Source organism: Pyrgilauda ruficollis, unplaced genomic scaffold (assembly GCF_017590135.1).
Source record: "Pyrgilauda ruficollis isolate IOZ18807 unplaced genomic scaffold, ASM1759013v1 scaffold48, whole genome shotgun sequence".
NCBI lineage: Eukaryota > Metazoa > Chordata > Aves > Passeriformes > Passeridae > Pyrgilauda > Pyrgilauda ruficollis.
The window spans coordinates 9,117,272-9,188,086 of NW_024526377.1; the positions used below are offsets into that span (position 1 = coordinate 9,117,272).

At 49.6% G+C, this 70,815-nt stretch overlaps 1 protein-coding gene across 2 annotated transcripts; it reads right to left on the minus strand.

Annotated features, from left to right (window-relative positions):
* Positions 1–11,199: 11,199 nt before the first annotated feature.
* Positions 11,200–53,314, minus strand: PTP4A3 (protein tyrosine phosphatase 4A3). Of its 2 annotated transcripts, XM_041479343.1 has the most exons (7): positions 53,227–53,243; positions 41,100–41,261; positions 21,502–22,320; positions 20,116–20,208; positions 16,731–16,861; positions 16,320–16,394; positions 11,200–15,914 (listed from the first exon to the last, which is right to left on the minus strand). In XM_041479343.1, the coding sequence occupies exons 3-7, from the start codon at positions 21,604–21,606 to the stop codon at positions 15,797–15,799; spliced, it is 522 nt and encodes a 173-aa protein (XP_041335277.1). In that variant the 5' UTR covers positions 21,607–22,320; positions 41,100–41,261; positions 53,227–53,243; the 3' UTR covers positions 11,200–15,796. The 2 variants fall into 2 exon arrangements, with proteins under 2 accessions (XP_041335277.1, XP_041335276.1); XM_041479342.1 differs by lacking the exon at positions 41,100–41,261 and having other exon boundaries at positions 53,227–53,314.
* Between the last annotated feature and the right edge of the window lie 17,501 nt (positions 53,315–70,815).

Below are 70,815 nucleotides of genomic sequence, written 5' to 3' on the forward strand. Positions count from 1 at the left end.
GAGCCAACACTCACAATGTATCTCAGGGGTTTCAGCTCCCCTAACCCAGTTTGATGTAGGCATCATGAAGACCTAGACCCACCTATCAGCTGAAAGAGTGCTTAGATATTTTGCTGAATTTGGGGTGCACCCAGCCTTTGCTGTCTGATCCTGGGCTGGGGAAGCCTCTTTCTGTACATTACTACTGAGAAATGCCCAACAGGAGACAGCTCCTAACTCCCCAGCCTCTGCACTCCTGAGGAATGCTTTAACTGGGAACACTGAATATCCAAGGTGAGGTGTGTGGCTTTAGTAAAAGTATTCTCAAGATGCTGTGGTTCTCCTTTTGGAAAACCTGTGGAAGGGCACTCTCCCTGGTGCACCCTCCTAGGACCAGTGCTATGGAGGCTGTTGGGCTTCTTAACAGCCAAGATCCAGGAGCAATTTCTTGGTCTGGCCCTGAGAGAGTTCATTCAAGAAGTGTTGAGTCCAGCTGCTCCAAGCAGTGAAGTTATTTCGTGAACAACCTCCTGTAATGATTGTGACAGAAACATCCCTTGCTGTGCACAGGGTCTGCCCACCAGCCCTGGGGAATCTGCTCCCCTCAGGCTGCAGAAAACCCTTCTGCAGAGCAGAGTCCAGGGAGCAGCAGACCTGTGCCCACAGAAGCTCTCTACCCTCGTGCATGGCACCGACTGGAACAATCCCAGGTGTGTTTTTGTGACACCAGTTGGTTTTCTAGCACTAGTTTGCTGTGAGTGGCTGCAATTCTCCCAGAGCCTGGAGCAGCAGGGCAGAAACACCGAAGAAACTTAATTGCAAACCTGCTGTGGGTGCTACAGCAGAAAGCTGAGAGCTCTGGAGTGTCAGGGGCTGGAAAAGGCTTTGGCCATCCTGATGAGAGCCTGTGGACGGCTCTTGGTTTCATTTTCAGATGTGTCATCCTTCTCTCATGTCCCAGAACTGTGATGCCAGGAGGTTTGGTTAGCCACCCTGGGGGCATCCACCTGAGCCAGGAAGGCAGGAGATGTGGAGGAGCCTTGTGACATTCCAGTGTCCAGGTGATGAGCCATGGCCCATCCCTGACACCCTCAAGCCACGTGAGTTGTTATTCCCACTCTGAGGGCCAGACCTGTTTAACCACTCTCACATTTCCTGACAGCACAGGGTGGTGGAGGTTATCAACAATGATTGTTTGATGTGCTTAATTGGCCTGCAGTTAATTATAGAATATTTCTTTATAAAGAAACTCATGAAAGAGAGCTGCCAGCATGGCTGATGCACTTGTCATTCACGTGGCCTGCCTGGGGGATGGCTACGTTGGGCTTGTTCAAGAGTTTTAGGCTTGGCTCAAGCACAGTCCAATCCAGCTGGAGTTACAAAGGCCTGCTCCCAGGTGTTCTCTTTTGTTTTATTTAGTCTGTTTTATTCTATTTAGGCTTTTATTTTTCCCCTGCTGTTTTCTCCAGGGAGCTTAGTGGGGAGGAAAGAAGGAGAAGTGAGTTTGCCTTGTTGTGAATTACATCACTTCTGACTCCTTCTCTCCTCTAAGACCACAGAGTTTGCCTGAGGACCCTTCCTGTGTGGGGAAGCCCAGGGTGGGATGGTGCTGCAGTGCTCCTGGAGAGGTCACTGATGCCCCACACGTGGCTGGGCCAGCGCTGGGCTGGGCTGAGAGCAGCTGGGCCTGCAGCTCTCCCACCCCAGCCACATGTGCCAGCCAACCCCACCACAGACAAGTGAAACTGTGCTCCAAAAATGAGTCAGGCTGCTCCAAAAGAGGAGAATTGATTTACCAACAGATCAGTGGCTGTTTGAGGCTGCACCTCAAGCCTCCATCCTTCTCTGTCTCTGCATCCATGCCCTCATCTGCTGCCCCATCCTCCAACCCACAGCGGTGTTTTCCTCCCCAGACTGGTGGTAGGGTCTGAGATGCCTCCAGAAGGAAATAGATATTCCCAAATATAACTGAGCATCATCATGAAGCCACATCCTACAGCTCCTCCTTCCCAATCCAGCATGTATCCCACCCTGACTTAACCCCAAACCTGAGGCTTCCATCTTCCTACATCCTCTCTCACTTTTTATTACAGACAAGTCTGGTGTGATGGAAACTGCACCATAAACCAAAGCACAACTGCACAAGGCTGTGCAGAGACTCCACAGTGAGGTGCCCTCTTTCTTTTCAGGGGTCAGAGCTGAGAAACGGTCATGAGCCTTTTTTTTCCTCAGAAGGGGATGAATCCACAGCTTGTCCACCCTGCACAGCAGCAGGGCTGGGCTCAGAGCAGTTTGTGTAGATCTGCAGAGAAGACATTGTTCTCCATCACCCCTGGGGCTAGTGGTCCCCAAAAATATGACAGGCCAGTGATGGTTTATGGCTTCCCCAAAGTGCCAGTGACAGAGAGGGGTTGCAGGACCCCAGGGAAGGTTTTGCAAACCCAGCAGGGATGCTCTTGGCACAACAAAGTGCTTTGACACCAAAGCCCAACTTTTTTCCCTTGTTTTCCTAAAGAAGCAAGATTTATGTGAGTAATCCAGGCAGTCTCAACCCAAATGATGATGAGTAGAAGAGCCCTCAAGGATATTTTTTTCCCTCCAGATTTGTGGGGGAAAAGCAGCCCCTGCCCTTGGGGTTGTGGCACTGAGGGGCCCCTCCCTGTGCTTGGAAGGGTGGAGGACAGAGAATCACTGGTGCAAAATGGGCTGAGCTGTGCCTCTCCACCCTGAAGGATGTGCCTGAGGGACACGGTGCCATCCAGAGGGACCTGAACAAGCTTGGGAAGTGGGCCATGGGAGTCTCATGAGGTTCCACAAAGCCAAGTGCTGGTGCTGCACCTGGGTCAGGGCAATGCCTGTTATCAATCCAGGTACAGGACAGGCATGGACCTCTTGAAGTGGGTCTAGAGGAGGGCCATGAAAAAGATCAGAGGGCTGGAGCACCTCTGCTCTGGAGGCAGCCTAGGACAGTTGGGGCTGTTCAGCCTGGAGATGAGAAAGCTCCAGCAAGACCTTTTCAGTGCCTAAAAGGGGCATATAAGAAAGATGAGCGCAGACTTTTTAGCAGGGTCTGTAGTGATGGTTCAAGGGGCAGTGGCTTTAAATTGAAAGATGTCAATTTAGATTTGATATTAGAAAGAAGTTTTTTTACAGTGAGGGTGGTAAAACACCAGCACAGGTTTCCCAGAGAGTTGGTGGGTGCCCCATTCTTGGAAACATTCGAGGCCAGGTTGGATGGGGCTCTGATCAACCTGGTTTTGTGGGGTCTGGACTAGATGATCTTTTAAGGTCCCTTCCAACCCAAACCCTTTTATGATTCAATGATCCATGGAAGCCCCTCTACCACCTGCCTCTACCCAGCCTCCATGCAGGCATCCTCATCCATGGCACACTGGCTTTTACAGCCCCTTCCAGTCTCCTGTGCCAGGCTGGATTGAGGCTTGTGGAGGGGTGGATGCTGGGCATCACCTCTCTTGCTCACAGCAGGACTGACTTCCATAAATCCCATTTGCAGCCTGTTTTTCAGGAGGCGACAGTGACACTGGAGTAAACCACGAGACCAGGTGGTTTTTCACCCAAGCTGTCTCTCAAACCAAAGTGGTGTTCCAGACTAGCTGGCACTGCAAGTCTGTGCTGGACAACGTGACTGAACCTCTCCATGGTCTCACAGGGGAGACCTCATGGCATCTCCTTTCACCTTCAGCAGGACAGGGAGGCCGGGACAAGCTCTGCTTCCCAACAGGAGGGCACAAAGGAAACGCTCCATTCCTCAGGGTTCATTCCTCATCCGGGGCGATGCCTTACGTCCACCAGCAGATGATGGGAGCAGGCAAGCCCGGCCATGCGTGATGGGAGGAGGAGAACCGAAAGGGTAGGACGCTTGGATTCATCCCGCTGGGTTGTCATCTCCCCCCTGGATTTATCACCCAGCGCTAATGGGAGGCAGCCGGCGCTGCGCGATGCGGACAAGCCCCGGCTCCGCTCGCAGGCGGGGAGGGCAGGGCTGGCAAAGGGCTCTGGGATGCTCCAGCTCTGCTCGTGTCCTCAGGAGCTCTCGGGCTGGGCCGGGGGTGGTGGGGAAATGTGAAGGGCAGCAAAAGCGAGACAGGCTCTGCTGGGGCAAGCACAGCCCTGAGCCAAGCTTTTCTTCTGGCAGCCGGCTCCAGGCATTCACTGGGGGGATTATCTTGTCTTTCTTCTCTCCTTTTTTTTTTTTTTTTTTTTTTTTTTTTTTTTTTTTCCCTCCTGAAGTGTCTTGTATGGGCCCTGGAGGGGAGAAGATGATTTAAACCTGACGTGTCCCCTCTGGTCCTTGTAATGTTGCCAACCCTGCAAGGCTGCGGATGCTTTTCCACCTTCGCTCCCTGCTCCATCTGCCAGGAACTGCGGATCCCACCCTCCACTGAGCCAAGCCCCAGGCCCTCCTTGGCTGGAGGAAGAGGAAGCCGCCCACAGCACCCCGAGAATCCCCCCATTGTCTTCCTCACTCCTGGGAAGCGCCAGTGACACAGCCAGGGCTGCGGCTGAGCCTCAGCAGGGAGGGGAGGAATCTCGGACAGGATGCAAGGAGAGGGAAGGACCCGCAGCACGGGTTTGGTTTGGCAGCCCCGTTCAGACAATAAAAGGTCAGGCTGCAGAGAAGCTTGTTTTGTTGATTTTTTTTTTTTTTTTTAATTTCCCTGGCTTTTGTTCAAGGCTGTGTCCTTAAGGACGGGGATTCTCTACGCCGGTGGCAGGCTGAGAGCACGGGTGGGCGGCTGGGTCTTTGTCTGGCGGGGTTTTTAGTGTGCAAATGATTTTGCTGGAGCACCAGCTGCAAGAGGAGGAGGCTGGGCTGGGTGTGAGCTCAGGGAGAGGGAGGTGAAACTCTGCACCAGGATTTGGTTTGGTTCAATATCTGGAGTATCTTCTTTTTTCACACCGAAGTTTTAGAGGTTTTCAGGGGACCCAGAAGATCAGGAATTGAAGCACATGCTATGGAGGAAGCTGTATACGTGGAATAAAATGAGGGCAAACAGCCCCAAGCAGAGCCTGAGAAGAGGCAACAGGAGAGGCTGTGTGGAAATGGTCACGCAGGGTTTGACAGTGTGCTTCAGTGGTCTCAGCAGATCAGCTGCTTCACCTTCTGATTTTGGGTAGGATTTGACATTTTTGGGATGCTGCTACTGCTGCTTCCTAATCTTTTTGGGGCAGGGACAGTTTCCTAAAGCTGTGCATCCTAAAGCTGTGCGCCCTCCACTGAATCACCATCCCTGGAAGTGTTCAGAAGACACTGAGATGTGGCCCTTGGGGACATGGTTTAGTGTGAGCACAGTGGTGCTGGGTTAATGGTTGGACTCAATGACCTTAAGAGGTTTTTTCCAACCTGAATAATTCTATGACTCTATAATCACACCCAGCCTGATCCCTGCTGTCCCACAGCCCGAGGGTCAAGGACCACAGCACTCTGCTGTCACACAGAGAGAGGTTTGCAGGGTCACTGTGGCTGTGCCTTCCTCCAGCTCAGGGAGCTGAGCTCAGGCCTCACCTGGTGTATCCTGCTAGGCTCCCCACAACCATCTCCTCTCCTTGGCCTCTCTGCAAAGAGACACAATGAACCCTCATGAGTTTAGAGGCTGCCATAATATCTGTCTTCTATCTGAGTTTCATACAAACTTCTGGACAAAGTAAGGAAACCGGTTTCTGGATGTAGAGCAGCTGCCTCAGGCTCAACCCAAGCAAGCCTGGAGCTCAGATCCTTGGAAGATGCAAAGGCCTTGATGCATGGGCCAACATCTTCTCCTGGTCTCTGGTACCAGTGCTAATGTGGTGCTGAGCCTCAGGAGCCTGCTGAGCAGCAGAGCTGCCTTTGTGGGCCAGACATGTCTAGGGGTGATGTCAGGCTAGCAATAACAACAGGCTGATTGTTAATAAAACAGTCTGATCTAGAATCTGATTCATGAAAGCATAAATAACAGAAATATAAAAAATGCCACTCAACGTGGTTTTCTGGAACAGGGGTCCTGTTGTACCAGCTTGTTGCCATTATTTTAGATCATAAGGTTGGCCCATAAACATAGCTGTGTATTCAACATGCTTGTAAAATATCAGATTTATACAGTGTGGTGTTCCAGTGGGGGGAAAAAGCACCACACATCAGTAGAGCACGTGTTAAATGAGCTAAGAGTTGGCTGTCTGACAGATCTCAAAAAGTGGGATCAGTGGGCCATCACCAGGGCCTGGATCTGTTTCTTCAGTGGAAAATCCTTGGCCCAAAGCTGCACAGCCTTTTCCTCCAGTGAGCTGGAAATAAATGTGAAATTGCTCCTGAAGAAGCTGTGAGGGGATAAAAATGGGGTGGAAAAGGACAAACACCCACAGGGACTGGTCAATCCCTCTTAGTATGAAACCATTTCACAAAATCATAGAATAATTAAGGCTGGAAAAGACTTCTAAGTGCATCAAGTTCAACCATTAACCCAGAACCACCACGTTCACCACTAAATTGTGTTCCCAAGTGCCACATCTACATCCCTTTTAAATACCTCCAGGGATGGTGACTCCTCAGCTTCCCTGGTTGGCCTCTTCCAGTGCTTGATCACCCTTTCTGAAAAGAAATTTTTCCTGATATCCAATCAAAAGCTCCCCAGGTACAACTTGGGGCCATTTCCTCTTGTCATTTGTAACTTGGGAGAAGAGACCAGCCCCAACCTGGCTCCAACCTTCTCCTTTCTGCCAGGCCTCAGCTCCCTCAGCCATTCCTCATCAGATTTTGTTCTCCAGACCCTCCCTCAGCTCCACTGCCCTTTTCTGGACAGGACACGCTTTGGCACCTGCATTTCCATGCAGACTTCATCCAGCTGGAAAAGTGGTGGATTGAGGGATCAAAATGTGAGGGGGCCCAGCTCAGCCTCTTCAGGACATGATGGATCACCTGGCAACAGCTGATGGAGACAGAGACATCCCATTGCAGGGCTTTGAGTGTGGCAAATCTGCATCTCGTGATAGACACACTCTCAAGAGAAAACAGAAGACAGGTTGACTTATGGGTGCATGTAGGGAAGTGATTTAACTGCTTTAGATGAGTCTGGAATCCACATCTGAGGAGTTGTTGATGTTGAAATCCTCTGACAAGCTGTGGATATCCCATCCCTGGAAGTGTTCAAGGCCAGGTTGGACTGGGCTTGGAGCAACCTGGGACAGTGGAAGGTGTCCCTGCCAGGCAGGGGGGTGGAATTGGATGATCTTGGAGATCCCTTCTGACTCAAATCATTCTGTGATCCTATGAAACTGAGTACAATCACACTTTAGAGAGGATCCTGAGCTGTCTGTGGGGGAAGCAGGCAGTCTGGACATAGTTCTCTCTGCAGCCAGGGACATTTTAACCACAACAGACGGAGCTGGAAGGGACAGGTGCATTGTCAGGAGAAGGTACATGCCCCAAGGGGAGTATCTCTCCAAAATCTCCTTCAGTGACCCAGTTTTGCACCCTATGAACTAAAAGAGATCCTTTTCTTCTCTGGGATCTTCATAGAACTACAAAATGATTCAGGCTGGAAGGAAGTCTCCTACTCAAGCAGGGCAGTTATGGGGGACAGCCCAGTTCCTTACAGCTTTACCCTGAAATATTCCCAGAATGGAGACTGGATAGAACAAATTGAGGAACTGCAAACAGAAGAACTGGACTTCTCTTCCCAGGTGTGCCACAGGCTGCAGCTGGGGTAGTCGCAGCCGTGCCTCTCTGCGTTACCCAGCTGCCTTGTCTCACTCAACCTGGCAGATCTGCAACACAGACAGAGAGCCACAAGACAGCATTTGGCAGCTCGTGGTGAGTTTTCACGATAAGCCCTTTATCACAGCCCTTGTTTTGAGTGCTGAGCACCCATCCATGAAAACCGAGCGCCCTGAACTGGGCCCCCCAAAACCAGCCTGGCCGTCCTTGCCTGTCACCCACGGCTGCCCGAGCGCTGCAAAACAAGGCGGCGTTGTTTGCTTTAGAGATCAAAGCTCATTTAAATGCATTGCTTCTCCCTGTCTCCACCTGATATCCAGACAAGATGCCCTGGCTTAGGTGAGTCAGTCCCTGGCTGAAGTCAGCCGCAGTTATCTCTGCGAGGCGGAGGCAGCTCTTGCGTCCTCCTTCTGCCAGCGCCGACCCGCCAGGTCTCTCTCTAATCCCCTCCACCCCCAGACCTTGGACCGAGCCCCGGCTTGGCCGTGACACGTCGCTGGAGGCTGCCCGGGTGCTGTGGGAGAGCAGCGCTGCCTCCTCTGCTCTGCGAGCCCCAAGGGAGGTGTTGCAACAGAAGGCAGCACCTGCAGCCAGGGAAGGACATTTTCACAGCCACCGCTTCTGCACGGAACTCCCCGGCTGCGTGCGGCACATTCAGCTCTCCAGTGGGATGCGGGAGAGGCTGGCTGTTGAGATTTTCCGTGTTTTTGCTTTTTTTTTTTTTTTTTTTTTTTTTTTTTTTTTTTTTTTTTTAATTTATTTATTTTATTTTTTTTAAACTATGGGCTGACAGAGCTCCAGGTGGCTGTTTGGCAGTCACGCTTTTCTCCTCACTTGCTGACGCCGACAGCGAGTGACTCAGCCCTCTCCAAGCTCCCTGCAAGCCTCTTCTCCTGCCACTCAAATGTTCTTTCTCTCCCATAGTTAAAGCAAATTCTGCCCCGAGGTCCTGTCCAGCGAGTGGCTCAGACAGGACAGCACGGCTCCTTGCTGTGGTCACGGCATGGAGCTGGGATTTGCAGGATTTCCCCTCTGAACAGTGAGGGTTGCTGTGTGAGCCTGGGCAAAGAGTTTCTCCTTCCCCTCCTTGTTCTGTTTCCCAGGGAAAGCTCCCAGGGCAAAACTCACCCCTGGTGATCCGCCTTCCTGTACCTTTGCCAAGCAGTGCCTAATCCCCCACTTGACTTTTCAGCTATATTTGTTGCGAACATTTTAATTTTCTTTCCAACCCGAGAGCTGCCCTACATTTTCATCCCTACCAGCATGGGAGTTTCCAGATACTGCAGTGCAAGCAGGGCAGCACCTCCCACCCACCTTCCAGCACCGTGTGCCCAGACCCACGGGGTCTGCCAGGTCCTGGGGGGAGGTCAGACCTTTGCCCCTGCACAGCTGATGGTTCAAGACTCCCTGGACACAGAGGGAAGTGGGGAGACCCTTTCAGGCAGCAGGATGTCCTCAGGTGGAGGTGTTGTGAAAGAGCTGATCCCAAGCAGGCAGATGGGATCAGTGATGAGAGCTGTGCTGTGCCTGGGAAGAGCCAGTGTTGGCCATGGCAGGCAGCAGCAGTCCAAAATTATCAAAGGAAGGTTTCATCATGGTTCAGAATGTACCAAGGCAGCCTTCAGAAAACATTTTTTAATCCAGTCTTATGTGGCTGGTCTGGACTTTACTGAAGACCCTGAACTCTTTGGCTCCTTGCTCTGCGGAGACCTGGTTTGCTGAGGTGGGGTACAAACATAGACAGGGAGAGCTGTGAGCCATGGCTCATCTCCCAAGGCTTTGGGGTCTCCAGCATGGATGTGTCTGTGTGAGCTGAGAGTTGTGGGGGTTTCTCTGTGGTGGTAGAGCTCTGAGTGTCCATGACAGTCTCAGATGAGTCCCTCCTGAGTCTATGGTGCTGTCCCTTGACCTCTGATGACTGGAAAGGGAGTTCAGGGATGAATCCAAGCTGTGGATGTCCACTTTTGTTGTTGGCAGGACTGAAAGCACTGCAGTCGGTGGCTTGTGATGGGCCTCACAGGTACCAACATCCTCTGCTGAGAACGGTTTAAGGCACTGTGGACCATGGCACCAGATGGGAAGAGATCAGAGAATCATAGAATGGTTTGAGTTGGAAAGGATCTTAGAGATCATCCAGTCCTACCCCTGCCTCCACCATGGGCTGGTACACCTTCCACCAGACCAGGCTGCTCCAAGCCCCATCCAACCTGGCCTTGAACACTTCCAGGGATGGGGCAGCCACAGCTTTTCTGGACTGATCCCTGTGAGTGGCCAACTTAGCCTTTCCCAGAACCCCCCAATTTAATGAACTTTCATAGTACTGCTCTTAGGGAGGGCAGGAACTTGTGCATGGAGCGGCAGCAGCCTAACACAGAGAGCTGGGATCTGGCCTGCAAAGGGGTGCACGCTTTTGGGTGACGGAGAGCAAAGAGGAATGCAGCAGGTAGGAGCCAGCATGTACAGGCAGGAGCGCAGGTGGGTGTTTCTCCAGCACACACATCGTGTTCAGCAGTCCCCCAGCCCTTCTGCTTGAGAAGAGAGGCAGCAATTAGGCTGATTGAAGGCCCAGTTGCTTCTTGCACAAGGAGGAGGCAGTGCCCCTTGCAGCTGCGATTCAAAGCCTACAGGAGATAAGGATCTGCCATGCCAAGCACTTAGGAAGTGCTGGGGGAATCCAAAGACAGCTCTGGCCACGCCACCCTGCTTCACCTCTATCCTCTTCCCAGCTGGCATCTGGCTTAAAAGCCTTCCTGAGCCTAGAGCAGCACACAGGGAGTTTCCTCCCCACTCTTCCATGCAACCCCCATGTAATTACTTGGGAGCTCACACAACTTTGTGTTGGCTTTGCTTGCTTACCAGCCTGTTTGTGCAAGCTCCAACTCCTCAGCCTCCATGGAGACACTGTCTTTGCCTTCCTTGGTCATGGGGAGCAGAGTTAAAAACCCAGCTGATTTCATGCAATCAGGTGAGGTGTGTGTAGTGTGCCCTCTGGGTGTATTTCAGGGTGTCCAATCAAGGTTAGGCCATGCTCTACTGGATATAAAATCACAGAATGGTTTGGGTTGGAAGGGGCCTTCAAGACCATAGAGTTCCAAATGCCCCACCATGGGCAGGGAAACGTTCCCCTAGATCAGGCTGTTCCAAGCCCCATCCAAGCTGGCCTTGAACACTTCCAGGGATGGGGCAGCCACAGCTTCTCTAGGCACCCTGTGCCAGGGCCTCACCACCCTCACAGGCAAGAATTTCTTCTTCATACCTAATCTAAACCCACCCTCTGTCAGTTTGAAGCCATTCCCTGTTAGGTGTCACCCTGTCACCCCAAGCCCTTGCAAATTCTCCCTCCAGTTCTCTTGTAGCTCTGGAAGGTGCTCTGAGGCCTTCCTGAAGCCCTCTCTTCTCCAGCTGGAACAAACTCCCCCATCCACTTCCACCCTTGGCCAGAGTTCAGCTCTGCCTTTGCCTCCCACATCCTGATAATTCCCATTAGCAGCACCAGGCACACAGGGATGTACAAAACAGTGAACGCTTTTTATTTCGCTGCTGGAGTGTAACCACTGTAATTTCATAAAACTCAAAAAAACAAACAAAAAAAAGTGATTACCGAAGGCATACATTTTTTTTTTTCCTTTTTACACAAGACGTTAAGTAAACAGACATGTTTCTTTTTAAAAAGGTTATAAAGTGTCAAGATCCTATACCTCATCTGCATATTCAAAGTGATGCCATCTGATACAAAAAGCATTGGGTACAATAATTTAGCTATGGCTCAGACAAAAAAAAAAAAAAAAAAAAAAAAAAAAAAAACCAAAACAAAAACCCCAAAAAAACACAAAACCAAAAAAAACCCCAAAACCAAAAAAAAACCCAAAAAAAAAAAAAAAAGTCATCTGGGCTTAATCTACACACTACTATGGTTGCCCAGGGGGTTAAAAAGGAAAATATGCAGCTCTTTGTTGCACAGAAAGGAACAGCAGGGAAGTGGAGAGTTCATTGGGAGATCATAGTCTGAAGGGAAGCAGCGGAACGCCCCCTCCCCGGGAATGTCTGCAAGAGCCCGGCCCAGGACTCCCCCTCTGTGCCAAGAAACCAGCCACATTTGTCTCCCACCAGACAGAATCCCATCCAAACCCACCCGCCAAGCTGCACCTACCCAGCGTGCTGGCAGCAAATAAGATACAAGACCTTGGAAACTGCATGGAAGTCACGAATCTCCCTGTGTGCTTTCCCACTGGGACTAATAAAAACCAAACAAACCCAAGGAAAAAAATAAAAAAGGAAACGACTCGTTCTATTGTGGGTAGAGCCAGACTCTGCTTTCTCGGGAAATCTGTTCCACATAAACCTCTGAAGCTCCCAGCCCAAGCACCACAGTGTCAGCCTTACTGCAAGACTCGTAATATGAATTTACAAATGCGAAGTCTTTACATGTGTGTCACCAGAACCTTTCTGAAATTAAGAGCTGGACATTTGTGACGGCCACATTTCCTGCCTTCCCACCATCCCACCCCCTCAACGTGCTCCATCTGACTGGAAACAAACAACAGAAGGGATATTTGAGGGCATATGTGTGCTGTGTGTCCCTGGTGAGACGACACAGCTACAAGTTGCTGCTCAGATTTATCCTCTCACACGAGGCTCAGACATGACTGACTCCTGGGTAAAGGCTACAGGCTCTTGGTTTGATGGTTGGGGCACCTCTGCTTTGCCATCCCTTGGGTCTCCTAAGTTCTTGCACCAGTTTGGAGCCTTGTCCCTGCAAATTGTGGTGGCTTTCCATAGAGGGTGAGGGGGTGGATAGGGGTGAGAAATTATTAAAACCCAGTCTGAGCCTTTGCTTCTGGAGAAAAGTGCAGGATGAGGTGGCTGGTTTGTAGCCAAAGCCATGGGGTGTCTGTTCCCTGTGACATCTGCCAGGACTCGACGGAAACAACCGGAGCAGTGACATCACTGGCAAATACATCAGATTTTTAAGGGTCTCCTTTCAGCATCTTGGCTTTTGAGGTGAAATGAGGATTAGTGTACAAGGAGAGAACCCAAGACCATGAGCCCTTGGCTGCTTAGGCCTCGCTCTGATGTTGTCTACTGAGTTTCAACCTTCCCCCTTGCCTAACTGTCAAGACTTTTGAGGTCTTTGAGATTTCTAACCCAAATCCCACTTGGAAGACCCCTCAATTTCCCCAGCCTGTTGCTTCTGTAACCTTCTCTAGGCTGAAACATCAAGGAGCTGGTACCTCAGAGAAAGGAGCCCAAGTCCATATAAAAAAAATCCCAAATATTTGGCAGTCCAACCCAGAGAAACTTTTGAATTCAGCCCTTCATGCCAAACAGCATCTCCTGGGCTGCCAAGGTATCCTTTCCATGGAAGCAGCACATTTTAGGGTTAAGGGGGAGATATCCATGAAAAAAAAAAAAAAAAAAAAAAAGGAAAAATATCTAGGACAATTAAATCAGCATGATTTGTTGGTTTTTTTTTTTTTTTTTTTGGTTTTTTTTTCAGTAACTCATAAACTGAGGAGGATCAAGATGCCACTGTGCCAGCCAGATGCCCTCAGGATTTGGCCACATGGCCAGACAAGGACTGCTTTTATACCAGGAGCTCCCTAATTTTAAGGTGATTGGGTTAATGCTACATAAAGCAAAGCCTGTCCCCCTCATGTTCCCCAGGCCAGCCCCCCAAGCTGAGGTCTAAGTGAAGTCTTGCTCAAGAGTGGCTCAAGGAAGCTGAATTCAAATCCCTGTCCCCAGCCTGAGTCCAGCTCAAAGGCATTGTGGCTGAATCCCAGGACCTCTTGCCCTGGGCAACATTCCAGGTGATGCTGCCATGAGCATGGGTGAGGAAAACTCATCCTGCCAGGACAGAAACATCTCCAGGCCCATAAAGCAACAGTTCCCACAAGAAAGGGCATGGGACTGGGACGTTTCCTGGCTAGCAGGGACTGAGGCTGTCACCACCACAATGCCAATGTCCCTGGGGAAGAAGCAGCACCTATTTTAGCAGCAGGAGGACAGACCCAAGCAGGAAGGGGATGGTGATCCAACCAGCAAGGTGCTCTAATATAGGGTCAGGCCTTTTCATCAGCCCAATCCACACTCTTCCAGATCAACATAGACCCTCTGACCATTGCTGCCTTCTCCACGAGTCATGGGAACCAACAGCCTGGGATAGAGCAGGAGAAACTCAAGGGATTGAAGGTTGTCCCACAATGGTGGACAGGCCCAAAGTGTGTGGTATGACAACTCCAGGGCCACATGTGGAGGGTCCCCACCTCACTCAGCACCAGAGCTTATCCCAGAGGATGGCCTTCCCTGCTGTGCAGTGGGGTTGGCCCCTACCAGGACAGGTGAAGTGGTGCTGGAAACAGCTCCAAACACCTCTGCTGCTCACCCATGTGGTAGTTCAAAGCAGGCCCCAGCCTTCTGTAGGTACTGAAGGTGTCTAACCAGCCTTCCTCACCACCTGTCCCAAGAGATGAACGCCCTGAAGCGAATGTCTCTGGATATCAATGTTTTGGAAGGCACACAAACCTCTGGAGAGTCCCATCTCAGGGTCAACAGGACACTGAGGGCATCTCAAGCTGCTCAGCCCAAAACCTCAAGAGGTGGATGATCAGCCCTCCTTGTCCCAACAAGTGTGATCCTCTGCAGCTGAGGTGTGAGCAGCAGTGAGCCCAGAGGACCCCTGGAGCATCCCCTGGGCCACATGTATATTCTGGTGATAGTGGATGGCAGCCAGCTGTGACACAGTGCTGGGGATCAGTCTGGGGGACCATGGGTCACCTCCTGGGCTCTACTGGGCAGTGACAAGAGAAAGAAAGGCCAGAGGATGTGTGGAAGACAAACAGGGTATTTTTTTAAGTTTTTTTTTTTCCTTTAATTAGCAAATTCTTTGTTATCCTCATTAAAAGAAAAAAAAACACCCCCACACCCCCTACATGGCCACTGTTCCAGCTGCTGCAAGCGTTCAAAGGCAGAAAGTTGAGAGATGTTTAAGGTCCCAGCTCAGGGGCAGCTCTGAGCCCAGCCCACCTGGGTGTGTGCTGGGGGTGCCAGGCGCCTCGGTACAGACATGGAAAAGGCAGGTGCAAAATCAGGTGATGTGCTCTTGCCAGGAACACCCAAAATCCCCTAGGAGAGCTGCAGCCCAGCCCCTTGGCCAGCAAATGCAGTGGAGGACATGGATGTGCCTTGAGAGGCACAGAGTGTCCCCAGGGCACTGCAGCCAGAATTGGGGTTTGTGCCACAGCTCAGGGGTGGGGACAGGACAGCAGAGAACCCACCACCCTGGGCACTGAATTTGGAAGCTATAAATAAGAGCACCCCACACTTTGGGGGACCCAGTGCTGATCCAGCACCCCAGCAAAGCTGAGTGCCTCAAAGCCCTGCTGTGGTCCCCGAGGTTCCCAACAGCTCTGCCTTCACTGGAGCTGGAACTCCATCTGCAGCATCCTGGCTGGCACTGAGGCAACAGGGAGGTGGTGAGCTGACAGAGGGGCCAGGAGAAAGGGAACAGTGCTGGGGGTCTTAGCTCAGCCCTTCCTCTCATGACATGGTCACTGAGCTTAGAGCCCCTGTCACCTCTCCCTGCTATCACCACCTTCCCCCCTGAGGCCACTGTGCCATCCCCACCTCCATCCCTGCTGCTGCAGCCCTTAATTTATGGGGAAGAGGTGGGGAAAGGTTTTTCTGGGGGTGCTCGGGCACTTCTGCATCCCATCCTTTCTCTGCTGACAGAGCCCTGCCTGCATCACCCCAAACCAAGCACCCTTTGCCCACCCCTCTCAGTGCAATGGGAGGGGAAAGGGGGGAGGAGGATGGTGATGAAGAACCGTCACACGAGCTCATTGCCTGCTAACACCAAGAGTCTGAAGGGCAGTGCTGCCTTCCCTCCTTGGGGCTGCAGCTGGAGAGAGCAGCCTTTTTTGGGGATCCAGCAAGATGAGTGTGCTGTGAGTGCTGGAACACACTGGAGATGCTCCATGTCCCCAGCCCAACCCTGGCAGAGGGGCAGCACATGGGAAATGCAGGGCTGGGCCAGGAGGTGAGGGGGTGGGATGTGTGCGAGTGCCTGGGGGTCTGTGCACGGATTTTGGCAAGAGGTCATTGAGGTTACATGATGCAGCATTTGTTCTTGTGGTTATGAGGGTCCTTAAATCGGAGTCTCTGCTTTGGTCGGTATTTTTCCAAGTACGTCAGCTGCTTGCTGTTGATGGCTCCTCTGCGTTTCCTGCGGGGACAGAGAAATGCCAGAACAGTCAGAGGTGTGGCATGAGATCCCCCCCACCCCAAACCACTCTTGTTGGGGGGCTGAGCCCCTCTGCCTGGAGCAGGAAGCCATTTTGTACGCTGAAGCCAGGTGCACCCTCCAGGGAATGGAGACAGGCACTGACCCCAGCAGCTTTCCTTGCTCATCCACCCTTCGAGTCCCAGGACATGGAGGGCTGGGAAGAAAACGTGGGGCAGAGGTGGGGTGACTGCCAAAAGCCCCTCAGGGATGCTCCAATGCCAATGCCTTGTTTTCCCACTCCCAAAGAGAAAAGCAACCCCAGTGTCACCAAAAAAACCAAACCCTGAGACATGCCAGGTGTCTCCATTCCCTCAGGGAGGGACTTTCTGCCCTAACACCACTTACTGTCGGATGAACTGGATGGCATCTTCATACTTCATCCCACTCTCGATCAAGGCCAGCGCGACAAGGACGGGAGCGCTGAAAGGCAGAAGCAGAGGCTGTCACTCCCCAGTCATACAGCCCAGAGGTTCATATCCATCATTTAAAGTTCAAGAAGAAGCTCAGGTAGCAGATCTCCCCCATCAACACCTACTCTCCCACAAAGGTTTCACAAAACCCTGCTCAAAGAGGGACTGGGAAAAGGAAGGAGGAGTATTGGCATGGTTGTCCCTCTCCTGCCTTCATGGGGAGGTGGCAGCTGGGACAAAACCCTGCTCAGAGGAGGGCTGGGGAAGGGAAAGAGGAGAGCTGGCATGGTTTTCCCTCTCCTGCATTCATGAGGGGTGGCAGCTGAGGTGCTGGGCTTGGACTCACCGCCCCAGGCCGGCCACGCAGTGCACAGCCACGCAGCAACCGGGGTCCTCGCAGAACTTGGTCTTCAACAAGTTGAGCCAATCTTCCACAATCTTGCTGGGAGGAGGTGCTCCATCATCAAATGGCCAATCCTGCAAGGTTGGGAAGAGAAAAATGCTGTCAAGTCTCTGGGGAAAACCTTTCAGGGGTTGTTTTTCACTCGGGGTGATGGTGTTTGGGGCCTCAGCTGCAGGGAGGTAGAAGAGTGCCAGAACTGGGCTCACAGCATAGCTCTGTGGAGATACAGGTGGTTTTGTGGCATCATCTGGCATACAGGAATTCCCTGGCTGCTTTGGCTCAGGGTTTGAAGTCATACAAATCTAGGTCTGGAGTCCTCTGGCCTCCTATGGACAGGTTCAGCCTACAGGAGCAGCTGTAGGATCTACAACATGGTCCCCAGGACCTCCTGCTTCTGCAGACCAGGATGGCCAGCCCACGCTGCATCCCCATCCAGATGACCTCACTGAGCTTTGGGGTGATGCAGTTCCCATCCTCCCCCCTGCCAGCTCCTAATTCCAGCACTTGGGAGCACACTGTAGGGGATTTGAGCAAAGGTGGCTTGAAGATGGTTGAAATCCCAGAGGTTGATGTGGTGCTGAAACTCAGCTTCATGCAACACATGGAGAGGAACACCAAAAGAACGGTCTGAGGACCCACTAACACAGCCCTAGACAGAGAGTCAAAGGGAGTGAGATCACTCCAAACAGGGCAATTTAAATACCATCCTTCAGGAAAGGCTATTAAGGGACAAAGAAAAATATCCCATCTTCTGAGCTTCATCCTCAAGTTGCAGGGGTTCAAAATTGGAGCATGGTGAGGAAATTGGTCAAATGGATTCTGCATTTGATACCCTTCAGCCCTGGGCTCAGTTATGAGGGGTAAGTGTCCCAAAATGGGGATTTCTTTCCTAAAACAGATTTGTCAGGGGGAGCATGGCCACTGGCCATGCAGCACTGAAGAGAGAAACAGGAAGGGCAGCATCACTTGGAGAGCATGTGACTTGGTGAGCCCTGAAGGGTGGGGGGCACTGGGCTCTAATCCTAGATTTTGAGGAGTGAGTCACTAAGCTGCTGTGCTGGAGTCACCCTTGGTGTGAGATGGCAAAATAAGCTGCTTCACTTCAGTGTTTGAACAGGTGGTATGATTTCTGTTGGGATTTGATAGCAAAGGAGCACACTGGGCTTCAGGGTATTTGTAGTGTTTAAGCCAGACTCCCTGGCCGGCCTGTGCCTGTCCTGCAAGGCCATCTCTTCCCTACAGCCATGAGTGCAGGCCAGGGGCTCACACCAGGGATGACACAGCACCCTACAGAATCATCCTGTGATGGAATGGCTTGGGATGCAAGGCACCTTCAAATATCATCTAGTCCAACCCTCTGCCATGGCAGGGACACCTTCCATTATCCCAGGTTGCTGTAACCTGGCCATGAACACTTCCAGAGATGGGGCAGCCTCAATTTCTCTGGGTAACCTGTGCCAGTGTCTCACCACTCTCATGATAAAAACCTTTTTCCTTATGTCTCATCCAAATCTGCCCTCTGTCAGTTTAAAGACATTCCCCCTTGGTCCATCACTACATGCCTGTGTAAATAGTGCAGCTCTCCTGTAGCCCCATTAAGGACTGGAAGGGGCTTTAAGGTCTCCCCAGAGCCTTCACTTCTCCATATATAGACCTATATATGATCTATACATAGAAGCACAGAATTGTTTAGGTTGGAAAAGCCCTCTAAGATCGTCAAGTCCACCTGTTAACCCAGCACCGGCAAGGCCACCACTAAACCATGCCTCCAAGTGCCACATCCACAGCTCTTTTAAACCCCTCCAGGGATGGTGACTCCACCACTTTCCTGGCAGGTTGTTTCAATGGTTGACAACTCTTTCCGTGAAGAAATTTTTCCTAATATCCAATCTAAAACTCCCCTGGAGCAACTGAAGGTCATTTCCTCCTGCCCTGTTGCTTGTTACCTGTGAGAAGAGACCAACCCCCACCTGGCTACAATCTCCTTTCAGGGAGTTGTAGAGAGGAAAACATCTTCCCCAAGCCTTCTTTTCTCAAGGCTAAACACCTCCAGCTGCTCCTCATCAGATTTGTGCACCAAGATATATTTATATGCCAGATATATCTATAAGGATACAGATAAAAATATACGAAACTATGTATATCAAATAAAAATATATACCATGATATCTCAAAAATATATAGAGATTTGATATAATTATAGAGATATTTCTGTATCTGCAGAGATAAATTTATCTATAGAAAACCAAGTTATAGATATCTCTTGATTTACCTTATATAGTTTCTGTATGGTTATAGAAATGACAGAGAAGCTACTTAAGTTTCTATACAGTGTCTTGTATAGTTTCTCTAACTCTCTATATAAAACATATCCTAGATATGTATCTCTCCACATAAGAGAGATACAAGAGATGTAAAGAGGTATGTATATCCTAGATATAGAATCTCAGACTGGAGGCTTCAGTTAGAAATGGGGTAAAATGCAGAATTTGGTGTGTAAGTGAGCAGATATGATCTCAAACATACAGATTCTATATATGCAGGATACAGTGATCTTTCCAAGATATATCCAGTAGAGACACAGATTGCATCTATATCTAGAGACATCTGCATCTGGAGGATCTGTATCTAGAGAGCCACAGGATTATCCACCCATATCCCTGAGGATCTAAGATAGGGCCTCCTCTCTCTCTAGGATACACATTATACAGACAGAGCTACATAAAGAGGTCCTACACACAGAGGACCACCCCAGGAGACACAAGGCATTTCCAAACCCTTCCCTAAATAATGAGCAGAGCCTCACTTCCCAGCTGGAGCAGAACTCCCTGGCAGGGTATCATGCCTGACATCATCTCCAATTACCTATCAGCCAAGATACAGCCCAGGCAGCTGCAAGCTCTGCCTTTCCCAGCTTGCTGCCTGCTCCCTTTCATCCCCCTCAGCTGCACCAGCCAGCTGCTGGAACAGCAAAAAACCCTCACACCACCCCCCAGGATAAGATAACGCCGGGGGTAATGGGAACCACGCGCATCTTCCCCGTGGGATCAGGCGCTCTCATCCCTGGATGCTTCAGAGCCTGAGCAACAGGCAGGGAAGGCAGCTGCCGACTCAGCCGGGTGAGTCACAGTTTCGGCTGCGTGGGCAGCACGTCTCTTTTTAAAGCACCAGCCTCAGCTCAGCTCAGCTCAGCTGGGCTTCAATCTCTGCTCCTGCCTCAGGGTGATGCTGTGCTGGGCTACCGGGGTGTTTAACAGCCCCAAGGGATGAGATTTTTAAGGGTGGTGTTGGGGTAGCACCCCCGGTGCCCATCCTGCTGCCCACCTACCATGACAGTGATGCCGTCCTTCTCCAGGGGGGTCTTGTCATAGGTCACTTCACACACTCGCACGACCGTGGTGGCACCGTACTTCTTCAGGTCCTGGAGAGGGAAGGAGAAGGAGGGGTCTGAACGGATCCTGCCACATGCACCCCAGCTAACCCTGACACATCCAAGCCCTGCTACGACCATGTGGAGCAGTATGGACCCTTCAACAGTGCTGTGTCCCTTCTCTGAACCCTTGACCCATGATCCATGCAGCCTGGCAGGCAAAAGGAAACATGAAATCCCAGGACACCAAAGCCACGTGGCCTTGTAGGATTTTTAACCAGCATCTTCATGACTCCTCAGAGTCACGAGTACCAATGGGGCCATTTATTTTTAAGCCCTGACAGCCTCATCAGCAGGGATTTTATACCTCAGGCAAAGAAACATCCCTGACATGGGTGCCAGTCCTCTGAAGGAGAAATTGTTTGTGCCTGCTGAGGTCGCACTCCTGATGCAGAAATGCATGGAGGCAGCTGTGGGGGAGTCGTAGCATGCCCTACCAGCCGAGCTCAGCATCTCACAGATGGCTCAGGGGCTCCTTCTCCACCTCGCTGCCATATCCCATCATCACTCCAACACGCTGCAGGCTCAGGCGTGGGACTTGGGATGCTTCCAGCATGGCTCACTGCCCGGTGTGAGGATTGCCCCCGGATTACGTGCCCGGTGCGCCGGCCTCGCCGGGAACCATGAGATCATCCCCAATGATCCACCTCCTTTGTTCCCCATGTGTGCTCACCAGACCGTGGTGAGCCCCACATGGCTCAGCAGCCCAGCCAAAAGTCTAAGAGACCGGAGGAAAGGGGAATTTTTCTCCCTTCCCACTGGTGGGGTACCCATCACCCTCTGCAGCGAGCATGGGGTGGCTGTCCCCATATCACAGCCACCTTCCTGTCACCCTGAGACAGTGGCACTCACACAGCTGCTACCAGTGCTGGCTCTTCAATGCCAAGCTCTCCAGCACAACTCAACACACTCTAGGCACTGGAAATATGCTGGGATATTTGGGATCAAAAGCCATTATTGAGGTGCTGCGAGGGACAAGGAAGGTTTTGTGCAACCCTGTGCATTGCTCCAAAACCCTGTGAAATTATGTGCTAGTGGATCTGGCAGGGGATGCAACGGGAATGAGGAAACTCTGCTCCATCTCTACTGTGCCCAAACATCACACTTGGGGTCCTGAAAAACATCCCATCCCAAAAAGCTGGCAATGATTGGACCCACTGCCCCAGGATGCCACCTGGGGCTGTGGTACCAAAGGGGATGTGCTGCCCTCTCATCAACAGCAGCTTTTAGCCCCAAAAAATGCAACTGGACCCTGGTCCCCACCTTCCAATCTCTCCTCCTTACCTCCAAAAAGGTGCTGAGCGTGGCATTGGTGGGATTGTGGGTGATGAGGAACCTCATGTTTTTGTAGCAGACCTCCACGGGTGCAGGGCGGTTCATCCGGGCCATGGTGGGGACCGTGGGAAGGTGAGGTGGTGCTGACAGTGGCAGGGTTAAAAACCCAAGAAAAGAGTGGTGTGGAGGGGCAAAAAAAAAAACAAAACCCCAAACAAAAACCCAATAACCCCTCTGCGCTTCAAAAATAAAAATAAAACAGGATCGAAAACTCAATATACAGACGTTGTGCAAATAATCCCAACTCCTGGGAGCGCACCGGCTTCCTTGACACACCACAAGCCTCCCAGGGGGAAAAAAAAGCCAGATGGGGGAAAAAAAAAATAATATTAATGAAATAATAATAATAATAATAATTAAAAAAAAATCCCTTTGCTGTAGTGTTGGCGTCCTCTGCGTGTGTGCGACGGCGAGCGGCTGCTGCCTCCGGTGCCGCGCGCTCCCGGGCGCTCTAGAAAGGCCTCTGCATATGGGGGGTGGTGGTGGCGGGAGGGTGGCCCCCGTCACGTTACCCCATCGGGGTATGTGGAGTACTTGGGGGCGGCACGGGGGGCCGGGAGCCTACGGGGCGGCGTCGGCGGCGTCCGGCAGCGGTGCCTCGCTGGGGCGATCCATGCACGGGAGCCTTGAATGGTTGAGTCGGAGGGTCGGGGTGCTGGGCAGGACAAGGAGAGGTGGCCGGGGGCTGCGTCACAGGGTGGGCTGCCGCGGGCTGCGGGGTTCACAGCTGCTCCTCAGCACCTCCATAAATCCCAGTGCAGAGCGAGGCTGCAGGGGAGAGAAAGGGAAATGCGGTGGTGAGAGTGTCCTCCTCCCCAAGGAAGCCCCTGAAGGCACCATCACCTTCTACATCCCCTGCGAGCATCCCTGACCATTCTCAGCTTAACACAAATAAGAAAGCGAGGTGGAAGAACTGCAGAACGGAAAGCACATGGCAGGGAAGGCCTTGCTCCCATATACCACCCAACATCTGCACCTGCTGGTGGATTTAAGCACCCAATTCACTCCAGCTGATCCCCCTGACATCCATCCAGACCCCCCACACCTCACCTTTGTGTCCCCAAAAAGCACGTTGAATACGTCCACCCCAAATGCACGCTGTTCCCGAAACCAGCTGCCGCTGCCGCTAATCGGCCACATGCTCCTGGCGCTGGGCTCATGTCCACTAAATGCACCTCTAATGCTCTTAGGAGAATTAAGCCGCCTGCAAATGAGCTATCTTGGGGAGGGGGGGCTGAGGAGGGGGTTGCGTGTGTGTGGTTTTGCCAGGGTTAGTGATGGATGTGTCTCCCTGCCTGCTCATCCACATTCCCACACGGCCGGCACATCGCTCCCAGTAACGGAGCCCGGCCCCTCCACCCGTGGCATCTTTGCTTAAAGGATGGCAGTGGGAAGAATTAAGAAAGAAAATCAACTCCCACTGTGGAAATACCCAAATCCATGAGATGATGGGCCCAGCAGGGAGGCAAGGTCTCTGCCAGCCCCACTCAGAGCCGAGGGAAACCCAGCCAGAGCCTCCCCAGGTTGTTCCCCACTGGACTCTTGTTTTGAAGCTGGTCCTTCCCCCAGGTCAGAGGCTGCTTAGTGCCGGGTGGCCAGAGCCTCAAAATAGACCATAAGCACATAAGTAACCCGAGCCAGACCAGCAGGCACCCCCTTGGCTCTCCTCACAGCAGCCAGAAACTTTCCCCTCTGGATTGTTTCGCCCTTATGCAACGAGACAAGGTGGGAGAAGGGAGATAAGCTGAGCAGTTCATAACAGCACCTCGGTGCTGACAATGGGTTTGTCCATGCCTGAGCATCATTTACAACATGTTTAACACCTCCTGCTTCTCCAGTGGTACACAGGGATGAAAAAGTTAAATGGCAACAGGAAAAAAGCCAGGTGAGGTGTCAGGGGAAGCAGAGCTGCTCTGCTGAATGTGCCCGGTTTGGCTGCTAAAATCACAGACTCTTCCCAACAACCATCTTCCATCACACCTGACTAATATTTTTTTTGCCCATGAAGAAGGGGATAATGCTTTCCCAGAGTTCTGCAAGGATGTTCTACGAAGTTCAAACCCTGCCTGGGCTGCAGGGGATGAGTGGGACATTCAGGGGGGATGACTTTCCAGTCCCCACTGAGAAATCAGATTTTAGCAGCTGATGGAGGCTGGGAGCTTGGCTGAGGCATGGCAGTGAGGTGGGAGCTGCCTCTCCACAGCATTTTAGGTGTGATTCAGAGCAGCTCAGCCCACAGATGATGCTGATCCTCCCCACCTGGACCACAGCAGCTGGAATTTTCGCTCAAAGCTTGCAATGATCCTGCAAGATGGGCTGGGAAACCTACTTCCCTCACAGTGTTCATTGTGCTTTTTCAGTGATGATCCCACCTATCACTTTGTTTGTGAGGTCTGCTTCTTCCCAAGACAATCTCACCATGGCTGGGTAAGAATCAATTTGTTATTTCTGGAGGGTAATTCTGGGCTGGTTTTGGCTGTGTGGCTCCTACATGTCCAGCTGCCAATCTGCTGGGCCAGCACAACCATGAAAAGGGATGAGAGGTGGGAGAGATGGGCAGCCACAGTTGCCTGCTCAAAGGGAAGAGCTGATGCAAAGTAGGAATTGCCCCAAACCATCAGCTTGAAAGCCCAGTTTCTCTGAAACAAGGACTTGAGGATATTTTGCTTTTACTTTTCATGCCTTTGCTCTTCAGGTTTCCAGTGTGTTTAATGCCATCTGTCCTAATGATTTGATCTGATCCCGACAATCAATCTGATTTGATGCACCAGCACCAGAGGTGCACAAGGGAAAGCATCAAAAAAATGACTTTTCTCCGTTCAGACAACCTCATACCTCGTTTTAACCGGCTGCCAGGGACATTAATATGAACTGTGCCCATGTTTACCCATGTCCTGGATTAAATCCCACCTGCTGAGCAGCCCCGTGGGGCTGGGAGCTGCTGCCAGCACCAATGCCAGCACTGCCCCTTGTCATCATCCAACACACAGTTCATGCTCCATTGGTGCTCTGGATCCTGGACAATTTTTTATTGGTTTGGGCGTGCTCACTGCCAGTAATGGAGGCTCAGTGGGAACCGCCTGCCTACGAGAACAGCTAGTGCTCCTTTCCCACAAGGTCTCCTCTCCAGTGGAAGCGTTTCAAGTATTTTGGCAATCACACATCCCAGCAATTCAGTCCCGAAGCCCATAAATCCCTAATGGGTATTCAATCACAAATCATCCCTGGCGTTTCAGGCTGCGATGCTGATCTCCATATTAAGCGTGGCAGAACAATGTGGAAAAGGGAATTTTAGCTAATATTAATAACCTGCCAAGTGGAATATAAATCCTTCTCATTTGAGCACTCTGGGGGATCTAGAGGAAGCATGTGAGGACACAGTGAACAAGCCCTGGATGAGGATGCTCAGCAATGCAGTGCTGGCCTGTCAGGCTCAAACCTGTCTTGGGGAACCTCAATGAAAGGAGGTTGTAGCCAGGTGGGGGTTGGTCTCTTCTTCCACATAACAAAGGAGAGGCCAAGATGAAACAGCCTCAAGTTGTGCCAGGGGAGATTTAGATTGGGTATAAGGAAAAATTTCTTCACTAAAAGGGTGCTCAGACATTGGAGCAGGCTGTCCAGGGAAGTGGTGGAATCAGTATCCCTGGAAGTGTTCAAGAGGCATGGATGGGGCACATGGTTTAGTGGTGAATCTGGCAGTGTTAGCAACTGATCTGAGAGATCTTTCCAACTTTAATGATTCTATGATTTTCTTTTCACCATGACTGTGGAAATTTCTGCTTCTTACACAGAATTTTGCAGCCAAGAGCCCACTGAGGATCCAGTATGAACACACACCAGTGTGGCAAGAGAGCAATGAAGGTTGCTGCTCTTGGGATGGGGACCACTGAGCCATCATCTCCTTGTCTTATACCCCCACAGCTGAGGAGATCACAGGGGTCTCTGAAATATTCCTTTGCAGTGTGGCCAGACCATTACAAATGTCTTGGCCTCATCCCAGATATCCAGGGACTGAGCCTGCAACAGAGGAATGAGGCTGATTTTCCTCATGGCAACTTGATGGAAAATAAAGGTCAGATCTTCTTCACCCAGTGACTGGAAGAGCTTGGTTGGAGAGGCAAGCAGCTGCCTGACCCGATGGCTGTGCTGCTGGTACCTGGCTAGCGGGACACAGATGGTGGAGTCAGGTTTTCCTAAACACAGCACATCCCCAAGAGAAGGAAAAGGAAGCTTTGCAGAGCCAAAGTGTCACTCCACATGAGCTTCAGCAGCGGGACTCGGAACAAAGGCTCTTACATACCCAAACAATGTGTATCTCACCCGTATATAAATATAGAGATCTCAGAGTGAGCACATCTCCTGTTCAAAGTTCACCTTCAGAGAAATCCAACAAAACACCCAGCTGTGTCACACTTTCTCGACCTCTCTCCTGCTTTCAGGTCATGTAGCAAGACACCGACCAGCCCTTTCCCCTTAAGGCTGATAAAGTCCTGCTCTCCTGCTCCCAACAAGCACTTCCATCACCCTGAGAACTGAATCCAAGTTTCTGAGTATTTCAGTTATCACCATGTAGAAGTTTCTGCACACGTCCATTGCCACTGACATGAGTGACCATGGGGAGCAGGTCTGTGAGGTTCAGCTGCACACGTAAGATCTGTACCAGCAGTACCACCACTGCCACCATTGCCACCAGCATGAGCAGCACCACCACTGCCACCATTGTCACAAGTGTCACCACTGCCACCACCATCACTGCAACCAGAATCAGCAGCAGCACCACCACTGTCACCACTGCCACCACAACCAGCACAATGACCACTGCCATGAGCACCACCACTGCCACTAGTGTCACCACTGCTGTCAGTAGGAGGAGCACCACTGCCATCACTACCACTGCCACCAGCATGACCAGCACCACTGCCACCAACACCACCACTGCCACCAGCATCAGCAGCACCAGCAGCAGCACCACCACCATTCCAAGCATTGTCACGAGTGTCACCACTGCCACCACTATGAGCAACACTACCATTGCTACCACTGGGTTCCACCAGCATGAGCAGCATCACCACTGCCACCATCGCCATCACTGCCAGGGAGAACAGGTCCCAGGACACAGAGAGCCACAGTGCTGTCCCCAGCCTGTGACTGCAGCTGGGACACAGCCAATGTACTGAGATTTCCTCCAGTTGCATCCGCACGGAAGGAAACAGGAAAGGTCCGGGAGGAGAGCGACGGAAACAAAACACCCAGCAGGAGCTGGAATCTGTGGGGAGAGGTGTAAGCAGCCACTGGCACATCCTGCTCCAGGGACAGAGCTGGACAGAGCAGATGGGATGTCCTGGAAAAGCCATGCTAGGCACTGTGGTGGCTGTGGGGTACCTGCTGCCAGGAGCGAAGCAGCGCCCAGCACCATATGCCAGGGAAACATCGTGGGGCTTTTCCTCCAAGGGGTTATCTTTTAGGTTGTTTTTCTTGCTGCATGTGACGTTTTCTGAGCAAAACACAACAAGGAGGATTAAAAATGCACAGCTGTAGAGGGAGAGCAATGAGGGCTCTTGGCAGCCCATGAAAACACCTGCAGGATAAACCAGGTGATGCATCTTTCACCACGTCCTTTTTGATGCACAGTAAATACTGGCTAACACTAAATTTTGCCAAAGACAGCTGTGCAGCCCTTGATTTTACAGCTCCAATTGGACTTAAGAAGTTTGGTAACATTTAGAGAGCAGGGAAAGATGCCAGCATGATGGTGGCGTGGACATTTGCAAGCAGGAGGCACTCAGGACACCAGGGAAGACGGAGGAATGGGGAAACTGAGGCAGCGAGCCAGGCAGCCAGATAAAAAGAGCAAAGTCTTCCCAGCACTGTGCAAGCTGGGAATGCACCGGAGGCACTGGTAACATGATCAACCCTTTCTTATCTTGTATTTGCACCTTTTGTCTTTGAAGAGAAGCTGAGGCACAGTGTGGAAAGTGTCTACAAAGGTCCTTTGGGAGTTGTTTTTCCCTCTCACCCAGATTCACAACCCCTGGACACAGACCCTGTGCTCACACTGGAATTCCTGTGATGCCACCAGTGTCAGGGCTGCCTCTCCTGTCCAGAGCTCACAGGGCAATGCCCTGGAGGAAATATGATGCTTCAAGCACCCTTTCCACAGCCCCTTCACTGGAATTTCAACTTCTCCCTTCTCATACAGCCCCCAAGCAATTCGAATTTGAGGTCTTCATGGACAGCTTTTTAACCTAATTCCTTCTTGTACCAGAAGAGATTCAGCCATCAGAGGATCACAAAAACCACAAAAAGACACTAAACCTTCCACACTGTGGGGAAAAGGAATCGCCCCAGCTGAACACATCCCCATCCATCCCTCCCACCCTGGCCCCAGCAGTGAACGACTCACAGGCAGCCACCGGTGGCCCTGCTTCCAGCGAGATCCTGGTTTTATGATCCGGGATATCCCCTCCACTGCCTTCCCCCCAGCAGCCACGAGGAGCTCAGAGCCCTGCTGACGACGTCAGAGGTTTTTCCTGGCTTGGATGTGAAGGGAAAGGAGCAAAAAAAAAGAAAAAAAGAGGGGGGAGGAAGAGAGGCCAACTCCACGGGGAAAAGTAATAATAGGCTTGGGGCTGGCTGCCTCCCAGATCTGCAGAGGGTGTGCCCTAGAGGATTTTTTTGGGGAGGGGTGAAAGGCTCGGTCATTTGGGGATGGATGGTCCCCATGCTCTGGTGCCTGATGCACAGGGAAATGAGGCACCCCAAATACTGGGGGCCAGCTCCCCCCATCCTTCAGGGATTTCTTTTGGCCAGAAGAATCAGGGGAAAAAAGCAATTCTGTGTGCGATTGAGCATTTCCAGGCTTCAAGCCTTGTCCAATAGTATCTTTGGAAAGAAAAGAATCCCAAAGCAGCATCCTTGTCCTAAAACACACACTGGTGGCAAACTGACCCCAGTGGTCCCCCCAACAACTGCTACTGCCACGTGTCTTTCCCACCCTGAAACTCCGGTGCAGCTGAACATCTGCCCAGCTTTTTTCTTGTGGTTTCTCACAGTATTTTGAGTGAATTTAATACTTGTAGCAGGTGGCAAAGTTTGGGGGTGGGGGTGCAGAATGATGTGTTTTTTGGGGTAACATGAGAAACGGCAGCACACTCCTGGGAAGGGCATGGAGGAGCTGCCATGACCTCCCCTTTGAGGTACAGTTTGAGCCTGAACCTCTGTCCCACGAGACCTGAACTTTGCTATTTGCAATGTCCCTCCTTGGTGGGGGGTTCTGATGGGAAGTTGTCCCTACATCACCTGGTCAGGCCACCAGGAGCCCTGACCCAAGGCCACCAGAGCCCTGTCTGCGTCACTGGTGCCTCTTGCACAATCCCCAACCCAGACAGGCTGCGGTGGCTTTGATGGAAGTTTGCTGATGAAGGGGGCTCCAAGGGACTCAAATCTACCCAAAGGGTGGATTTTGACCTGCAGACAATGTTGAAATAGTGTTCTGTGACATGCTGGGAATGCAACAAAGGACAGAACATGCTCTGCCTGTGATGGAAAGGTACCTGGTGGCATCAAGCTATGGTCAGGATTGTCCACAGAAGCCAAGCTCTGGAGAAAGGCAGCTCTTCCAAGTCAATGGCACCAGGTTTAGATGGTGTTTGTGGGTCTCTGAGCTTCCTCCACCATCCAGACCCTCTGCTGCCTGGGGTTGTCCTCCCAAACCATGTTGCTGTTGCTCTGCACTATTTGCTTTACAGATTTCACCCCACGGAGACAGGATCACACAAATCACAACAGGCTGCTGGGAGGAGGCAGCACCACCAGCCCTCTCCTGTGTGGGGGACACCAAAGCACTTCTGAAGGCAGCCACCAAGCCCATGGGGACAGTGCTGCAGGAAAACCCCCTGGGCTGTCTCCTCCTCATCCCCTGCAGCCATGGCTATTGTCACTTTATCAGCAGAAACTGCCCCTTGAAATAGCCCCTCCAGGGATGTCCCTTTTCCAGCAGGATGGGACAGAGATGCTCCATGTAGGTAAGAAGTGTCCCCTCAGGAGTATCAACAATTGTGTTTCCTGAGGGAAACACAACTGAGTGTCAGCCAGGATAATTAAAAGCCATGGAGCAAGTGAAGGGAGATGGGAAAACAGGCTGCTCCTGGGTAGGATGTGGCAAGGTGTTACCAAGACCCCCCAGCACATCACACTCCTGGCTCCTCCCATTAAGCCCAGGTCCTGCAGAGATGTTTTTCCCTAAAACTCTCTTCCAGAAAACTCCTTACCTCCAGCAAAAAGCCATAGCAGAGCTCCATGGCTGCCACATGAAAAGTGCTCTGCAAAAGCAACATGTTGACAAAGCTCTAGAGACAAAGGTGGGTACTTCCAAGCTGCCAGTTTGGGAAGCATGGCTCCAGCATGGCCTGATCCTGTACCCTCTCCTGTTCCCCTGCACCCTCTCCCACCCTCCTGGGCCCAGACATCCTCAGCAACAGGGAAAAAATCCTATGGTCCTGCCACCCTGGTGCAAAACGCCAAAGCTGTGCCAAGAGTTGTCCCCCACCTGTGGGAGCTTGCAGAGCAAATGAAGGTGGTTTTCTTTCAAATAAAAGATCAAAGGGCATGAAATGCTGAAAGTCACAGCTGTTCTTGCTGGAGGGACAGCAATGTCTCCACTCACTCTGCCAAACCTGCCTGGTGTGTAAACCACTGCCTCATGTCCTCAGCCCGATTTGCACCATATCCACATGAAGATGGGGAAGGAGGAGAAGGGAGGATCAAGCATCACTTTGGAGGAAGGAAATTAAGGCAGTGCAGAGCTCAGATTGCTCAGGGTCTGCAAACCATAATCATGGAATTGTAGACAGAATTGTAAAATCATTCAGGTTGTAAAGGATCTCCAAGCTCATCAAGTCCATCCTTCAACCAAGTACCATACTGCCCCACCAAACCACATTCCTGAGTACCATGTCTACCCATTTTTGAACACTTCATTGATGTTTTCCACCAGTTCCCTGAGTAACCCATGCCAATGTTGAGTCGCTCCTTCAGTGAAGAAACTCTTCCTGATATCCAACCTGAACCTCCCTTGGAGCAGCTTGAGGCCATTTCCCAACTACACAACTTCTGAAACGCAAAGCCCCTTGGAAACGCACCTTGCAGCTGAGCTCAGATGGGCATAAAAAGGTGAGGATGTGGCTGTGGCTCTTTCCCAAGCTCAGGAATTGGTGGTCAGGGAGACCTCATTGTATTAAAGAGAGGATGAAAAAAAAAAGATTGAAAAAGACTTTTACATGGGCCTGTAGTGATAGTACAAAAAGCAACAGCTTTAAATTGAAAGAGGGCAGGTTCATATTGAACATAAGGAGGAAATTTGTTATGATGGGAGTGGTGACACTCTGAAACAGGTTGCCCCCAGAAGCTGTGGCTGCCCTATCCTTGGAAGTGTTCAAGGCCAGGCTGGATGAGGCCTTGAGCAACCTGGTTGCAATGGAAGGTGTCCCTGTCCATGGCAGAATGGTTGAAACTAGATAATCTTTATAAAGGTCCTTTCCATCCCAAACCAATGCATGATGCTCTGAGTGCCTGATGGCCAGGGTGGCTGGGTGTCACCATGACTCTGAGTTCTCCATATCAGCTCCCACCCAGCTTCCCAGTTGCAACTTCATCAAGTGAGGTTCAAACTGGATTCAAGTTTAACCAAGGTACTAAAAAAAACCTTTCTAGAACAGGACACTCAGAATTAGGAACATAGGATGAAAAATCCTTTGGGCTGGAGCCCTACAATGCTACAGCTTGGGACTTGGTGGTTTTGGACCGCAAAAATGGGCTCCCCAATTAGCATCAAGCCTATCCCTTTCTGGGCTGCACACCAGAAGCAGGGAGCAGCTGCTGCAGCCCCAGATGAGCAGATTTTAAATTACATCCTCACTTGTCACACAGAGATGCTCTGGCATGCCAAGGCTGCTCCCAGCCACTGTTGGAGGCGAAACCAGCTAAAAAAAGATGGCAAACTATACAGATCCTGGTACTTCTTGAACTTAAATGAACTGTCTTTTGATACAGAAGATGAACAGTCATCCAATCCTGTTCCTGTCATTCACAGGAAGGATTTCCAGCAGTGGCTTTGTAAAAGCCAGCAAGCCCTGGTATTTCAGGAAGGGAAATTGTAATGATTTGCATGAGCAAAAAGCTCATGTCAGAGCTACTGTGGGATGATGATACTTGGTGCTCTTCCCATCCTGTCAGGGAAAGCAAGGAGAAGGTCATGCAGCACAGGCAGCTGACTTTGATCGACTGCACCCAGGTGATTTTGGAGATCACGAAAAGAGAAGGACCACATCCTCAGGGGAATGGCAGGATGAGGAAGAAATCCATCCTGTCTAGAGAGGAAACACCACCTGAACACCATAACAAGAGGGAATGGTGCACCCAGGAAAAGCACATCCAACAGTGGGATGTTGCAACCTCAAAGCGCCTTTCCAGACTGATGCCACTCTTGGGACAACACGGAGGTAAAGTGGTCATCACCAAGTGTTTCTGGGGCTGGAGGAACCCGCAGTCAGCATCACTTCTCTCCAAAATGCCAAAAGGTTGGAAGGAGAGGGTCTGACTGTTCAGGAAGTAGCTGGGAAAGCTTACTCACGAGCATGCTTTGCCTTTGACTCTCTTTCATCTGGATTTTTGCATAAATCCGGTGCTGCCTTTAGGGAAATGCAAATTCCCTGGAGAAAGGGGAGCGTTTGAAGGTGCTGGCTGCTCTGACGCGCCAGGCAAGGAAGCGACGCTTTTATCACCTGAAAATTAAATAAAGGCTGAGATGTGAAGCCTCCCCACCCTGCTAAGCAGGAAAACTTCCTCAGCTCCTACGGCCGGATCCAGCAGGGATGGGACAGGCAGGATGCAGCGTTTCATCCGTGCTCTGCACATCCTCCCCAGCCCCAGGGGTGAGCTTTAATGGCCTGGAGACACGCAAGCTGCTCCAGCTCCCCTTGGTTTCCCGGCTCTGCTTGGCTCCCTGGCTCCTGGATGGTTTCTGAGGCATTTTGACACCCCAGTGTGGGTGGCATTTCCTAGCCACCCTTGCTGCGCTGGAGCAGGCTCTAATCAAGCTGAAAGCAAATGAGCTTCCCCGGGTAAAGGACGGCCCAAATTCATCATTTATGATGAAGCTGATTGATAGTAAATGCACATGCTCTGCCTCTCAGCAGGGAAAAAGGGAAAGGAGGTGAATGAAAAAGCGACACCAGTAACAAGCTGTCTGGGTAAAATACTGGCTTTGAAATCCGTCCGGAATGGTCCCTGTCCCTCTGCTCCCAGGGGCACATAAGAGGGTTTCAACCTGGGGAAGAAGCAGACAGACATCCCCTCTTCTCTTGGCCATGCATGTATCCTGGGAGGGCTTTTCTCACCCTCTTTTTCATGCTGCTTCCTAAAGAGCCAGGCTGCTGCAAACAGAAAATAAAACATTGAGGAATATCAATGGAGGCTTTGCAGAACACCCAGTGCTGACTTAAGGCTCAATTAATTCCCCCATTGTAAGCTCCTTTGGTAAGAGGAAAAGCAAAATTAGGACATTTCTATTAATATACCTTGCTCCATGCTGAAATCCATACTATTTCAACTATCTTAGAAGAAAAACCCTACAGACACAGATGTGTACATAGTACTTCAGCAGCCAGCACAAAGGACGTTTTGCTACTTCACAAATAATTTAAATTTGGGATTGCACATGAAAACTGAGAGCAAAACCAGCCTGGCATGGTCAGGACCACATTGGGACAGAGGGAGTAGAGACAAGGGACACTGAAGATGTCCCCTCCAGCCACAGGACATGGGGCTTATCTGCTCCAGTGAAAAATCAGCAGGTATTGGTTTGGCTCAGTTCCACCAGCACGAGGCCGTCTTGGCAAAGGCACCATGGAGTTGATCTTGCCTTGGGGGAGTTAAATAAAAAAGTTTATTTTCAGCTTGATCCATTCCCAGCCCATCTCTCTACAAACAGGCAGCTGTACTGGCAGGGCACAGTGGGCAGCACTGGGACAGGCAGCCAAGGGCTGTTAAATGAGCACTGTAATTCAATGCCGAAGCATGGGGTGAAACTCTGCTGTGTGTTCCCACAGGGGAATTTCTCTGGCATTTTCTTTTATCAGCTGGTCGATAAAACATCCCCATCCTGTTTCCAGATCTCCCGTAAGTGTCATTCGTCACGCAGATGGAGCACATCCTCTCTGCTGTCATTAGCACGTCCTGGGCTGGCATTTACTAGAAAAGCAGCACAGGGACTTCCCTCAAGCTCCATCAGATAGTGGCACCTGAAAGATTGTGGGGACCTCAGCAAGAGGTCTGCAAGGTTTGGAAATTCCAACCAACCTCTCCCATGTGGCTGGACCCACAGCCTCCCTGTGTGGGCCTCACCATCTGGCAGGACTGTGGTGATCTGCATCTGGCTGGGTGCACCCATGGAGCCATTACCTAACTCAGGCACAGAGGAACTCCTGCCCCAAATCTGCTCCCAGGAGACTGGCACAGTGTAAGAACAGCAGCCTTTAGTTAACACTGATGATCAACTTTGAGCTCATCCAATTCTCCAGCACAACCACAGGCAGGAGCATCATTGCAGCACTGCTGCCTCCAAAGCTGGTGACAACACCACCAACTCTCCACCAGGAGCACATCCCAGCTACCCTTCCAGCTTGCAGCCACAGCACCAAGGATGAGGAAGATTCACAGCATGCAGGACCAGTAGTGCAGCCCTCTAATGCCAGGGCATTGATAAAACCCTGGTCTTCAACCTGTCCACTTCAATAAAACAAACAACAGCTCCATGAAATTTCCCCTAACTTTAGCAGATACCAATTTTAGCCCAGCTGCCTGCATGATGCCTCTGCTGCATTTTTATGCCTAGCTTCAGGCACTATTCTGATTTTTGTAATGCCTGAAGACAGTTGTGGGGAATACACAGCCATTTTTAAAGCAATGGCAAAAATAGATCAGTATTTTAAAGGGAAAGGCGGGGGGGAAATAACCTTGTTCTGAAAAGAAAAACTTAGTAAGATTTGCTGACAAAAACCACCAACATGTGAGACACTCCTATTCTGATCCCCATCTCTGAGCCATGAAATCACAAAGCTGGACCATGGGCTGCCCCACTTGTCCACAGTTCACTGATACTCTATGCTTTTTATCTTCGGGGAATGGAGTATGGTTACATGGCTGTGCAAAAGCTTTTTACACATTTGTTGTCATTCAGATGGGTTTAAAATCTGATTTGTTTTTTTTCAACTTTCATTTTTGGAAGTGATTTATCATGGCTCTGCATTTTAGCAGAGAGCACTAAATGGATGGAGGATGCTCAGGAGCAGCTCTGGGATATACAGAAGGTATTTCCATGTCACATTAACCCAGGCTTGTACAATATGAGAATCTGAGACAAACTTTGTCTCCAAATCACGCCTTTCTCAATGAGTTCATTTTCAGGAAGCTGTCCCATCCACTAACCTCAAAAAATGTCTCTGGCTCACATCCATTAAACCAGATAAATGAGAGTTTGTAAGTTCATAACTTGAACTGAAGTCAGAAAGTTTTGTCTTTCGTTTTCTAGAGCTGATTCACGGCCAGCCTGACCCGAAATGTGGGCTTGCTTCAAGATTTTTGTCATTTCAAGGTTCATTTGCAGTTTAAAGTGATGCTCTCCTCCTGCCTTAAGTTTCCCGTGCTCTCATCCCAGCTCAGTGCTGGCACAGCTTCTCTCTGCAAAGCCTGTGTGGACACACTTTTCGAACTTGATCAAGTGAAATGACCCTGGATTTGCTTCTTTGCCAGAAATTCAGAGGGATGTCAAGCAAGGATTTTGGTCCTGGGGCTGCCTGAGCAATCATCCCTGATGCTGAGCACAGGCAGAGAGCACCACCTTATTTTTATCTCTAGAAAGACATTTGAGCTTTTCCAAACAGAGCTTTTCCCCTCTCTGCTACACGAGTACAAGAATTGTTAGCTTCCTTATTTCACTGAACCCAGCTGTATTTCTGGTCTGCAGAGTCAACAAGAGGAGCAGCCAGCTTTCTGGCTCCCTTGGAAACTCTGCAGTCCAAGAAAATCAGACGAAACATTTGAATGTGCTCAAGCTTGTTCGTCAACAGTCTGAATTCTGCGGGACCTGACCCCGTGTCCAGGCTGGCCGACGCTGCACCGACAGCAATATTTTTGGGTCCTGTGTGGAATACTCCTGCAACAGCCCTGCTGCCAAGTCTTGCAAAAGTTCCCAGGCTGAGGAGCTGGACTTGAGGAACATCCACTGCAGGGTTCATGTGAGTTGCTGAAACATCTCAGCTCACTGGGGAAGGGTCAGAAGTGGGGAAGGACGTGCATCGTGTTGACTATAACTCAATAAAAGCAAAAAAATACCTACAGAGGACTGTCTGACATCTCACATTGACTGTCACAGGGGGGCTGAGGTTGGAAGGGACCACCTCCAACCTCCCCAAGAGGTGAAGCATTGCTATGGGCATCTCACCCCTGATGCCTTGGCACCCTCATGGACATCCTGCAGGTCAGATGGTCCCTGCAGTCACGCATTAGCACCATGCCTGGATTGAAGGCTGAGATTCCTGGTCCCGGCTACTTGAACTGTGCTCCTCTGAGGAGATGGAGCATTTAAAGTACAATTCTAGAGTTAAAGGATATAATTTCCTCCCTTTGCCCTGCCCAAGGTCACTGAAGGACGTGGACCTGCATGGAGACACAGATCTCCCTTCCCAAATGCCCTCTCTCAGCTCCAAACAGCACCAAACTCTTTCACTAAGGTCCTTCAGAGACAGGAAATGCACCCTCAACCCCAAAATGTGGTGATCACCTTGGATCCTCCAAAGAGGCTCATCCACAAGGCCCATCTGAGGTGCAGTGCCTGGTCATGGCTCAGGATGAGGCATCTGGCTGAGCCTGCAAGGTGGAAAGTTCAAGTGGCTGTTGTTTATTTGGCTTTGCAGAGAGCAGTCGCCCAGGCTGAACGTGGGCCAAGCACCTTCCCATGGCAGGAAATGCTGCTGGAGTCTTTAAATAACCACCAGTGGTCAGGGCTTTGGTTTACAGCTGCTCTGGATGGAAAACCATCCCTCACTCTGTGTCTGCTCCAGCTCTCTCCTGGGTGTAAATGTCAACACCTCTCTCATTACCTCCTAGGTCTTCATGTCCATATCCATCAGCCCCACGTGGAAGCTTGATAAAAGCAGGAAAAGTTCTCCAAGCACAGGCATAAAAACACATGTGGGCTTCTCATCCTTTGTGAAAGATGAATTTTATGTCCTATGGTCAAAGCTTCCCTTTGCTTTTGTGTAAATTTGTAGCTCCCTGGGGCTCTCCTCACCCTCCCCATCCTGCTTTAAGGTCCACACACATCTCCTCACACTCCAACACTGAACTGCACCACCATAAATGTTCCTCACCTTCCTGCAGCTGGACTGGTGTGTTACCAGTTCATATGATTAAAATCAAGAATAAAGTCCTTCCTCCAGGGCAGGCAGAAAATGCCAAGATCTCTCCACAAAGGCTTTTCTCAAGTATTTCTCTGGGGTACTTGAAATCAGAAAACTTGCCAAGAACCTGGGTAGAATGGGTCACCCAGCAAATCCTGCTTTACTGATGGAAAGTTCCCGAAAGCTGTTTCACTGGGAAGCCTGGCTACTTGGGGATTTTGGCCTGCCAAGACTCCGGGGAACCTAAATTATTATTTTTTTTTTTTTTTTACCTATAGCTGTTGTTAACATACTAACCTAAAATGATGGCTGGTGAGAGGAAGCTCTGTAAATAAGCAAAATAACATTTTACAGTTGGAAAACAAGACCTTGTCCTGACCTCCTCTCTTGGGCAGATTCACTGGCGCACAGCAAACCAGTATTTTATTTTAAACTGTGCTTGTAAAAAGTTAAAAAAAGCTGCTTCCTTGACACTCAAGTCAGGTAAGGACACAGCAGGCCAATCTGCCATATAAATAAGTCTGCTCTTGTATACACATGTGTTTTAAAATAAACTTATGAAATGTAAACACATGGGCTTTAACAAAAAATAATTCAGCCTCACTGAAACCATTTAAGTGGACTGAGCCAGGCTTCAGAGATCTGCACAGGGCACGCTAACTTTGACCAAAAACCCCTTAGAGACAAATCAAACACTTTCATAAACATGCAAAAAGGAGAAAAATTCAGTATTTTTCTGAAGGATCATCCCTAGAGCTGCATTTCTGTCTTGGTTATAGGAAGAAGAGATTGGGGGTGTGGGGGGAAGAGTTTCTCCCAACCCATGTGAGCACATTCCACACTGCTCACCTTGGTACTACTGAGATGGGAAATTTTTCTATTTGTCCTTGGCCTGTACACCCCAGGAGAGAAACCAACCACCAAGAAACCTGAGTTTTAAAAATAAAACACAGCCATGGCTTCAGAGGAGCAGGTGCAAGGGAAAAAACTACTTTTAACCCTCATTCTGCAAGAGCAGAATGCTGGGACCCCTCTGAGTGGTGCTTGTCTGAGTTGAGAAGATTTATTTGGAGTCGATGGAGACATCTGACTGCTGGTTAATCCTGGTGCTGGGTACTGGGGCTGGGGAAGTGGACATCAAAGCATTCCTGCATCTGCTGGGGAAATGGGAGAGGCGGCAGACACGGCTCTGCCTCCTCCCTGCGTGGCTGCTGGGGCGGCAGGCGGCGCAGACCTGAGCCTGGGGCTCTCCAGGACCCAGAAAAGCTGTCTAGATGTCTGAGCAACCCCTTGAGGATGGATCTTCCCACTTGCTTTCCTGGGTTCCATCCTGCTGCAAAGATGAGGAGATGCTCCAGACCTCTGATCATTTTTGTAGTCTCCTTTGGACCCTCTCTGACAGGTCCATGTCTTTCTTGTGCTGAGCACCCTGCTGGCACAGTTCTCCAGGTGGGTCTCACAGGGGCACATTCTATGACTCTATGAAGATGAGCTCCCAGCAAGCTCACGAGACCAGTGGCTGGTGTCTCCAGATCCATCCATCCTGGGATCCACGGTGGAAGCTTTTCCTACCATTGACGGAGGATGGTTCAAACCTCTCGTGAGCTCGTTCGGCAGCAACCCAAGAGTTAGCATCTGGCCTGGAGATGAAGAGCACATTAAGGATTTAGCAGGACCTGACAGCTCATAAAGGGCAGCTATGGCAACTTTGTCAAAGGCTGGCATTCAGGACTTCTTCATCCAAGGAGCCAAACAGCCTCAGGCAAGCTGTCTCGGGGGAGTTCTGGGTACACTGCATAAATCTCCAACCTTATTAAAGCTCCAAAGACCACAGAATCCAGCTTCTGACCTTCCCTGGAGCAGAAAACGACAAAACGTTTCCTGTTATTTATAGCAGCTGGAGAGCCTGATGGGAAAACCCCACTTGTGAAACGTGGGCTGCTTGCCACGACTGCTCAGGGAACGGTCAAGCTGCTCTGAACTCCAGCCTGGATGGACCATTTCATCCCTGGGGCCACTTCAGCCTGGGCAAGACCATGTCCAGGGGCTGAACAAGAGGAACAAGCAAATGGATCTTGCTCCCATTAGCTCTTCCAGGTCATGTTTGCATGGTCCAACTTGAAATTACACAAGGCTGAGCATCCCAGAGAGGTGGCTTCATCTGTGGGCTACAGGCACATGGCGACCTTTGAGGAGCACAGTTAACCTGCATGAGGCTCCACGTGGATGTGGCTGGCTGATCTCACCTAGGAGGCAACTGTCAGCTTTTTAGGGAAAGTGAGGAAGTGGGCTGCTTTGCCCACCTCCCCTAGGTGCCACCCCTCTCCTCAAAGGATGGCAGGACAGGCACAGGAATGTTTATCTGCTGGCAGCTGGATTTCCACCACTCTGGCACGCATGGAAGGTGCTTTCCAGCACGTTCAGTCACGCAGGTGCAGGAAACCTCGCAGCCCAAGGCGAGCTCTTCCTGCACCGGGATGGGCTTTGCTGCTGGGAGCCTCCCAGCACTGGCCCTGCTGGAGAGGAGCATTTGCTGTCATGCTGTCCAGGAGGATTCCCAAAGCTTCTGTCTTGGGCCAGCGCCAGCACGAGTGTTCTGCTCGCTCCCAGGCTGAGGGAAACAAGCTGTTCCTCACGCAGGGCCGTGAGATGCTGTGAAGGAACTCGCCAGCCACGAGAGGAGCAGCCAGCTCTGGAGCTGCCATGATGGTGGCTGAAAGGCTGTGATGGCACCCAGGGACATGCACTGACCACTGCTCTGCCAGTCAAAAATAAGCCACTGGGCTGAGGGTAGAGTGACAGTGAGTGTCACCAGTGTCAATGCAGCAGTGAACTGCTGCTGGGATTTAGGAGCACACTGGGAGCAGCACAGGTCACACTCCAGAACTTCATCTTCATCATCAAGCTCCTGTCCAGGTAATGATGCTTTATATAGGATTCAGCATGAGAGCAGAACTCTGAATTTGGGGACCCAAGAGCCTCATCAGAGTCATCACAAAAATCACAGAATGGTTTGGGTTGGAAAGGAACTTCAAATGTTGTCTAGCCCAACAGTATTTACTCCTGCAATGAGCAAGGAGACCTTCCTGTAGATCAGGAGACCATTTCAGTCACCTAGTCCCAGGCTTCTTGACAGGCTCCTCCTGTTCTCCTCTGCTACAGCTCTGCTGTTGGTGAATCTATGTGTTCCCATGGCCAGTGTGGAAGACTGAGACCCTGACACATCTTATCCTCAACACCAAAACCCCAAACCAGAGCTATGGCCAAGGCCTAGGCGCATCTCCTAAGAGCCCAGACAGATCTTCTCCCAGGGAGATCTCAGCCACTGCAATGGACAAGTTCCTTCTAAACATCCCCAGGCAGTTTGCCTGCAAGTCCAATTAGTAACTATATTTTGTCAACAAAGTCGGGTCAGCAGCAATTCATAGACTTCACGCTGGTTAACCTTTTCCCACCAAACAAGCCCAGGGATATTTTGACTCTCTGCCCTCCAGAAGTTTATTTGTGCAGGATCCATCCACTCACCAGCTTCCGGCAATGAAAAGACACACAAAGAGCGTAACTGCTTTCTAATAGTTGGGGAAAGATTTGATGGCTGTGGCCAGGGCTCCCTGGCACTGGCACTAGAAAAGCAGAGCACTTGCCAAAGCCACCTGAGAGAGTCCAAGAGGCTTGTAATTAGCCTAGGAGAGAAATCAGAATGCGTGCAACAGCCCGACCATGGCCCCCAGATGCAACAGTATCTTCTGTGGAGAACCTGGAGGTGTTTTACTTGCTGGAGGCAAAATGCGTGGTCCGGGATTGTGGAATATTGAAAGAAGACTCAACAGAGAAGAAACATCAGAGAAAGCCATCCCTGCTTTCAGCCTTGTCCATATGCCATCACCCAGGAGGAGATGACTCAACACCAAACCAGTTCAAGATTCCCCACTGCTTTCCACTGCCCAGGACCAAATCTCATTATCTGATGCTCACAGGATTTTGAAGCAAAAGGAGATGAGTGGGATCAAGGAAAAGGGCTACCTCAGCCTTGGCCTGGTGAGGATTCTACACCTCTTAGAAGAAGGACCAAGGAGAAAGATTTCTCACCTTCCTCCTGAGATGTGTGGGATGCATCTCTCAGCCCCGGATCACAAGCTGCTGCAGCTCACAGGTTGTTTCAGCTCCAGGTAGCCCAGAAAGCTTCACCGTGATTCAAAAGGATTGGCCAAAAGGGATTCAACTTGAGACTCCCTCACTGCCTGGACTCTCCTGGAAAATGATTAACAGATGCTGCACTGGCTGGGGAGCTCTTCACCCAGACAGAACAGCATCTGGCAGGCCCATTACTGCCTTGTGTGGCGGGTGTGCCCTAGAGAGCCTGGAGATTTATTGCCCAGATATAAAGTGACTGAGCTCTGTCCCAGGAGCACCGCGAGGGAAAAGCAGAAATTTCTTCATAAAAGAGCCTGCTTATCACAATTTCAATTATTTCCACATGAAGGGGAAGCCAGGAGGGCAAAGACACCCCAGGGTGGTATGGGGAGGTGACACAGTGCTGGCTCCAGTGGGTGCTGCCAGCTGGAGGAGGGTGTCTGGTTCAGTGAAGGAATGGCCATCCAGAAAAGGGGTAGGGAAAGCTGTGCCTTTTAACAGCAGTTGGGATATTTTCTTCAGCACATTCCTCTCCCTCCAGTAATCTTGTGGGAGCCTGGAAAGATGGGTTGTGAAATGCAATTTCTCCCTGCCAGCAGCTCTGTGGGGATGCCAGGAGCCAGAGCAGCCTTGCACAGAGGCAGGGCCAGTGTCCATCACGCCGCATACATGAGACACCGATAATTAAACTGGGAGGTGAGGAGAAAACCTTTCCCACCATATACCTCTTCCCTGGCCTGCCTTGCCCCTGCATCAGGATGGACTCAAGAGTGTCTCAGACTGGGTCAAAGGATACGGGGCGTGCTCATCATGATGCAATATTTACCTCTTGAGATCTGGGTGAGGTCATGCATTTGCATCACTTTGGGCTGTGTTTGCTTATGGATAAAGAGTAAAATCCTTCAGGTTTCAGAGTAAATCCCAGTTTGGAGCGGTAATGGGGAGAAGAGCACAGTGTGGGATGCACTGGCTCCTGGGTGGCTATTCCAGGCCACATGGGTCCTTTATGTGGTGCCTGAAATCTCAGTCCATCCCATGGATGGGCAGAACATTGGGCGGTATCTGGCAGCAGTTTGAGAGGACACCGGTCACAGCCACGTGCTGGGCTGAGCTGAGCATGATGTGGTGTGTCTGTGTGACGTGCCTTCATCCACCTCTGCTTCCAATTAAAGCCACTAATGGTTTTAGCAAGAAAAGACTGAACCAAGTGCATCCCTGGCAGGCTCACTAACGCTGGCCAGATGTGCTGCTCCTGGCAGGTGCCACAGTGGTTGCAAGTGTGCAGGTGGCTTTGCAGGGGGAAAGTAAAAAAACAAAATAAGTAAAAAGAAAAAAAAAAAAAAAGTTACGGGTCATTGCCATCAAACCAAATCTTCCAGACTCAGAAAAACTGAATGGAGCCGGTCCTGGATGCTTTGCGGTCTGCGCTTGGGTGAGGCCCCAGGGCTGTAATGGTTTTATTTAGGGCATGCAATAACCTTTGGCTCCTATTGTATTTGGGTCTGCCAGAAAGGCAGTTGGTCTGGCTGGATTAAAGCTGGTGGTAATTACATGCCAATGCCTCCTCTGTAGTGAGGAAGGGCGAAACCTAAAAAGAAAATCATGTGTGTATCCCCCTATTCGCCACTTCATGTGGGGACACCCCTTAACCTCCCACGAGCAGAAATCCAGCTCTTACTCAGCATTAACGCTTTGGAAAGTTATTGACAGCACAATCCAAAAAGAAGGAGAGATGTGGGAATGCTCCTGGTGTCAAAATGCATTTTGTAAGCAACCAGATTCATCCCCTGAAGGACACCATCTGCCTCGCCCAGCCACCAACCCACCCAGAAGCCTTCCAGCCTTCCCTGCTTCCCCCAGTGAATGTGCCAAATACAAACCAGATGCTCCAAAATGCCTGCTTGAAGACACTCCCTTTCATCTGGTAATTGCTGCTTCCGAGGGAAAAGATCTTAAGTAGTCCTCAAACCCTCCTGAGTGACCCAGACACCTATTTTTGTCCCTTTTGGGCTTCTGAGCATCTTTGGCTTCTGAGCATCTTTGGTTTCAGCATCTGAGCCACCCTGCTTCTCCTCATCCCCTCTTCCTGGCAGCTGATGGCCAGGCCCAGCCTCCTTAGCAGCATTTGCACCCTTAGGGCTGGTTTATTGCCACCCACTTGCCATCAGCCATGTGCAATCCAATCCCACTGCATGGGGTGCCATGATGCCACTGAGATGGGCACCACTGCTTCCCCAGCATCAGATGGGCATGGTGCAGGAAAGTCAGGCTGTGGGGTGAAAACAATGAGGTGCAGAAGGCAAAACTAAAATGCTACTTGCAGTAATGGCAGTGATAACAGCTCCATCTAAAACTGCAGCAGGAGGAAATCGACACCCCCTAAATCTGACCTATGCAAGCCTAAATTTAAAAGAGATACATCTACATGGAGGATTTTCTCTTGTCCTCTTCAGTCACTGCATTTCCAGCTTTGACAAATAAACATCCAGTCCTCAAACCTCAGGCTCTTTATTGCTTGTGGTTCCTTCCCCTTTGTTTCTAAGAAATTAATAACAGGAGGAGAAGGTTACAAAACACACGCTGACCTCTCCTTTAAATACAGTGAGAAATCAAATAAATAGGGAGAGAGGAACAGAAAATGCCCAGCTGTACCCACTCTGAGCGCTGGAGGCTGTGGATGCTGATTTAGGCAGCGAGAAAACGCGATGCACAAAGCAAATCCAGAGATGAGCGCAGGGTGTGATGCACTCCTGTGCTGGAGCTGCAGCTGTGAAGGAGCCCACAGGCTGCTCAGAAAAGATTCAGGAGGGGAAGTTAATGCCCAACATGATGTGCTAAACAACCATGGCCTGCAGGAGAGGAGCTGGAGTTAAAAAATCACTTAATGTGGAAAGATGTGGAGTCTGCTGGTTTCCTCCTGGTATCTGCTCCTGCTGCTCAGTGCCCCATGAGCATTACTCTCCCTGGCAGTGGAGATGAGCGTTAGTGGGAATTGTGTTATACCAGCCCAGCAGCTTCAATGGAAACTGGGAGATGAGAATAATCCTGCTAATAACCGCAGAGGCCGGCTCCTCCTTGATGATGCCAATTTACGCGTGGTTTAACGAGGGCACAGAATGATGGAAGGACACTGCAGGGGAGTATGAAATCCTGCCTCAAATGGACACATGCTGGTGCAGTTTAGATTGGAGACAAGGAAAAAAGAAAAAAAAGGTTGTTAACTAAAGGGAAACTTGGAGAAAATAAGGAGCTGGTGAGTGATGCAACCTGGAGCATCCTTCCTTCCTTCCATCAAAGGTACAAGTTCTACCTGCCAAGGTGAAGGCAGAGGTCTAAATTGGGATGGATAAGGCAGCATCTCAGCATCACCAGAAATAAGCACACAGATCCCAAAGAAAGCACATAAAAGGCAAAGAAAACCCATGGCAAAGGTGCAGCAGTGAAAAGTATGGTGAAAAAATTATCATCCTCAGGGGAAAGCAAACACCTTGCAGCTGTTCCCACACAATCCTGCATAGGCCTACAGCTCCAAAAGGGACCAGTGGTAAGGAGCCACGTGTGTATTTTGACCAGATGAACTTTCACATTTTAAATCCACTTCAGCCTTTGAGCAAAGTGCCTGGCACAGCTGTGCATGGGAAATGTCTGCTCCACAGGGCTGAGATTAGCAAGGCCAGGAACACGAGCCCTGGCACTACCAGAAAGAGTGGGAAAGGTGCTACCGAAGGATGAACCAGGGGAAAAAAAAAAAGCTCATCTTCTGCCAAAACAGCATTTGCATTGCAAAAGAGAAGTGTGTTAATGAAATTAGATAATGGTTTCAAATCAGAGAGCCTTTGTCAGCAGAGAGGATGGTTGGGGCTGTCCTTCTGCAGGCTGGGACCATCCCCAGCGAGCATGTCGAGAAGCAGCATGGTGGATTTTCCTTTTCAATGGGTGAGCTGCAAATCAAGTTGCTGGGGCTGTCTTCACTGCAGGAATGAGGAAGCCTTACACCCTTCCCAGCCATGCTCCACCAGGAGCTCGGGGTTATTTAGGTTGGCAGACCCACGACACTTGGCAAAGCCTGCCAGAGGATAAATACCAGAGCAGGGAAAGGAGCCATCCAAGCTAAAAGCCAGTGTGGGTACAAGAAGAACAAGGCCAAATGGGTACGAGTCATCCACAAATAAATTTAAGCTGGAAATGAGAGCAGTTTGTATCCGTGTGAGCAGCAAGGCTCTGGCAACAGCTTTCCCAGAGGACTTGCCAGGGTCAAACAGCTCATTAGTTTTAAGAAGGAAGCTGGCAGGGGGTTTCTGTCATGGCTGCTTGTAACACCAGGGGGGGAACCAGCCAAAAATTGGCGGTGGCCCTGGGGCTGCCTTCAGCAGGACATGGGTCTGCAGCCACAGCCCACATCCCACCTGTGCTGGTGGGATACCAAGGGATGCAAGCGCATCCGCTCGCTCTCAGAGAGAGGGAAGCTACATGGGGAGGAAAATAAAAATACACAGCTCCGTTTTTCCAGCTGACAGGAGCTTAAACACCGGCTGGGAATTGGGCTCAGGGCCCTGTGTGAAATTCAGCTTGGCTTGTCTTGAGACAGCAGCTCTACTCCCCGAGCACCCTAGGAGCATTTTGGTAATAGCAGGGGGAATCAGACCTACTTGTCAAGCGTGTTGCTATTTGTGCAAATGCTCTGTACCAGAGGGAAGCTTGAAGAACAAGTCCCCTTTTTATAGCGCGTTGGATGCTGGCAGTGAGCCTGCAAATTAGAAGGAATTCAGAGAAGAGCAACAACAACAACAACAAAAAAGCCTAAGGGGCTGGAGGGATTAGTTTGGGAGGAGAAAAAAAAAAAAAAAAAAGGAGCTAAGTGTGTGGTCCAGTGGATGTGACTTTGGGTTGGGACAGCACTGAGTTGTACCCAGTGCTGTCCCATCCACAGCAAATCTCCCTGTGCCATGTACAGGTTTCCCTACCTGTCCTTAAGAGGCAAGATGTGTTTTCTGCCACCTCAAGAGACAGCTCTGTCATGCCCACACAGAAAAAAAAATATTTAAAAACTATATATATGAAAGAAATTTCAGTAAGAAGCTGCCAGAGTAAAGGTCAGCCCATGAACAAAATCAGTTTGAAATGGAAGCAACTTAGACATGGCAATGAAGGGTGGGTGGGGAAGAAGCCCCTGCTGCAATGTTTTTTTTAGGGTGGTTATACCCCTAATCAGCTCAGCTCACCCCCAAACCTGCTGAACTGCTCAGAGAAGTGCAACATCCCCAACTGGATGTAGTCTTGCTATCAGCATCCTTATTTTTTGGGGCACTGAGAGGGGCAGGAGTGACCTGGATCATGGGTTTAATCATCAGCCTTCAGCTTGGCTGCACTTGCACTGGTGCCAGGGCCCTGGAGAGGGGACTTGGGCAAGAGCCCAGAACTATCTCTGCAGGGAAAAGCTTGGCTGTCCCCAGCTCAGGGTACTCAGCCTCATGGGGACATTCCTGTGACCAAAAAGTTGCACCAGTCTGGATGCAGCAACACATCACCCTGGGGAGCACCAGCACAGGGACATCCAGAGCCTTTCAGGGATGAGACCAACCTTCCAGTTTGTTGACCAAGCCTCCCCCTTTTAGTGTCTGTCACACAAGCATGGATGAAGCTGTAATTTGCCATGACACGATGTAGGAGAGGAGGGGACACAGAGGATGAGACAAGCCTTCCCTTAAATGCCCCCTAACGCCACCTTAAAAAATAATGAACTGGGGGCAGCGGAGGTTACTGGTTTGGTATGAGAATTTTCATGAGCATGAGAAAAAGTAAGACCACATTGCTCCGAAGTTTTTTTTGGTTTTTTTTTTTTTTTTCAAGCTTCAGGGGCTCTGGGAGAGGAAAGCTTGCTGCAAAGTTTGTTTTCTGTTGTGCCCACGTTACCAAGCAGAGCCGGCTATGGAATGTGCGGCCAGGGGGCACCCGGCAGTGCTGCACCCCTGGGTAAGGCTGGTGGCCAGGTAGGATGGCACAGTGAGGGTCACTGAGCCCTGGGCATTGCCTCCAGCCCAGGACATTGCCCAGCCACCCATCTTCCCAGTTTAGCACAACTTTGCTTCCAGCAGTGCCCCATTTCCAACAGTTGTGCTGCACATGCAGCTAAAAAATAAACATCATATAGACATCAAAAAAAGTGTTTTTTAGATGTTGGGATAATCAGGGCAATTGCCCTGGCGCCTCTCCCCGGCGTGCCAGGGTGCAGTGCGGTAGCCGGCAGCTCCCAAACCCTTCTCCGGAAAAGTTCAAACCCTCAAATACTTGGAATTGCTCTTTGAGGGAATTTATTTTAAAGCCGCTTTAACGGCAGCTGGGAATTACCAGGGAGGCACTTTGCTCTGCTATTTCCCAGCTGCTGACCCCGTTTGCATGAAGGGGGCCCTGGGCAGCCGCCCAGCTGGGATGCTTGGGGACATGTACCGAGCCAGCACTGCCTGGAGTTGCACCCAAAATTCCCCTTGTCCCAGCTCACAGCAAAAGCACAGAAAGGGGCTCTTGTGCATGGCAGCAGTGAGAAAAATTAACTCCCACATCCAGCAGTGAGGGTGTGAGCTGTGATGTGGTAGGGTCATCTTCTTAGACCCTGTTCCCATGAGGGCTGAAAATTGCACCCAACCATGTTGCTTCCTCCTCAGAGCAAAAGCAGAACTGGGAGGCTGCAAGCCTTCCAAAAACTAAATCAACATCCCAACAATTTGGTGGCATGTTGTTTTTTAAGCAGCATTTTACTTAAAAAGAAAAGGGTTACTGAGCAAAATCAGTGACAGCAAGTCAGCAGCTAAATGTTATCAGGACTGCGAGGTTGGTCCTGATGGAAGGTTGGAAAACGCCACCACCAGAGCTGTGGTTGTTCCTCCTGCAAACCTTCCATGTCCCCATTTCCCTGAGAGTGTTATGGAGCCCGTCTCCCCTCCACACCTACATAGGGACACCATGGCCACCCTGACTGACTCAAGCCCTAGGGATGAGCTGGGAGCCTTGGAATAGGTGCAGGTGGCTGGGTTGGGTCTGGTGGCAGACAGAAACAACTCCAAACCCAATAGCTGCCAGATGTGAACTCACCTGAAGCCACCAAGTCATTGAAGTGAAGGGGCCCCCAAAGCCACAGGCAAGGGTTGGCCTGATAGGCATCAGCCCCCTGCAGCACTCGTGGCTTTCTTCTCCCTGCTGTTACGCTTGAAAAACATTTGTGGAAAAACACAGCAGAATGAAGGGGGTTTGAGTGGCAAGCTGGAGAAGGAGCTGGGGGAAGAAAACAACTTGGCAAGGAAGGAGGAGCTGAAGGACACAAGTGTTCCCATTTTGGTTCACAACTCCCTAGGGTACTGCTTGGAGCGTTTATTGACCAACTCGCCTGCCCTCGATGAGCTGGCCTTGCAAACTGTGGCAGGAGGGAGGCTATTCCTGGTCAAGGCATGTATAACAGCAACACTTTCTTAACTCTATAATCAACTGGTGACACACAAAACACACAGTCAAGGACTTTCCTGGAGAGGGCTCTGGCTCTGCAGTTACTGCACCTGCAGCATCACCAGAAAAAGCCATCAGGTGCTCTCATGAAATGCTTCAGTGGTCCCCCAAAAAGGGAAAATAAAAGAGCTTAAGTGCAGCCAGGCAGACACATTCTGCTTAAAAAAATCAAGTTGCACCCTTGACTCCAACAATGCAGCAGATAAAGAAGACTGAGTTGCCTCTCCCAGTATTAGAAGGAAAATAATCATTGTCATGATAAAAAAAAAAGAGATGCAGCCAGGTCAGGTTCATTAAGGGTGAAAGGCAATGGTTTGTCTCCAGACCCAGCTGTTCTCCCCAGCATTGATATGATCTTCCCAGCACAAGTCTGCGCAGGAACTCGTCATCCCCCTGCTCCTTGCAACACGATAGCACAGCACATCGCCCCCAGCTCCCAAGTTAAACATCTTATTAACTGCAGTGACGTAAAAGAGGAAATCTCCGAGAAGTATCACAGAGATGAGAGGGAACACATTTACCATCAATAGGCAATGACACTGCTGCAGAGAGATCTGCACATAAAGCAGCACCCAGCTCCTCCTTCCCCTCCCTCCTCTAATCACTCCATGTCATGGGAAACTAAACCTGACATCCAAACAGCCCCGATACGAGACACTCGCTGTAAAAATATTTTTAAGATTGAAAAACAACAAAAAAACTTGCCTTCCAGGAAACCATTTGGATACAAACCCTGCGCAGCTGCAGCCACCCTCCGTGTCGTGTTCATCCCTCCTGCTTCGGCTTAGAAAACAGGCAGGGTGGGGAAGGGGAAAGGAAATAAAAAAAAAAAATCGGGGAAAAGAAGAAGGGATATTGCAGCTGATGAGCTGCGAGAGGCTGTTGGCAAAGTGGTCCAGCAATCATCTGAAATTCAGACGTCACGTGTGGGTTCTGTCTGCAGCTCCCGCGCAGCCCAGGCTCAGCACTTCGCCCAAGTGCACACGCAGCAATTCCCCGTGCTGAGCTCTCCCGCCCCACTCCCACATGCTTCCCAGCCCGTGCCCCATCCCAACCGTACCCAGCAGGTTTAGCACAGCAAGGTGACCCAGCTGCTCTGGCCACAAAGGTGGATTTCTGCCATGCAAGCGCAGGGCACGCTGAAAAGCATCACTAAGCTGCAAAACCACCCTCCCTTACAGCTTCTCCACCTAAATCCCAGCCCTGCAGGCAGTGCTGTCTTCTCTACCAGGATGTGCCAGTGGCCATCACCCCACTACATCATCTGGGGCTGGTGGGGGGTCCCACTGGCCTGGAGGAGTGCCCAGAACATGCTGTACCTGCTCCCGAGGCCAGCCTGTCCCTGGGCAACCCTGGGCATGTCCAAAAGCAGCCCTTGAGCTCCCTGAGCTGCTGTGCTTGCATCAGAGAGCAGTGGGTGAGCCCAGACACCTCTGGGGTGAGGTGGTAGCCAGCTTCTTTCTTTCTTTTTCTTCCCTTTAATTTTCATCTGGGACATTGTTTTAGAGCCAAGGGATGCTTCAGGCTCCATCCTGCACTGCCCCACAATGCAGCAGCTCCTGGGAACTCACCAGGACCAAGCAATCACCAAAGGTCCCTCTGCAGAAGGTCATGATGTGGCTGCAGAAATTCAGCCCCACCATCCCATCACCAAAAATCTTCAGGACAACTAAAATTATTTTTTTTTCTCTGCTTGCACCGATTCTTCACACAAATTAGCAAGAGGAATCAGGAGACTGAATGTTCCACACCGCCTCGGCTTCATCGCCAGGCTGGAGATGCATCGCATGGCACTAAAGTCAGGCAGATACAGTGTGACTAAAAAAAGAGCATGGTTGCTTTTTTTTTTCTTTTAAAGCCGGATTGCCTTTCACGGTGGCTGTATTTATAGGTAGAGCTGTTGAAATTTTAAGGGCTCCTTGCCACAGGAATCCGGTCGTGTCTCGTGTTCGCAAAGTGGCGTAACTTGGCAAAAATGAACATTTAATAGGCCAGTGGGTGCTGTTTCCCTTCCTTAATTTTGGGTTAAATCAGAAAGGGAAAAGGACAAGATATAAAATTAGCCACGCACGCTGATGCCATGTGCCACAGTCTGTATTTTCCAGATTAGGAGCGTAACGAACATGGGACTTCACACCCTCCCCTAGACCGGCACTTTCCTTTTCTGTCAATGACCAAAAAAACCCATCTTTCGCGGGTGTTTATTTTTGCTTTTGGTTTGGCTATCCGTGGCACACACAAAGCCTCCTCCGCACTTTGTTTTATGGTTGAAAAACCCTGTCAGGGTTCAGCTGCAGAGTGGTAAAACTCGCTCTCCCCGTCCAAAGCTGCCCGGGAACGCCACCCGCCAACACGTCGCAGCACACGATGCCCAGAAACCACACAGTCTCAGCCCAAAAGTTGGCAGTTTTCTTACACAACAGCATGCTACGCTGCTAAACCCCTTTTTTATTTTAATTTATGCTATAAAAGCGTGTTACACCCTGTTCAAAGACGCTACCACCCCACTGAGCACGTCTGGATGCTAAACTTTGATTCCCTATGACAATGTGTGTCTATTTAAGACAAAACCCAAACCATAATTAAAGTTATTGATAGGAGACGATGTTTACTGTTTGCTATTTTAACATCAAGTGCTGTTGGATTTCAAGACACTGATTTCCATGGCTTGCAGGGGATGATGAAGCTGGAAACATGCCCTGATGTTGGGGTTTTTGATGTCTCTCTGGGCACTTCTGCTGTCAAATCAAAGAAATTCACTTAACAGGCCAATCCCAGTGGATGCTTCTCACCCAGGATCGCCTTGACTGGAAGCTGAGTGATTTTTGAGCCATCAAAGCACACATAAAAATAAAATAGCTGTAACAAAAGCTTTTTGTTTTTGCAAGCAGCCATCTCTCTAAGCAGAGCCAACAGGGCGATGGCTCATGGCACACACCTTCGACACAAGTTAACCAAAGTTAAAGTTTTAATATTCCCAAAAGGAACAAATTTCAGGTTGGAGCACTTACCAATCAGTAAAAGTCGCTTCACTTGCCCAACTGGGAAATTTGGTGGCATCTGAGACTCCCAGAAAGTGGCTGTGTCAGGGACCATGCTGCATCAGCCCCTGCCAGCCGGGCAGTTAACTCTGAAGCCAAGTGACAACACACTGTTAAGTCCCTGGATGTACCTAAATATTGGTGTAGAACATTATTGAGCCCTCAAGGCCCTCAGCTTTAAATCCACCTGCAGCATTTTTAATGTAAGCTATTAGCAATAATATGATAAAAAAATCAGTGATCCTTGTAACAGTGGAATTTTAATCCAGCTCACAACCTGGTAGGGAGATTCATGACATTTTGTATACAAACAAGCCACTAGCCCCATTTATCCACTTTTTTTCCACTGCTGCCAATAAATATACAACTTCATTAAGGCTCAGTTTTCTTGCTGATCCTCCTTTGGCCAGAAGGATGCACATAAACCCAACCCAACAGCTCCAGACACTCGGTTGCCCTGCCTACATTGCAGTTCCTTTGAGCAGAAAGATGAAGCTGTAACCAAATGAACTGGAGAAATTGGCAGCAGCGCAAACTTGACAGATTCCAGCTAATTGCTTGGATTAGTAATTCCAGTGGCATGCAAAAATCCACTTTACCTACGGCAGAGAAAGGCATGACATGGAGTATCCTCCTGCTATGTGACCTGCCTGCCCAGGGAAGGGGAACTACTGGCATTCCCAAGCCCCCACGCCATACCAAGGCCAGGAATGACTTGTTAGCCTAAGGAGACATGCTCAAATATGGAATCACTGAATCATCCAGGTCGGAAAAGACCTCCAAGATCACCAAGTGCAACCATCAACGCACAACCACCACCATGTCACCAAGTGCCATAGCCACACGTTTTCTGAACACCTCCGGGGATGGTGATTCCACCACTTCCCGGGGCAGCCTGCTCTAAACACGACCCAGGAGAGGCCACCCCTGCCGCGGCTACCGATGCAGGGCAGCCCCATTCGTTTGACGGGGAGGGAAACATCCTTAGGGATGGCGAGGCCGGACAGCCTGGAGGAACACGGCGCTTTCCCCCCTGGGCCCCTTGTGACACCGATCGCTGCGTCCGGCCCCGGACGGGAGTGGAGAGGCCCCGTGGAGCTCTGGAGGTGCCCACGCCGCATCCCACCCACGGAGCGCGGCGGGATGGGCTCTGCCGGGATGCTCCGTGTCCGCACACGGGGTGGGGGACTGCGGCACCGCGCGTGGGCTCCCAGCGGGGAGGAAGCAGCGTGCGTGACCCCCGCACACCGGGGGTGTAGCTCCCCTTCCTTCATTCTGGCTTCAATCTCACGGTGCCGTAGCCTCGCTGGGGGCCGGGGGGGCACACATGCTGCCCCCCCACCACAGCCCCGGGATGGCTGCAGCGGAGCCATCACCCCGCTCCGGGGGTTCATCGCACGGCGCAGCCCCCTCCGCACGCCGCGGTGGCCCCGCAGCCGGCGGCGCACGGACCCCTCCCGCCCGCATTGTTGAGCGGGCGGACCCACGTGCGGCCACCGCCGCCGCTTCCCCTCGCCCGCCCGTCTCCGCGCCCGCGCACTGACCTGCCCGCCGGCTCCGCTCGGCTCCTCTGGGCTGCGCTCGCCCCGCGCCCGGCTCCGCTCGCCGCCCGGCCGGCCCCGCTCGCCGCCCTGGAGAGGGACTTTGGAAAAAGGGCTGGAGTGACAGGAGAAGCAAAAATTGCCTTAAACTGCAGAGGACAGGTTTAGATGGGATATTAGGAAAAAACTCTTCCCTGTAAGAGTGGTGAGGCACTAGCATAGGTTGCCCAAAGAAGGTGTGGATGCTCCATCCCTGGAAGTGTTGAAAACCAGGCTGGATGGGGCTTGGAGCAGCCTGGGATAGTGGAAGGTGTCCCAGCCCATGGCAGGGGTTGGAACTGGATGACCTTTGAGGTTGCTTCCAATGCAAAATATTCTGTGATTCTATGATTCTGTGATTCTAAGAAGAGGAAAATGAAGATGATAAGGAGGAAGAAGAAGAGGAAAAAGAAGGAAGAAAATGGTGATGACAAGGAGGAAGAGGAGGAAAAGAAGAAATAAGAAGGAAAAGGAGGAAGAAGAAGAAGAAGAAGAGGAAAGAAGAAGATAAATATAAAAAAAGAACAAACACACACACACAAAAAAATAATAAAAAAAAAAAACAACAAAAAAAAACCAAAAAAAAAAACCAAAGAAAAATGTTGCAGTTGCTGCATTTGGTTGGGTATTTTTGGTCAAATCTTTTCTTATTAGAGCAGCATTTCCCTTCCACGGGGATTCCCAGGCATGATGGGGAACTGCGCTTGGCTCTGAGGGAATACGTTTGTTTTTCTGCATCCTTTATTGTTTGTAAAAACAACAGACCCGCCTTTCTCTCAGGCACAGCAAATGTCAGGAATCTGTTTTTTATTTAGTGGAGAACCTGAGAGCGGTGGTTGGCAAAGCCGTTCTTTTGCTTCCCATCTGAAATGTCACATGGCAAATTGTAGCGCTCGAGCACAACCTCAGCTTGACAGCTCTGGCAGAAGAAAAAGGGCCAACAGCATGATGCTCCACCACATTCCCTCAGAAGTGCTGTCAAACCCAGCTTGATCCCTCTTGCATGGGTGAGGCTGAAGGGTTGCTGTGCCTGGTAGTGTTGCTTCTTGGCCGGGGGTGTAAATTCATGCCAGTTTGGCTGATGCTCTTGGGCACCACAGAATCAGAGAATATCCTGCCTAGGGGAGCTTTTGTCCACTTTGAGCTGGAGGGGAAATGGAGGCATTAAAAACTGATGGGCAATGCAACGGGGGAACACCTTCATCTCTCCTGGCAAGCCTGAATCCATCTTCAGTCAAGCCTCTGCTTTGCTTCTTTGTATTTTAGAAAAACAAGCAAAGAGAAATGTTTCCACAATCAGGTCACAGCCTTAAGAGGATCAAGTAGACTTCATGTTAGCTGTAATTTCTGAATTTGAATGGATTTTCAGCACAAATATCGACAATCTCCTGTGCACGTGAGCATCCTTGAGCATGTTTTTCAGCCTAATGCACTGAAAAGCAATGTGGAAGGATTGTAACCTCTGCACAGATGCTAATCTCAGCAGGCTGTGTTTGCCTTAGTGTTAGTGGAAAGCTTGGCTATATTTTAATGTGTTCTTGTCAAAGTGCTTGTATTACAGCTGGGACACTTTCCTGGGTCTAGCCCACGCAGCCTCTGTGTTTGCAGAAAGGATAGGCATGCAATCCATACACCTGCTTTGTCTAAATTTCTGTAATCTTTTTTTCCCCTGCCCCTTCTGTCATTTCCATTTCAGCCAAATTCAACTTTCTTCAAGCCAGGACACCATTAACAGTGAACTGATGGAAAAAACGACTCTGCTTTTTGCCACCTGCAGACAGCACTTCTCACAGCCGCTGTGTTAGAGGGGGAAGCAGCAGAAAAGTGATAATTCTGGGTTGGAAAGGTTGCAGAAGGAGCCACTCCTCCAGGGTAGGAAGTGAAACATGAATTCTTGAGATGTCAGTGTTGATGTTCCAGCACTCATACCTCCTTTCCATCCACTAAATGTTCAAATTGAGCAAATCCTCCACTGAATTTCTCAGCCACTGGAGCTTGTGCCTTGACCGTCTACACCAGGTACTTCTGGTCCTTTGGTGATGCAATTATCACATCATGTTCCTCTGGGGCTGCAACATCTCAGTGAGGTTTCCTGACTCAGACATCACATTCATGGCCATAACAAGTGACCTGGATTTCTTCAACCAGCAACTGCTGTGTGTTGACTACTGGTTACTTTTTCTTTCTGGGAGAGATAAAAAAGTTGAAAAATGCAAAAAAACCCACCCCAAAACAACACACCAAAAAACCCAACCCCAAAGCCTTTGCAGTTCTGATTCAATATTATTTTTTAAATTTAGTTTTCCTCCAGTAGAGGCTAAAAATGGAGCACTTAGCTCTTCAAGAAGAGTCATTTAATAGCTAGACCAGCACTTGGAATTCACTTGAAGGCACTGACTAATTCAGCACATGAGCGAAACTGAAGTTCACTCATACGTGGTAACGCCTTTCTTTTTCCCACACTCATCAAAACCTTGTTTGCCTACTTCACAGATTCCCCAGGTATGAATAGCCAGTGAAGGCTTCAGAGCAGAAAGAGCTCGGTCCAGAGACTCCAAGGTTGCACTTGCATGTGAAGGAGATGGGGTAGGCTATGAAGGGAGCTCTACCACCACTGCAGATATCCTGGTTTCTTACAGCTGCCCTCCTACACAGCTGAAGCTCAGTCCTGCTTTCTCAGGCACAGGGCATAGTCCAGGGCTCTGCTCTGGGCTGAGAACATCGTTAAATCCTTGCAGGCACCACGATCTGGAATGGCATTTTAACCACATCAGGGAAGGCGGGATGGGTCTCCCAGGGCAGGGCTTCTTCACATGCGGTCCCTGCACTACTGGTGGTCCCCAGCGTGCCTGAAGGTGGTCTGCAGGATGATTGCAATTAAGAAAATGAAACCATACACGTTGCATTCCCATGCACATGAGCCAGCAATCAGAAAGGAGGATGAAGTAACAGTAGCAGATAAAGATTTTGAATTTTAGGTCCTGGTGATCTGGTGATGGTTCCTTCATTGATGTTGTTCTCAATTTTTTTTTTTTTTTTTTTTTTTTTTTTCTGAAAGAAGCTAAATAAATTGATCATTTTGTTTAGGGGGGTTGGTGTGGGGCAGCTGGTTGCCCCACTTCATTGGCACTGGAAACCAGGGCTGGTCCATGCAGCAAGAGCCCTGCTGCTGCCAGAAGGTACCTGCAGCCAACCCCACATACCTATTCAAAGCACCTTCCTTATCCTCATTACAGGACATTCTTGCATAATCTCCCTTGTATGATAAGGAACAGTGCCTACTTTCTGTCTCACACCCAGACCTCCAGACCTAGCCAGGCCTAAGGAAAGGACTATTCTGTGTAACCAGCTCCACCTGGGAGTGTAGACACATCCTAAGGACATGATACTATCTGGACGGGGGGAGAGGGTGCTGCCCCAGGCATCCAGCACTGGGGCTCACAGGCTGGTGTAGAGACAGCAATTTGAAAAGGGTGAGAAACACAGCACTCAGAAATTTCTCTGTGCTTCAGAGGAATTTCCTCTTTGGTCCTGTTAGAGAAAAAAACTCACAGTTTTTCTGCTTAATTTCTTTTGTTTGGCGTGACTTTGCTGTTTATTTGGGGGAGGACTTTTGAATGGTGCTGCTGAAAATTGACTGAGGGAAGGGGGCTTGCCCACCTTCGCCTCAATAACGAAGTGTCTGGATTACCAACGGAACCTCAAGTAAATTGACCTGGCACCATTCAAAGCAGTAGAGTCCCGAGGCTGTACATCCGGTAGACCTCTGGCCCAGCCTTTTGTTCTTCTATGAGATCCATAGGATTCCACTTGGCTGGTCCTCCATTCACCCCTCTGTAGATGTTCTCAGTATTGATGAAAGCATCTTTGATGAATGTTAGCTCCGACTACTTCGATGAAACCTAAAACTTTGGTAAAAAAACAAGCACCTGATGCAGGATCTGGCCTTTCCCAGGAGGTTTGGCTGCATTCAGTGATGAATGTGAAAGAAACTCATGGTTCCTGGGATGGTCTAGGAAGAGGATGAATTAATCAATTTGCACTTGGGAGCATGGTGGGGAGTAACAGGGCTGTTTTTTCTTTGCAGAAGTACTTCAGGTGATCCAACACAGACCTGCACTGTTCAGGAGAAAATAGCAATGTGTCTTTAAGCTTAAATTCGAAAGAATTCTATTCTCAGTCCTCATGGGCCATGGTTTAATACTGGTGGTGGCAGCAGAGTGAGCAAAGCCTTCTGATGATTTCCTCTCCATTTCATGGAAGGTGGAGGCAGGCAAATGTTAAGTGACTTTCCTGAGGTCATGTAGGAAATCAGTAGGGCAGGAGCTGGGTCATTAGAGCATCCTTTCTCCAGAATTTAACAAGAAGTGGGCCAGAGGTGCAGAGAACCAATGAGACTTGCCCGAGGTTGCGGGACCATCCCATCTCCTGAGGCCCTGACAGCAAGATTATCACTCACTTCCTGTATTTGCACTGCAAAAGGTGATGGGAAGGGGTGTGTGGGGGAAACAAGCGAGTGCTATTAATTGAGTTGAGTTGACTGGACATGCACAAGCAATCTGGAAAAGGAAATAGTTCTAGTTCTGTCTGGTTCAGCAGAAACTCCGCCCACTGAAGCTTTCCGGCAGGAAATCAAGTTACAAACATTAAATGATCTGAGCAAATTCTCATACACTGATCCTACCCTGGGGACAGGACACTTTTTCTAGTTGCTTTTTGAGGCTGTAGTTTGAGATACCTTAACCCTTTCTGCAGTGGCACTTGGAGGGCATCACTGTTTCTTGTGCTGCCCAGGGAGGAGAGATCATAAACAAGAAAAAAAAAAAAAAAGGATTTACAACTGATTGGGGTCATTCTTCATCAATAAAGAAGCCCTGAAAGCTGTTTTTATGCAGAGAAAGAAAGGGGAAGTCTGGGGAGTCATTCTTCTACTTGCTTTTCCTACTGAAAAATTGAGATCTGTTGACAATATGTTTCCTGGAACACCCTAAAGATGACCAAAAAACGTGTGGTTTCTGGCACCAGCCTGACTGTGCAAGTGAAACCTCTCGATGGAGAAAGGAACCAAATTGTACTTGGACTGTTTCAGACTCTTTGTTTTTCATTAGGAGAAATGTCTGAGAAGCAATGTGTTGTCATCATAAAAATCCACCTACTGCTTCAGTTAAGGGTTAAAATAAGTTGTAATCTGCATTTAAATGATATGATGACCCTTAAGGAAATAAACCTTGATGCTTGGTAATAGCCCCAAGATTTAACACGAAAAAGCACAGAGAGGAGGGGAGCTTTTCTTTTCACAGAATGGGAAGCAAAAAGAAGCACAGTTCATATTTTTCTCTTTATCCAATTACCGGTAATGTAGATGAATGTCTGACACTGAGGAAAGAGGGGAGGTGGAAACTGCCTGCAGAGACAGCGAGGGTGTTTTTCACATGCTGGCTGGTTTGGGGGGCTTGCAGCCCCTCAGTGCATTGCTGGAGAGTGGGAGGGTGAGGATGGCCCCTGCAAACAGTGCTTCCCTCCCGAGCCAGCCGTGTCTCAGGTTTCCTTTCTTTTTGCTCGAAGAAGCAGAGCATCTCCTGATGAAGGTCACAGCTTTGATCCCCACGGCTCGCTCTCGTGTTTATGGATGGCCATTATTAGTAACGCAGGGTAGTGCATGCACTGCTCCGTGTCTGCCCTTGTCTGACTGCAAGGGAGCAGGGGCAGGATAACAAAAGAAAGTATAAATAGAGCCTTTTTAAAAGCCTGTTAAATGGGAAGAGACTTTTAGGGAGGAGAGAGAAAGAATGAGGTGTGTTACCATAGGAACTGCCAATACTTTATTTAAGAAGGGCAAAGAAACAAACACCACAAAAAGACGAACCCAAGAGGACCTGGAGATTACTGAAGGAATATGTCAGGATACAGACAGGAAGGGCCAGGTAAGAGCTGTGAGCTTCTACAAAACTGTGCTGAAAAAATTCGTCTCACTTTACCTCTTGCAAAGTGGTCTGGAAAATGTTACTACGAAATGTGTGTTTCCAGCTAGGGAAACTGCATTTCCAGGTTTTTTTAAGGGAGGTGGAGGCTGGAGAAAGGCATGAGAACAAATGTCATGTTGGTGAAATCATCAGGAGCAAAGGGCCATGTTACCTCTGACTAATCTGAACCCACTTAGTGCAAACTCATGCTTTTGGTCACCCTGATGTTAGAGGAATAGCAGAGGATATTCTGATGTGTTGATGATGAGCAATATTTTTGATGATGATGATGATGATGATGAGGAGGAGGAGGAGGAGGAGGAGGAGGAGGAGGAGGAGGATGGTGATGATGACATGGTTGCCCCATCCCTGGAATTGTTCAAAGCCAAGTTGGATGGGACCCTGAGCCATCTGGTCTAGTGGAAGGTGTCCCCATCCATGGCAGGGAGTTGGAATGAGATGGTCCCTTCCAACCCAAACCACTCTATAACTCTATGATTCCCTGTTATTTATTGTTCCTTTTCCCCCACAGGAAAGCTCTCACTGGGTCCGCAAATACTGAAGAGTGAGAGTTCTTCCAGCTGTGATGGACAATGATGCTGTCTGTCTTCCTTATCCCAGCTGCTGTCTTCACTTCTCAAATGTTTACTCTAGGTTTATGTATTTCATAGGTAAAACAGCTGATTGTAACAATTCACCTTCATTTTTCCCATGCCCAGAGGATGCATCCTGCCTGAAGACCACCTTGTGCTAAATGCTGCACATTCATAGGACAGAAGGATGCTTTCTGGTCTGAAAAGAACTCAACACCAGGAGAGAAACAGCAGATAGAAGAGCAGGTGTGGTGATACTCGGAAAAAAAATGCAACAGGACTGTCCCACTCTTGGTTTCAGAACCTCAAAGACCAGAAACAACTCAAAAGTCCCTGCAGTTGAGGTCTCTCTTGCTGTTTTGTTTTTAATCTTTTAGTTTCTAAATCAGTGTAAGGATTTTCTAGTTCCTGACTTGTAATTTTGAAAACTTCAGGTCTAGTACTACTGGAAGAGTTCAAATAATGAAGAAGCCACGAAGAGAGAGCAAGTGTCTCTGGGAGGAGAGCTAAGAATTGCAAAAATTGTTATTTATTTTAATAACTGCACCAACAGCTTTACCAGAGAGAGAGAAACAGTTGCAAAAGCCTCCTGCCTCTCTGCAGTGGAGGAAGGACACTGGAACTACTATCTTTTTGGCTTCATGATAACATGTAAAGCAAATTCTGTATTTGCACAACAGAGAAGGAGGCTTTCTGTTGGGCTTCTATCAAGAGGCCCCTTCCTCTGGCTGAAAAGGAGGCAGATTATTTTTAAAGCTGTGGAGTATGAGCTGAAAGCCCTATTTCTCCTTAGAGTAATCACAGAAGCATAGAATGATTTCAGCTGGAAGGGTCCCTAAAGATTATCTTGTTCAAACCCCTCTACCAGGGGCAGGGACACCTTCCACTAGCCCAGGTTACTCAAAGCCCCATCAAACCTGGTTCTGAACATTTCCAAATTGAAAGTTTGTTCTCAATTTATTTCTCCAACACCTCTCTGCTCACTGAGTGCATTGCAGCAGCGGCACCACAGCAGCAGCACCACATTACTGATCTGCTGGGTGAAGTCTGAGGCACAGCTTGAAGGGCTGATGCTTCTGTGAGCCCATTAACACAGACATGTTTGGCAGGGGATGGAAATGAATTCATACAAAAAATGCCTTAGGTTACCTAACTCAGGCCAGTTTTTGTGCAAAGCCAAACCTATGGGTGTCATATTTATTTTTAGGTTTTGAGCTAAATTCCCTTCATTTTCTCCCTCAAAGCAAGAGGCGAATCAGAACCCGACTGCTCCACTTTCTACATTTCCCTGACCCTATGGAGAGTTATCCCATATGCCCACCCATGCATGAGAAATTCAGGGTGAGCATTTTCGGAAGGTTTCACACAGCCTTTGATGTCTCCCAGCCTGGGAAATTTGTCCTCCTCCTGCTTCCCAGCTTGGAAGGTCTCACTGTGGTATCTGCAAGAGATAACGCTCCCTTTTGCAGTCTGCACTCCGGGTCAGTCTGACTGCTTGCTGTGGGACTGCAAAAGGGATATTTCCCTCCAGATATTGCAGAAGGACCCTCTTGGAGAGGCTGGCCAGCCTGCAGAGCTGGGCAGGCCACACCACTCCTCCCTTCTCACAGAGATTGAGTTATGCCAGGCTTTGACCTAAGTGAAACTGCTGACGGTCACAGGGATTTGACTAATCTCCTTAGGTCGCTGTGAAATTTGTGATTCCTTTTAGGGAATAGAACTTTTTTTATTATTTTCTTTTTTTTCCCTTTGGGCTAACTTGCAATGTAAAAATAAACTGGAGCCCATGGTGGGAGATTAATTTCCTCCCGAGCTCAGGAAGGGCAGTCAGTCAATGCAAGATCCTCCTGGCCCATCCCAGGAGGATGCTGCTCCTGGATTCATTCCTGGAGACAGCTGCTGTCCGACCTTGCTGTAAGACTTCCTTCCCCTGTGCTCTCCTCCTAGCCCTGTGGGGTCTGAGTGCAGCCCCTGGGCTCAGCCCAAGACACTTCCTTCCCCCCTGGCTCTGCTCTGCCTCAGAGCCCTCAACCAGCAATACTTCTGGGGCTGGGGAGCTGAAATGATAAAATCCTAATTTCTAACCATATTTGACCTATTTTCTACTGAAGGGAGAGCCCACATCTCCACAGGTATCCAACATCCAGGGGCTTGTGAGTAATTTTGTCTCCATTTTCATGGCTCAGAGAGGTTCTTTGCAGCCTCCTCCCAGGGTAGTTGTGTCCATTCTGTGCAGAAACCCCCATTCCTGTAGTTTCCCCAGCATGCTCCTGCCCTTTCCAGAACTTGGGAGGGTTTGCCTCATGCCCATGATACATCTCCTACTTGATCCTCTCTGATCCTTCCTGACCCAAATTACATTTAAGGTCTATTTCATTATAAATTCCTCAAACACCCTGAGAAGAATTGCAGTTTGGTATTGTGCTCTTGTACCCAAACCTCTGCAGAAACCCTAGACCCTTGTGGAGGTTTTGTGCATGGGTGACAAAGAAACCTCCACAAACTGCTCAATGGTTGCTGCACAATGCTTGTATTAGTCAAATAATTAAGAACTGGCTGCTCACAGAAATGCCAGAGCCTGGCTCATTTTTTTGCTTTGCTCCAGGGGTTCCTGTTTCTGGACATTCCCATGAATTAAATTGAGTGAGCTGGCAGGGAAGAAACAGTCTCTCAACGTTGGCATGAAAAGCCCACCACAAATTCATCTGTCATTGTCCTTCTGCTTTGAAAGTTTTAAGCCCTTCAATTAGGGAGAAATGACAATACCCAGAGTGGGATTCCTTTGCTCTTATTTTGGCATATAGAATTGAGATGTCTGGCTTTGGATGAACTAGTCACCGTTGGCTCCCTTCGTTGCCAATGCAGAAAAATAGGAAGAACCAGAGTGTGATTCAATCTACAATAGTGTCTGAGAGAGGTCAGATGAATCACAGACTGTAAAGGAAGCTCAATGTGTGTCGCCAGACATAAGATTCTACATTTTAGAGGTCTAAATTTAAGCAGAATGAGTTCTACTCCTGTGACTCAGGTGGTAGATCATGCTGCAATGACAAACTGACCATGCTGAGTAATGCAGCTCTGATTTCGTGACTTACCTTCACCCCTGCCTCTTTGCCTTGCCGGTGTAAAGGTGTAGCACTGTGCTGTTGATTCATTTCTTGGCCCTCACAGTGACAGGACTGTGCCAGGTAGCATCCAGATGGGCACAGAGCACGTGCTTGTCTTCTGGGGCTGCAACCATTCAGCCTTACCTTGTGCCTTCAGGTTGCTACATATTCTGTCCTCTAAGACAAGGCATCTCTGAATTAATAAAAGTGCTGAAGCATAATGCCACAGGCAAGGTCTGAAGAGCTCAAGACTGCCACACTGAGAGGTCAAGAACAGGCTGAGGACTCATGGTGTCTGGGGAAGCTGGGGAGAGGGACTGGGGTAAGAGCAAGGAGGTGAATGTTGTAGGGGTGAACATGTGAACACGAGTAATTAAAGGCACAAGATAACAAGAGAAAATATTGGACTCATGAAGAGTTGGGTTCAAAGGTAGGCTTGGGACCACCATGTAATCTACCCTATCACAGGGTGTCACATCTGGGTTCCTAAAACCCAAATAATGAAAGAGGTGATTTTGCTGGAGACTTTGCTGCTTGTTTCCTGATCCTTGGATCTGTGTCCAGCAGTTCACATGGTTTATTGTGCAATCAGCAGCGTTGCCTCCCTGTGAGCTGCAGCGATGGGGATTTTATTCTCACAGTGCATTACTAGAAGTTCTTTTAACGTTTTCCCTAGAATTCCCTGGTTAGGTTATCCCTAGAAATCACCAGCTGGGAAGCAGGATTAACAAGCAGTTGTGTCCTCCTTCTCTGAACCTCAAGGGCATGTCATTGACGCCACTCTGCTCTAGGGCCCTGCTTCCCTGGTGGGAATCTGTTTCTTGTTCCCTGTGATATGTGGCAATCCTCCGCATTTGAAATAGATGTGCCAGACTGTGACAGGGAAAAGTGCCTTGGGCAGGGCAGATTGGAGAGAGCTGGCAGGGACCAGAGTCACAGGGTGTCTCTTGGGTGCATTTCTGCCTCTCTTGCTTCTTCTGACAGGGAGAAGAGGACATGGCTCAGGGCTGTGCTCCTCTGTCTGAGCCAAGGACGTGGAGAAGCTGTGCTTGTGCCTCTGGGGATGTGTTCAGAGCAGGGACATGGTGCAGACAAAGAGGACAGCAGAACCTGTCTAGGTGCTGCTACCAGGTAGCACTATCCAGGAGGGGAAGGTGGTTTTGCAACAGGTATTAAAGGGCTCAAATTCAGATGTAACCTGTTCAGTGATGAGCCTCTGGCAGGATGGAGGGGACACTTTCCCCTATACCAGGTTGCTCCAAGCCACATCCAACCTGCCCTTGGAACACTTCCAGGGATGGGGCATCCACAAATTCTCTGGGCAACCCGTGCCAGGGCCTCACCACCCTTACTGTAAAGAATTCTTTCCTAGTGTCTAATCTAAATCTATTCTGGTTCAAATTAAAGCCACTTAAATGGCCTCTCTAGTCACTGAGTCCTCTCCTGGCTTGTGCCACTGCTGTCTGCAGGTCCTTGAGACTCACCTGGAACTTCTTTGCTCATGGTCTGGGCCAGTCCTGCCTAAAAGTTGTAGAGTAAAGTAAGTTCAGTTGTTTGCCCCAAGTGCTCAGAGACAGGGCCAGCTGGGCCAGGAGGATGTTCCACTATCTCCTGTTGTGAGGTTCTTAAAAAAACCAGAAGCTTTTCTTCTTCCACAAAGCCTAAGAGACTCTGAATACTTTAATTCATGCTAGCTATTAGTACAGTGATAATTAAATAATGATGAATGCTCCAGAGGGAAGTGCTCACTAGATACATGACCTTGCTGCTTGAAATTGTCCCTTCCTTTCTGCTCATAATGCTGGTATAGCTCCAATTAACCTTTGAACTTCTGAAAAGATCCACATAATCCCAAATAGGTTTCCATGCCAATCTGGTGGAGACTTATGGGAAAGAGCAATGCCTTAAATTGCAAGCTGCTTGGTATGGGAAAAACTCCTTCCCATTTCCTCATTCTTTGTAGCTTTGAGTTACTGATTGTTTGGTGTAAACACATGTTGGGTGGTGCATTAGGCTGTGGTGAAGCTGGAATTTTATCCTGAAATATGTATGTGGTGATAGGATCATTATTCATCCCTACATGCCATACCTGCTTCTGTGGGCACAACTTGTTTTGTCAGTGGATGCTGAAGGCGTGGAGTAGTGAAGAAGTTTGGATCCTGGAGGAATGGGTCAGCTTCCCATGAAGTGGTTTGTGGTACTCCACACCTGAAATGGACTCTGTTTTCAGGATGCTGAGATGATGAGTGCATCAAGAAGTCAAACCCTTTTACCACAGAAGGACAAAGGTCTGGAGGTCTGGGCTCTGTGTCCAAGTGCTCTGCTGCTGGCTGGGTGATGTGTCTTTAAAAGGCACCAAGATCCTGATCCAAATGTTCTTGTCTCACAGCAGTAAAAGTTGAGTTATTCCTGGGAGTGCTTTGCTGCCTAAGGGGGAGAAGGATCTGAACCACAGATAACCACCTCCACCTGAAAGTGTCAGCCTGTGCAGAGGAGTTCAGCTGGCAGGAGAACCTCTGATGGAAGCAGTGAGTTGAATGCAGGGATTTGGAGCCATTTATCCTGCGCTCCCATGTGTTTGTGTCTCCCCTCAGTTCCCACGCCTCTGCACTTCCTTGTTTAGCCCAGGCCCGGAAGCAAAACTGCTGAAATGCAAGGAGGAAAATTATTCTCATGGTGTTTCCAGTCCAAACAGAACCAGGAGGGAGAGAGGAAATCTCATGAGAAAGCTTGACAGATTTTCAGCCTGGTCTCACTCAGAGTTGTGGAGCTTCTGGTGTTTCATCTGAGCCTCTGCGTCCAGAGCTCTCACCACATGTCCATGTGCCTGGAAGTCCCACAGCACCAGATGGGGATGACAGCAGAGCTGATGTCCAGGGCTCTCCTGCAATCCCATGGATCTCAGCTTTCCTCTGATCCAGCCCAGATTCAGTGAGGAGCGATGTGTTTGCCGCTTGTTCCCACCATGGACAAGGATGGTGAGGCTGTGGGTTACCTCTGCAAGTGGGAGATTTTTTCTGCTGGAAATGAAGCTCCTCCTTTCCTCACACTCAGGCAGGATATCCAAGATGGAACCAGAGGCTTTGATCTGGAAAGCAAGCCCAGTGCTCTGCAATAGCACCAGACCTCTGGGTATCTTCTCTCCTCAGATATCTCCACATTTCCCCATGTGAGATGTGTGGTCCATCTAGGGAAGAGGTGGTTTGGAAGGGCTGTCCTGGAGCATCTCTTTTGTATACAGAGTCCTAGAAATTGGCACCAGTGCAGTCTCCTGACAGTGTGGGAGAGATATCAAGGAATGAGTTGGATGTTGCATCCAGGCACTGTCAGACACCGTGCTAGAATGTAGGTAGAGCAAGAAGCACCCGTTCACCCTTGGATGATGCCTCCTGAAGCCAGGATGGTCAGCTCTGGGCATTGCTGTTTTACCCAGTGCCACCCTAATCCCTGTCCTTGCTCACATCCTTTGGATGCCTGATGTTGTTTGCCTTGATTTCCTCCCCAGCAGTGGTGTGTGCTGGCTAATTGCAGACTGTGCTAAATCAAAGAGTATTTCCTGTGTATTTGGCTGTAAATTTGTCACCTCTTGCTGAATAATGGTGGCAATCAGGAGCTTGCTGCATCCCCAGCTTTTGTTTTGCAGTGCAGCCAATGCAGCAGCAATTAATCCCCCAGCAAACACAGCAGAGGTGAATTCAGCACTGCTGGGGACAGAGATAATCTTGGGATAATTTATAATTGTAAAGCCATGCTCAGGGCAAGAGAGACCTCTGGGACTTGCTTTGCTTTTTGTTTCAGAGGGAAGGCTGACTGAGTGACAGAGAGCTGGCATTAGCTGGTGTATTTGTCCTGTTTGCATTGGACCACTTCCATCTTCTGGCAAGGAGGGACTGGCTTTGTGATGAATTTTATCTCACACAGGAGAGATGAGCAGTCTGAAGATGGTCTCAGCTGAGCAGTGGCAGAAAGGCAAGCTCTGATTCTTCCCTGTTGTAACTGTGAACAACTTGCCCCAAAATGGTAGATAATCCCTATCCCCAATAGCAGGGATTCATGCTTGCTACCTTGAGGATCCCTAAAGACCCCCAGGAGTGATGTTCTGCCATTTCTTGGGATGTATAAGGACCCCAGGGAGCAGCTTTTAGTGGAGGTGCTTCAGTCAAGTGCGTTTTAAAGTCCCCTGAGGCCACCTTAGCACAGGTCTCAGTCGCATCATCAGGTATGAACATGCTCCTACACAAAAACCCTCTGGGATGCTGCTGGGGGAGAATTCTTCATTGAATGTGGATTTTCTCCTTGCTTCTCAGCCCAGCCTTCATGGGAATGTTTTCCTTCCCAGGAGGACAGGGGTATGGGCTTGCCTGGGAAGCACTGAAGAAATCCTGGGTTCTCATTTCTCCAACGAGGTGAACACAAGTTGTTTCAATGTGTGAATCCATTTCACAGGTGTTCCTTGGAACAGATAAACATCACCAGCATTTTTTTAACCCACGGATGGAGACATTTAGTCTCCACAATGTTATGAGCCAGAGCCAAAGCTCTGCAGACCTGTGGGGAAGTTGGTGATGTGTTGTGTACTTAAAGTGTTATTTTAGGGTCTAATGGATTAATATTAGAAATGGCACCCAAACATTCACTGAAGGTACTGGGAATGTTTAGCAGATATGTTTTGGAGGGGCTTTTCTCCCCTTAGTGACCTATGACAGGGCTGTTTCATGCTGAGGATTAGGGATGATGAGGCAGAGCAAGACTGGGTGTTCAGACTTGTACCATAAAGTGGGAGAGTCAACAGGGTAGGAAATACACACACACTCTTACAAAAACAAGTGAAGGACAGGTAATTAAATGACCATTTTACAGACACATGACACGTAATGAAGGAAATGAATATCAGCCATTAGGGACTGGTCAAGAGAAAACTTTTGGATCAATCAAATTCCATTTGCAGCAGTTGTTCTGGAGAGATGCAGTGGCTGCCTTGGCTCCAGCAGGGCTTTCATTGGTAATCTTCTAAAACAGCTGAAGCACAACTCAGATGCTTTTTAGCAGGACTTCTGAGAAGGATGGTGATGGTGAACACGGGTTTGCAGGCTGGGTGGATGAATCCAGAGGAGGACTATTCATTCTGCTGGACATGCGGAGTCAGGAAGGACTGAGAAAAGCACTGGAGGATGAGATTGGGAAGGAGGAGGACCCTCAGTTTGTGGAATAATGGCCTGTCCAAAGTGGGGTGAGATTCAGTCAGGAGGCATGTGGGGTGGAATAAGGCAGGAGGAACAGCCAGCTGCACAAAGACAGGATGGGGAGCAACCGGTTTGGGCAATGGGTTAGAGGCACTGTGAGTCAGGAAATCCACCCTCTGGAGAGAGCAAAGAGCATACTGGGAAGCATAAACAAGCACATCACCTACTAGTAAACTCCGAGTTTACTACTTGGAAGTGGGGCAAGGTATTTCTGGATCTAAGTCTAGAACATGGTGATGGAAAGATCTCAGAAATTGGTTTAAAGAACTGTGGTTTTTAGCTGAAAAGGAGAAGCACAATCTCCCTGGGTTATTGCGATGGTTTTTGTGATGTAAAAAGGCTGCTGTAAACCAAAAAGAAATGTCAATACTGTCTGTTGAATTTCTATTAAAAATGCATGCTGAATTCTCCTGAGTTTAAATATAGCTCCGCTAACAGAAAAGGACATTCTTCTGGGAACTGGGATTGCATACACTTAATTAATGATAATGAACACTGCGCAAAGATTTTGACTGCAAGGTATTTCAGCAACACTTAATCCAGTCTGGACATCTGTAATTTGATAAAGTGATTGCCAAACAGGGGTGGAGGGAAGAACTAATTATATAGACTACAATGACTTCTCTTCCTGACTATGTTCAATATGATATTCACTGTCAGATGAAACCTCTTGGAAACTTTGCTCTTTTCTTTTATTAAATCTGTCTCTTTAGTGGCTTTTAAACAAGAACTATATTATTCATTTTGAAATAGCATGTCCAATAAATTAACTTGTATTTTTCTTTAGGTCTTAAATGCAGTCTGTTATGAATTAATTTGCAGTTCTGACTGTCTTGAGCAATATGAAGCAATGTTTTGGTAGGTAGGTTGTTTTTCTGCCTGTCTGTACCCCTGCAGGTGTTGATAGATAAATCAGGGTGTGGAGTGTCTGTCCTCATCAAACAAGTGAAATGGTGAGGACAGGGCTGTGCTGAGTACTTTAGGGAATGTTGGCTTCTCTGTAGATACCTATCATAGAATTCCAGAATAGTTTGGGTCAGAAGGTTCCTTAAAAATTATCTCATTCCAACCCCCTCCCATGGGCAGGGACTCCTTCCACTAGACCAGGTTACTCCAAGCCCCATCCATTCTGGCCTTGAACACTTCCTGGGATAGGGCAGCCACAGCTTCTCTGGGCAAACCTGTTCCAGTGTCTCATCACCCTCACAGTGAAGAATTTCTTCCTAATATCTAATCTAAACCTACCCTTCTTCAGGTTAAAGCCATTATGAGTGCAAGGTCTTCACCAAGGATGCAGCCAAAGCCACCGGGAATGTGAGATCGGGGGAGATAAAGAAACATCCTTGACTGCTGTAAGGCTGTTGTCCCTAATGAAATGAAAAGAAATGTGAAACATGTACTGAATTGTGGACCTGCTGCCCAAATCCTGCTCAGCTGGTGTCAGCAGAGGAGACCCTCGTGGTGCCCAGTCTCAAGAGCTCATTGCCATTCTAGGATGTATTTGTAGGGGCGTCCAACACCTTCTGATCAAGGAGGAGCATCTTCAAGCTGTTGCTTTGATAGTCTCACTGGACAAGTGGCATGTCACGGCTGCGAGTGTTGGCAGAGGCAGAAGACTCATAAAATCATAGAACAGTTTGGGCTGGAAGGAACCATTCAGGATCAATTAGTCCCAGCTCTTGTGCCATGGAAAGGAACACCTTCCTCTAGATTCCTTGTATGCATGGACAGCTCAGCTGCCAGCCCTTCAGAGAGAAGCTAGGAGAAATCCACAAGGTGGCATTCCTTGGATGGGTAAATGGGGTGCAGCAGATGAATGCTGTTTAGAAATCATAAAAAAAAAAAAATCTTAATACAACTGAGTGTCAGCTTTCTGCATGGTGAGCTATTGGATTCCATTTCTGAGTCTGTTCTCAGTTGCCACAGCCAGAAGCACAATGAGGTGTGCTTAACCCTAGAAGTGTGCAGATAAATGACCTCTCAGGTGCTTTTCTCCCCCTTTGCTGGAGGACTTCACTTGCTGAGCTGCTCTGAGATAAAACAGCAAAGGGAGAAGTCTCCAGGCCCTCCTGCATCCCACATGGCCAGGCACAACAACGCTGCTGTGCTCTGGCTTTTGTTTGCCAGTGGCAGTGGAGAGGAGTTGACAGAGCCTTGGCCACATCTGCCTCCTCCTCCGCCCATTCTTCATCTCCAGGAGCTGGGACTTCCTGTGGTTTGGCAGGAGTTCTGTAAACATGTTCCCCAAAGTGCCTCCCCCCCGCCTGCCACCGCCTCACGCTCTTGCAAGAGAGGAAACACCGCAGCCGGGAATGTGGAAGGGGATTTCCATGGCTTTAATGAGGTCGGCCTCCTTCTCCAGTCCATGGGATTCCTCCTGCCGGCCCCTGTCAGCCCTCAGGGAGATCCTGCCCCACTTGGTGTAGGGCTGGGACAGTGCCCAAATGGCACCAGGGGTGGTTCCTAGCGTGGGGCTGCTCAGCTGGCTCCCTCCCAGCTTTCCAGCCTGGTGGCCACCTTCCCAGGGTTTTGGTTCCCCTCCTTTAGCAAGGGAACGGAAGGGTGAAGCAGTCCTTGGAGGAGAGGGCGTGTGAAGGAGACCTTGAGCCAGGGGAACGGGGGCTGCAGAGCACCCTGGCTGCCTTAC

Bases quoted from the DNA above. Each gene is read 5' to 3' on its own strand.
- PTP4A3 (XM_041479342.1), bottom strand. From the start codon at position 21,606: ATGGCCCGGATGAACCGCCCTGCACCCGTGGAGGTCTGCTACAAAAAC. The intron at 20,209-21,501 runs GTAAGGAGGAGA...TTCCCTCTCCAG, and splicing joins CGCTCAGCACCTTTTTGGAG to GACCTGAAGAAGTACGGTGC. The intron at 15,915-16,319 runs GTAAGTGGTGTT...CTGTCCCCGCAG, and splicing joins GCCATCCAGTTCATCCGACA to GAAACGCAGAGGAGCCATCA.